The sequence below is a fragment of the Oryctolagus cuniculus genome, chromosome 7 (assembly GCF_051225735.1).
Source record: "Oryctolagus cuniculus isolate XC-2025 breed Fujian yellow rabbit chromosome 7, ASM5122573v1, whole genome shotgun sequence".
NCBI classification, from domain to species: Eukaryota; Metazoa; Chordata; class Mammalia; order Lagomorpha; family Leporidae; genus Oryctolagus; species Oryctolagus cuniculus.
Window position 1 is genome coordinate 82,692,467 of NC_142873.1, and position 72,089 is coordinate 82,764,555.

General features: G+C 42.1%; 1 protein-coding gene and 1 pseudogene across 2 annotated transcripts; one reads left to right on the forward strand and one right to left on the reverse strand.

Moving 5' to 3' along the window:
- Positions 1 to 24,187: 24,187 nt before the first annotated feature.
- On the forward strand, positions 24,188 to 58,375 carry GTF2B (general transcription factor IIB). 2 transcript variants are annotated; one of them, XM_002715876.6, is made up of 7 exons: positions 24,188 to 24,272; positions 28,684 to 28,790; positions 49,427 to 49,560; positions 52,745 to 52,891; positions 53,023 to 53,152; positions 54,536 to 54,817; positions 57,958 to 58,375. In XM_002715876.6, exons 1-7 carry the CDS (start codon positions 24,256 to 24,258, stop codon positions 58,089 to 58,091), a joined length of 951 nt encoding a protein of 316 aa, XP_002715922.1. In that variant the 5' UTR covers positions 24,188 to 24,255; the 3' UTR covers positions 58,092 to 58,375. The 2 variants fall into 2 exon arrangements, with proteins under 2 accessions (XP_002715922.1, XP_089193224.1); XM_089337098.1 differs by lacking the exon at positions 28,684 to 28,790.
- Positions 42,070 to 45,676, reverse strand: LOC138850307 (WW domain-binding protein 11 pseudogene; annotated as a pseudogene).
- Positions 58,376 to 72,089: the final 13,714 nt, after the last annotated feature.

Genomic DNA, 72,089 nt, shown 5'->3' on the forward strand with positions numbered 1-72,089 from the left:
TTCAGCCTAGCCCAGCCCTGGCCATTGTGTCCATCTGGGGAGTGAACCAGCAGATGGAAGACCTCTCTGTTCCTTTCTCTAGCTCTGACTTGCAAATCAATAAATAAATCTTTTTTAAAAATAATAAATATGAGTTGTATAGATAAATAGTGCAGTATTGGACCAAGGAAATTCTTGGAGTTTAGCATAACATTTCTGGGACTTTAGAAGCAAATGCCAGCTGGCGCCGCGGCTCACTAGGCTAATCCTCCACCTTGCAGCGCCGGCACACCAGGTTCTAGTCCCGGTCGGGGCGCCGGATTCTGTCCCAGTTGCCCCTCTTCCAGGCCAGCTCTCTGCTGTGACCAGGGAGTGTGGTGGAGGATGGCCCAAGTCCTTGGGCCCTGCACCCCATGGGAGACCAGGATAAGTACCTGGCTCCTGCCATCGGATCAGCGCGGTGCGCCGGCCATAGCTCGCCAGCCGCGGCGGCCATTAGAGGGTGAACCAACGGCAAAAGGAAGACCTTTTTCTGTCTCTCTCTCTCTCACTGTCCACTCTGCCTGTCAAAAAAAAAAAAAAAAAAAAAAAGCAAATGTCAGACCTGAGGCTTCCAGGTGCCTAGCTAAATAGACCTAACTCAATAGAGACAGTATAATTGCTCCAGTGGACAGCTAAAGGGGCTAGACAGAAGGGTCTGCAGGAACCTGAGACTCACAAAACACCAGGATCAACATAGGCTCTGGCTGATGTCTCTGACTCTTCTCGGCACATAGCCTGTTAGCAGTTCTCTTGATGATCGCTGTTATTGCCACTGCTGCTCAAAGCATTTGGTCCTGAATCTTCTAAACAAGACCTGAATTTGCACTCACTTGGGTTGAAGTTTCCAGCCTCTTCCTCCCTCATTGAACATGATGTTTCTGCTCTGTTTTCACTTTCCTGCTATTTTGAGTACATTCCTTGCACCTTACATCTTTCGTAAGAATCACTCTGGCTGCAATGTTGGGAATGGACTACAGGGGCACGAAAAGTGGAGGTGTGGAGATCTATGACAGTGATTTTGGCAGGAGAGCCCAGTGTGGCAGTACAAGGGTAAGAAATAGTCAGATACTGGGTAAATTTTGAAGACAGGACCAACAGGATTGCTAATAGTTTACAAGGGTCACAAAAGAAAGTGAAGAATCAAGAATGAATCCAGTGTTTGGCCTGTGCAAGAGGAAGTATTGGATGTCATCCCTGAGGGGGAGAAGGTTCTAGGAGGTACTGGCCTGGGGGAAGACCAAGAGCTCTTCATACATTAAACCTGACTGTCCTTTACAACTTCCAGATATGATGAGTAGGCAGCTGGGTAGTCAAGTACGGAATTTAGAGAAGAGGCCCCAGCTGGACATTTAACAGTTTGAGTCTCTGGCACATTGATATTTAAACACATGAGACTAGATCATCACCAAATACCTGGCCACAGATAGCAATAAGAAGAGAAGAGATACAGCCTTGGATTTCTTGAGAAATTTTACCAAATACCTCTTAACTCCATTGCTTCTGTTTATCCAAACTGTCACCACTCTGATGCAGGCCAGAATCATCTCCCACCTACAGTACTACTCAATTTCCTACCTATTCTCCCTGCCCTGCATCTTGCAATCCATTATTTGAGACAAAATGAGTTTTATAAGATCTAAATATAATTGTTTTATGTATATCAGTTAAAAATGCTTTGGGGCTGGCGCCATGGCTCACTTGGTTAATCCTCTGCCTGCAGCGCCAGCATCCCATATGGGCACCGGTTCTAGTCCCAGTTGCTCCTCTTCCAGTCCAGCTCTCTGCTGTGGCCCGGGAAGGCAGTGGAGGATGGCCCAGGCCCTTGGGCCCCTGCACCCGCATAGGAAACCAGGAAGAAGCACCTGGCTCCTGCCTTCGGATCAGCACAGCGCACCGGCCATAGTGGCCATTGGGGGAGGGTGAACCAATGGAAGGAAGACCTTTCTCTCTGTCTCTCTCTCTCTCACTGTCTAACTCTGTCAAATAAATTTTTAAAAAAATTCATGCTGTGAGTTACAGAAAGCCTAACTTGTGTGGGTTGAAATCAAATAAAATGAAATTTTCTATCTCAACTGGAATTTTAGAAGTAGTCTAGTTTCAGCTATAGCTTGATGTAGGACTCTGATTACACTCTGTCCCAAGCCTGTCAAAGAAGAAAACTAAAGTAGAATGACATTGATTCAGCGTGCTCAAAATGGAATCAGTGAGCTCTTGTTAAAACAGACCTCAGATGTATCTGCAACTGAACTCTTGAACTGAGTGATTTGTACATTCCCATCTGGATACCTACAGGCTTTGTGTACAGGGCTGAACTGTTCTTGGAAAAGAATTCACCAGCCTCTGGGACAGTTTGTGAAAATACCTTCTTGTTTTCCTGAGATGGTATCCAGTCCCCTTCTCACAAAACAGTTTAACCTTTGCTGCATCAATGATAATGCATGACAAACAGAAGTGTAATTAGCAAACTTTCTTGGAATGTAGGTTATAAAACCAGCCACCATTTGGTAAAACCATGGAACACATTGTCAAGGTTGCTTTGAGTCTCCTGGTTGCCATCTTAATAAGTCCCAAGTAAGCCTAATTCTCTTTGTTCTCAACTGGATTGATTTTTATCACGGTCTGTAAGTCCCATCTCACAGTTTTGTCTTCTCTGTGCATTCCTTCAGGTTGCCTCCTTCTGTGGTGGCACCATGGCTGCAGCAGTTCTAAGCACCATGTGATCACACCAGCAAATACCACAAAAGGGGACACTTTTTCAGGAGCTCCAGCAAATGCTGTATTTTGTGTTATTGGCCCATCCCAGAACTGTGGCAATCTGAAGTCAACTCCATGCAAAGGAGTTGTATGGTTGTATGGTTGAAAAGGGGACAGGATGAAGAGGGGAGGAAATGGAATGGCAAACATCTTGACCAATTTAAAACCTTTTCATTACTTCCCATTGCTCTCAACATATAGGCTACTTTCCTCATTGGGGCCTCCAGAGCTCTGCATGGTGTGGTCCCTGCTTAGCCCTCCAGGCCCAGCTTTCACTGTCATTCTTTCCTTGTTAAAGGCCTGGTCACAGGAATCATTTCAATTTCTCAAATGAGCCCATTTTCTCTCTACTTTCAGCATAAGCCATTTCCTGATGTTCAAGCATGTTTGATGTATGTGCTGTGATGAGTAATCATGTGGATCGACTTGGGTGGGCCATGGTGTCCAGAGAGTGATCAAACATCATTCTGGGTGTTTCTTTGGGAGTGTTCTTAGAGGAAACTAACCTTTAAATCAGTGGACTTTGGATAGAGCAGGTTGCCTTTCATAAAGTGAGTGAGCCTCATTCTGTGAGGCAAAGGCCTAAGATAGCCTGACCTTACCCAAGTAAGAGACAGTCTGCTCGCAGACAGCCATAGACTAAAACTGCAACATGAACCTCCTCCAGCGCTCCACCCTGACAGCCCACCCTGCACATTTGGACTTGCCAGCCTCCAAAATCACAGGAGCCAATTCCTTAAGCCTCTTTCTCTAAGTCTGCACATCCCATTGGTTCTGTTTCTCTAGAGAATGCTTATTAATGCACATGGATTTGCAAAAATGAAGATACATTGTCTATAAATTCCCAAAGTTAGGTGAGAAGTCATTGTGCAGCATCATACTACAAAATAGTAAGAGACAGGGACTTTGTACAGTAAGTCCTGATGAATTTTTGAAGGTCTTTATGAAAGAAAAGGAGTATGACAAAAACTGATTTGGATGTTCAAAACCCAATTCCATCCACCTTCTCCTTTGACTACTTCTACTGTTTAGGCTAAAAAGGCAAAATACCCAGGACCTCAGCCTCCTTTCCAACAAGTCAAAACTCCCTAACAAGGCTTTCCCTTTACAGAAAAAAATAAAAGACAAAGTTTTTTTGACATTCTCGTCCTCTTCACTCTGCCTTCCTCCTGCCTGAAATGTGGAAGTGAGGCTTGGCTTGGACGTGCAGCAGCCTTCTTGTATTCAACTGCTGGCACACACAAGGAGTCCTTGCACTTGGGGTGTCACCAGATAATCACCCCCAAGCAGGAGTTGCTCAGAGGAATGTTCTATTTACTTGCGACAAATAAATAATGTAATGGGAAGGCATCGTCCCCCAAAGAATATACCTCTCTGAGAAGCCATTTGCCAATGCTTTCATATTGAGGGTTAAGGAAGTGTCCAAGATGGAGCAAAAGAGGAGGGAGAAGGTCACTCATGCTCATACATGTAAGCTGCATGCATCATCATACATTGTGTGTTCAGGAAATATTGGGCCTTCTCTAGGCAGATAATTTAGTATTAGATGAGAAAAGTTCACTTACATTAGGAAGATCTGCCTCAAACTTGTTACTTGCAGCTTTAAATATTCCCTATTTGTGGTGGTCTGGCCCCCTCTAAGTGCTTATGTTGCAAGACTATCTCTTCTGGAACATTCTCTGAAAAACAAGTTCAAGAGAGTTCAGATTCTCTGCCATTGTTTCAATCCCACCCCTTCTTTCTGCCTAAATCCTACACTCTTGGTTACACAATCAGCATGAGGGCAAAGGCCAACATACTAAGGATAGTGAGCAAAACAGTAGAGGCGAACAAGATGCTCACCCCTAATGCCTTTGATGTACACTTTTATCAGGCCCCAGTCTCCCTTAGTTTTCAGCTCCTCTGTCTTCACTTTGATGATTACAGATCAACTCCTTCCTAAGGATTAACTCACTGAATTAAGGGAGTGGTACAGGAGTCAGGCCAGCCTTACAAAGATCCTAGGTCACAATATCCAGAATTTAATCACCATCTCTATAGCTAAAATCCTAATCCTAGATTTTGTAGTAATTTCAAGCCTTGACCAAACAAAGTAATAGCCAATCTTCTTGGTAGACCCTAAACAAAGTGGAGCACACTTTGCCATCACAGCCTCTTCAGACAAACACACCAGTGCTCCTATCACTATTTAATCCAAGGAAAGCCACAAATACTTTGGACCAGCCAGACATCCGCACATGAGTGAATCACACACTGCTCAACTCCCACTTTTATCTGTAAGACTCACTGCCCTTAATTCCTCTAGGAATTTGGGGATTGAGCAAAAGCTGCCCAATTCCTTGCTTTGTGTATTGCACAATAAATTCCTATTTTCCATCCATCATCACCCCAGGGTCAGTGATTGTTTCCCTGCATATTGGGCAAGCCAGCCCAGGAGTGTTTTCTTGGGGTTGGGGGAGATTCACAAAACTGGACCCTGGAAGCCATTTGTAGTCATTGTACCTGTCATTCATTAGGCTTCATCATACGTGAGACAAGTAAGCCCCTATTTGTCAAAGCCATTACTGTAGAGGTTTTCTATTATTTACAGGTAAACATATTTCCATTGAATATAGACTGCATTATATAAAGATCAAATCTCTCTTCTAGAAGAGAAATTGATCTGATGAAAAGGCCAGGAGGCAGAAAAAAGACTGATCAGAAGGCTTTAGAGAATCTCAGCAAAAAAGATGGTGAGACTGCAGACTTAGTGTAAGAGAAAGGCAAATTATCCCATTTTGGTCAAGTTTATTAATTTTTCCCATAATTCTTATGATGAAAACAATTATATCATCACATGAATACCAAATACCTTAAATTAAAAGTTATTCCCAGATAAAATACGAGTCTTTGCTCTCAGTTGGATAAACCCAAGGGTAAAACAAGGCAAAACAAAACCCTCAACCATGTTACTGAGACATGAGAATTTCATTTTATTGCTGCTCTGAGAATACATCTAATTACTCAATCATGCCAATTAAGTAGGAAGTTCACCTGCTAACAAACAGTTATCTTGGGACATATCAGAATAAATTTTAGAAATAACTGGATTTGCTAATCAATATTAACTTCCCCATATTATGCAGCTGCTATTTCCCTTTATATTTAGATACAGCATGTTTTTTCTTACAACATGTAAAGCCTTTTATTTGTGGCAAAAATCTCATGGTTAAGAAAATGAAATGACAACTTCATCCTTATGTCCTGAGAGTGGTCATCCTGTCTGAAGTGTTATTTTCAAAAACTAACTAATTATCTATGAAAAGTGCAAAATCCTGCTTTAATTGACATCTCAGAACTATGTCTTCTAGCCGTCATGATTCCATTTGCTGTATCAAATCCCAAGAGGAATTATTATAACACTACTTTTATAATTCTGGAAGCATTCTGCCATCAATACATGCATGAAAGAGTACAAAACTCATGAAAACTGCTTGGTTTTCTAAAATTCTTCTCTCCAGATCACCTGTCTCCAGGTAGCACACTCATGTCAATGTTCCACACTTGATCACTGCATGATCACTGTGATCAAAGTGATCGTGACACCACTGGGCTCAAAACCTTTCAGGACCTGTATCTCACTCTGAGTCAAAGCCCGGTTTTCACCATGACCGTGGAGTCCTTACATGATTCTCTAACCTCATCTCCTGCCGCTTTTCCCTTCCCTCGACAGCACCAGCCAGGCTGACCTTCTTGCTGAACCTTGAATAGTAGGAAACCTGGCACTTGCGGTTCCCTCCACCTGGAATGCTTTCCCCCAGTTCTTCTTCACTTGATAGCTCCAAATTGTTACTCATTCCTCCACAAGAACTTTTCTGACCTCTGATTTAAAGCTGTAAATCCTGGCTCTCATCTCCTCTTTTCTTGCCTTATTTTAGGCCTTAACACTCAGCACTCTAATGTACAACATGATTTTCTTATTAATTTATTGCCTATCCCTCCTCTTAATGTAAGTTCCAGGAGGACTGGGTTGTCCCCTGCTCTGTCCACTGCTGTATCCCCAGCAGAGGCTGGCAATACGGTGGGTACTCAGAAATGCTTCTTGGAATAGTGAATTTCTGCTGACATAATTTGGGCCTCACAACACCATCCTATTGTTGTTGTCTTGTTTTTAGCCTCAGCTCTCCCTCTGCCCTGTGGCTTTCATTATTAATGATTTCCTGATGTTCCAGTATGAATGAAGTGAAAATATTAATGATTCCTGAAGTGCTGGTGTTGTCAGCATGTGCCACAGTCACTTCAGCAGGCTGCTAAGGCTCTTTTGCTTAGGGTTTCAGCTAAGCAATAATGTGAGACTGACTCCTGGAAGCCCAGTCTCAGCATTCAAGATCCAAGACAACTAGATTCAATGGAGTGGTGGTCTACAAGGCATAGTTAAGCCACGCAGTACATGTTCACATATTCATACACACACATATTTACATGTGCACAGAAGCTTGGCATCTGCTATTACATGTATTTTTTAAAATATATTTAATCTAATTTTAACTTTTAATTTCAGATTAGTTTTAAGTTTATAAAACAAAAATTGTGAAGTAGTACAGAGTTCCCTTATATCCCACAGTCAACTTCTCCTATTACTAGCATCTTATATTAGTATATTTTTCACAATCAATATACCACACCCAGATTTTCCTGTTAACAACATCTCATGTTGGTATAATATATTTGGATGTTGATATATTTGTCACATTGGACACACCCAACTTCTATTTTTTATTCAATTTCCTTCTATCCCTCTCACCCCTCTCAGCCTCTAGTAACATTCTGTGTTCAGATTGAGTATTTTTTTTAAGATTAATTAATTTATTTGAAAGGCAGAGTTAGGAAAGATACACACACACACACACACATACAGAGAGAGAGAGAGAGACAGAGACAGAGACAGAGACAGAGAGATCTTCCATCAGCTGGTTCACTCCCCAAATGACCACAATGCCCAGAGCTGGGCTGTGCCAGGCCAAAGCCAGGAGCCCAGAGCTTCTTCCAGGTCACCCACATGGGTGCAGGGGCCCAAGCACTTGCACCATCTTCCATTTCTTTTCCAGGTGCATTTGGAGGTAAAGCAACTGGGTATTGAACCGGGGGTCCATATGGGAGGCTGGCACTGCAGACAGCAACAAAACCTGCTACACCACCGTGCTGGCCCCAGACTGAGCCTTTTCTTTTTTAAATTTTAGCTCCCACATATGAGGGAGAACATGCGATATTCGTCTTTCTGTGTCTGGCTTATTTTACTTAACAAGATGCCCTCTAGGTCCATCCATATTGCTGCAAGCGACAGGATTTCATTTTTTTGGCTGAATAATATTCCATTGTGTTATATTTACCACATTTCCTTTATCCATTCACCTGATGAGGGACACCTTGGTTGATTCCATGTCTTATCTATTGTGCACAGTGATGCCATAACATGGTGGAGCAGGTATCTCTCTGATACAATGATGTAATGCCTTTTGGATACATACTCGGTAATGAGATTGCTGGATCGTATGGAAGTTCTATATCTAGTTTTTAAAGAAATCTCCATACTGTTTGTAAAAAGGATTATTGTCTTCATTTAAAAGGCAGAGAGACAGAGAAAGCTCCCATATGCTGGTGCACTGCCCAAATGACTTCAATGGCCAGGGAGGAGCCAGGACAAAGTCAGGAGCTTAGAATTCAATCTGGGTCTTTCATGTGGATAACAAAGCCCCAAATACTTGAGCATCAGCTGCTGCTTCCCAGAGTGCACATTAGCAGGAAGCTGGAATCAGGCGCAGAGCCAGGACTTGAACCAAGCACTCTGAATATGGGATACAGGCATACCAAGCAGGGACTTAACCACTACACCAACCGCCACACCCACTCTGCTACTTTAAAAAGCAGGAATGTCCATCAGTATGAGGAAAGATAAATCAATAAAGGTTCATCTAGAATATGTCAGGCTAAGCAGAAATTTAAAAGGATGGAGAGGAATTTTCTGTACAACCAAGAAATTATCTCAAAGAAATACCAACAGGAAGAAAAACTCAGAAGGCAATACCATATGCAAATGAACCTAATTATGTATGAATAAACAGATAACACTGTACATTATATCTTGTATATATGATTTTAAAACAGTTTTTCATATATGAATCCACGGAAACAGGTCTAGAAGGTGGACTCTCACAACAGTGAGAAATTCTGGGGAAGGGAGTAGAATTGTGGTCAGTGTGACTGAAGGCATGGATGAGGAGGGAATTTTGCTCATCTATAGATTTTTTTTTTATAATTACCTAATTCAGCAAGTAATGATTAGAAGCCTACTATGTACCAGTCATTGCTCTAGGTGCTGAGAGTACAGACAAATCCCTTATTTTCCTGGGACTCACGTTCCAGCTGGGGACACCAGGCAGTAAACAAATAAGTTAAAGGTATAGTAGCTGCTGTGCACCAAGGAGAAAAATCAAATAGGAAAGGGTGTAGGAAATGAGAGGAAAGGCAGTCGAATTGTGCAAATTAGTTATTAGGTCCTTTAAAAGTGTTAATATAGTCTTGCTTGCGCTCAGAATTTTAAATAATTTAAATTTCCCCAAATAAATAATGTGCTTAAGAAGCTACAGCACTTCAAGATTGGCAGGCCCCAGTCTTGCTTATATAACTGCAGCATTGGGCCAGCACTGTGGCATAGTGATTAAGTCTCTGCCTGTGGTGCCAGCATTCCATGTAGGCACCAGTTCATGTCCTGGCTGCTCCTCTTCTGATCCATCTCTCTGCTAATGGCCTGGGAAGGCAATGGAAGATGGCCCAACTGCTTCAACCCCTGTATGCACATGGGAGACCTAGAAGAAGCTCCTGGCTTTGGATCAGCCGTGCTCTGGCCGTTGAGGCCATTTGGGGAGTGACCCAGCATTGGAAGACCTCTCTCTCTGTCTCTCCCTCTCTCTGTCTGTAACTCTGCCTCTCAAATAAATAAATAACTCTTTAAAAATAATAATAACTGCAGAATGGTGGTGTCACTTAGCTATAAACATTGCCACCTGATGGCCAAGGTGCTAAGATGGGAACAGTTGGGAAGTCAAAGGAACTGAAGCCAGAACTATTTGCTGGCACACACTTTTGTTTAGGAAATGGGATTAGCTGCTTACAGTGCCTGTTGAATTATCTTAAGTCACATAATCTTTCTTGTATCTTTATTTCATGATCAATTCAAAGTATACAGAGGTCTTCAAAAAGTACACAGAAAACTTGAATCATGACAAAACAATGCATGGATTTCATTTATTTTTGTATCCAAATATACTTACTTTTTAATTCCATTTTTCCATGAATGTTTTGAAGTATCCTTTTAAGGGTTGAGTATCCATTAACTGGAATGTTTGAGGCCCGAAGTGTTTTGGATCTCAGATGTTTTTGGATTTGGGAATATTTGCATACACATAATGAGATATCTTGGGGTATGAGACCCAAGTGTAGACATGAAATGCATTTATGTTGCCTGGAAGCAGGAGGATCTGAGAATGCTGGGTAGTGAAATAGCTGGAAGAGGGCGAGAAAGAGGTAGGAAGGAAATATGGCCTGAAGACCCTGCTTCCTGCTAGGAGAGCAAGTAGAAGAGATCATGTCTTTTGCAGGCAGAGGTCATGGAGGACTTCATGGAGGTGCTGGAGGTGGCAGTGTTAACCATGATGGCAGTAGCAAGAATCGCTTCCATGGTGGAAGACACAACAGAGGATTTGGACTAGTGTGGCTACCAAGGCTTTAATGGGGACTGCCCTAGGATGTCCAGAAGATGCAGTCTCATTAGAAGAGTTCCTGCACCGCTGTGAAGATGATATAATTTGTCAATGTCCACAGATGAAAATAAGGTGCTGTGGGGCCAGAGTTGTGGCGTAGTGGGTAAAGCCGCTGCCTGCAATACATCCATATGGGTGCCAGTTTGAGTCTCAGCTGCTCCACTTCTGATGCAGCTCCCTGCTAATGCTCCTGGGAAAGCAGCAGCAGATGACCCAAGTCCCTTAACCCCTGCACCCACATGGAAGACCTGGATGAATCTCCTTGCTCCTGGCTTTGGCCATTTGGAGAATGAACAAGTAGATAGAAGATTCTCTGTGTGTGTGTGTGTGTGTGTGTGTGTGTGTGTAACTCTGCCTTTTAAATAAAATAAATAACAAAGAAGAAATGGAGAAAATGGATGAAATATTTGGCCAACTTAGAGATTTCTGTTATTTTCTTTTTGTTGTTGTCAGAAAACATTAAAGCGTCTTCCTTTCAAAAGCAACAAAAGTTGCATGTAGACACATATAAGCCTCTGCCATTGCAGAAGTTTTACCTTGAGCTCCGGGGCTAGGAACGATCGTCAAGAAGCAGTGGCATGGGAGCTTGGGCGTGAAGAAGAAGAGAAGATGGCAAGGGTAGTGGTAGAGCCAGTGATTTTAGAGGTAGGAGGGAGAGTGGTTTCCAAAGGAGAAGACATTAGATATTACGGTTGACAGACTTTACCAATTGATTCTGCTTTAACCTGAATGTTACACTTCCATTAAAAGTGGGAAACTTGCTTCCTGAACAGCCTTAAAGATATGGTCATTTTATGACAGTGGAACTAATATGTAAAAATGAGAGCTATAGAACAGTCAATTCTGCTTTAAAAGCCCATAAACAAGTCTTTTAATGTTTCGTACAATGCCTACTGCTCTGTGCATGCTTAAAATTGGGCAGGAATTTTCATTTGAAACATACTTAAATTTCTAAAATAAAGTCTCTAATTCCTAAAAAAGAAAGAAATTTATTTATATTTCATGTATACCTTATACAAACAACGTGGAGATAATTTTACATAATATTTTTAATAATTTTGTGCTTGAAACAATGTTTCATGGGATGGAATTTTCTGCTTGCAGTGTCATGTTGGCATTCAAAAACTTTTGGATTTTGAAGCATTTCAAATTTCAGACTTTTGGACTAGGGATGCTCAATCTCTATTTCTCTATTTAAAAATCAAAGTATTTTTGAGTTCCAAATAACATACTCAAAGATGTGATTTATTATAGTGCAGCTTGGTCGTTTGAAAGCAAGCTGAACTAAAGCTTCACTGACTTGAGGTGTAGCTCACATCACATTATTCTGTAACAGTTTTATGAAATCTGGAGGGAATAAGTGTGTCTAGTTATCTTAGATGTAGAGATTTATGATTGTTTAATTTAGTTGAAAATTCTCCGAACTCTAATATAAAATGAAAGTATTGACCTTGGTTTTGTAGGAAATACTTGTTTTTTGTTTTTTGTTTTTTCAAATTAATCCTCGCAGTTTATTCCCCAATCAACCATGGCAAATGGATATCACCCACTTCATGGAATTTGGTAAACAAAAATATATACATGTGTCTATTGATACTTGTTTTGGATTTATTTTTGCTTCCTTTCATACAGGTGAAGCTACAAGACATGTTATTGCCTGTTGCTTACAAACTTTTGCTTCCCTAGGAACTCCAAAGCAGATTAAAACGGATAATAAACCTGCTTGTATTTCTGCCTCTTTTAAAAATTTTTGTGTAACTTTTTTCTAGCTCATGTTACTGACATTCCTTTTTTTTTTTTTTTTTGCTTTCAAACTTTTATTTAATGAATATAAATTTCCAAAGTACAGCTTATGGATTACAATGGCTTCCCCCCCATAACGTCCCTCCCACCCGCAACCCTCCCCTTTCCCACTCCCTCTCCCCTTCCATTCACATCAAGATTCATTTTCAATTCTCTTTATATACAGAAGATCAGTTTAGCATACATTAAGTAAAGATTTCAACAGTTTGCTCCCACACAGAAACATAAAGTGAAAAATACTGTTTGAGTGCTAGTTATAGCATTAAATCTCAATGTACAGCACACTAAGGACAAAGATCCTACATGAGGAGTAAGTGCACAGTGACTCCTGTTGTTGACTTAACAAATTGACACTCTTGTTTATGGCATCAGTAATCACCCTAGGCTCTTGTCATGAGCTGCCAAGGCTATGGAAGCCCCCTGAGTTCACTGACTCTGATCATATTTAGACAAGGCCATGGTCAAAGTGGAAGTTCTCTCCTCCCTTCAGAGAAAGGTACCTCCTTCCCAGGTACCCCACTCCTTGGAATTTACCCAAAGGAAATGAAATTGGCAAACAAACAAGCTGTCTGCACATTAATGTTTATTGCAGCTCAATTCACAATAGCTAAGACCTGGAACCAACCCAAATGCCCATCAACAGTAGACTGGATAAAGAAATTATGGGACATGTACTCTATAGAATACTATACAGCAGTCAAAAACAACGAAACCCAGTCATTTGCAACAAGATGGAGGAATTTGGAAAACATCATGCTGAGTGAATTGAGCCAGTCCCAAAGGGACAAATATCATATGTTCTCCCTGATCAGCGACTACTAACTGAGCACCAAGGGGGAAACTTGTTGAAATGAAATGGACACTATGAGAAACAGTGACTTGATCAGCTTTTGTCCTGACGGTTGATGTACAATGTAATACTTTATCCATTTTAGTATTTTTTTTTGTTCTAGTACCATTGGTTGAACTCTGTAATTAACACACAATTATTCTTAGGTGTTTAAATTTTAACTGAAAAGTGATCCCTGTTAGGAATTTGGAAAACATTATGCTGAGTGAAATAAGCCAATCCCAAAGGGACAAATACCACTTGTTCTCCTTGATAGGTGACAACTAACTGAGCACCAAAAAGGAAACCTGTTAAAGTGAAATGAACACTATGAGAAACGGTGACTTGATCAGCCCTCACCCTGACTGTTGATGAGCAACTTGATATGTTATCCCTCTTAGTATTTTTTTTGTTTGTTCTACTTAATACCTTTGGTTGAATACTGTAATCAATACAGAATTCTTCTCAAGTGCTGAAACTTAACTGAAAAGTGATCACTGTTAAATGTAAGAGTGGGAATAAGAGAGGGAAGAGATGTGCCATTCGGGACATGCTCAAGCTGACTTACCTCAAACGGTAGAGTTAGAAACATACCAGGGGATTCCAATTCAATCCCATCAAGGTGGCATGTACCAATGCCATCTCACTAGTCCCAGTGATCAATTTCTGTTCACAGTTGATCATAATGATAGGACTAAGAACCAAAGGGATCACATAAACAAAAATAGTGTCTGCAAATACTAGCTGATAGAATCAAAAAGGGAGAGAATGATCCAACATGGGAAGTGAGATACACAGCAGACCCATAGAATGGCAGATGTCCTAAACAGCACTCTGGCCTCAGAATCAGTCCTTAAGGCATGCGGATCCGGCTGAAAAGCCCATGAGACTATTTCAGGCATGGAAAGCCAAGACACTCTGGGGAAAAAAAAAAAAACCTAAATGAAAGATCTCTGCGAGTGAGATCCCAGTGGAAATAGTTGTTTTTAATCACTAAATTCTACATAACAGAAAACAAATATAACTGATCCCTCTTTTGCAAAAATAGACAGTAAGTGAAAGAGTACATTTGATAATCTATTGACATATTTAGAGTGGGCATTTGATGAAAATGCTATAAAATTAGTTTGCATGATCCAATAGGATATTAGAAAAATGAACACAAAAAATGGCATGGACTTTTATGTAGCATTCATATCACAGTTCTAAAAAAGATTGCAGTTACTTGAAAGAATAACAAAAACATAGTGAGGAGCAATAAGAGAGAGAAAGGGAGAGAGAGAATCTTTCATCTGCTGGTTCAGTCCCAAAAGGCCTGAAACATCCAAGGCTTATCAAGCCTAAATATGGGAATTCCATCCAGGTCTCTCTCCCATGTGGGTGGCAGGAACCAAAGCACCTGAGCCATCAGCTACTGCCTCCAAGGAGCATTGACAGGAAGGCTGGATTGAAGTGTGGCATAGCCAGGACTCAAGCCAGGCATTCTGATATGGGGTGCAGGTTTCCCAAGTGGTGGATTACCTCATTGTAATACCAGAAAGCCCAACCTATAGTACATCTCGATTCAAATGCCACAGAATAAGGTCATTAAAATCAGTGGAAACTGGCTAATCCATTGTGGGTTTTGTGGTTTTAATGGAAAAGTTACATTCAGGTTAACTTTGAGTTTGTTGTTGTTCTTTAGATTTATTTATTTACTTGAAAGGCAGAGTTACAGAGAGACAGAGAGACAGAGATCTTTTATTTGCTTGTTCACTCCCCAAATGGCCGCAACAGTGGAGGCTGGGCCAGGCCAAAGCCAGGAGCCAGGAGCTTCTTCTGAGTCTCCCACGTGGGTGTAGAGGACCAAGTCCTTGGGTCATCTTCCACTGCTTTCCTAGGCACATTAGCTGGGAGCCGGATCCAAAGTGGAGCAGCCAGGAATAGAACCAGTGCCCATATGTAGGTGGCGGCTTTACCTGCTATGCCACAGTGCTGGCTCTTGAGAGTTTCTTTAAACTTAAAAAAAAAAAAGTCTCCTGTGTAATTGCAGATGAATCAAAAATTTCTTCCATTAACTGTATTTGGAAGTTGCTTATTTCACTGTCATTTGAAGTACTCATCAAGACTCTTGGTTTAGTAGTGAGTACATGGTTAATGCAAAGATCATAATACTGATTTGGACACTTGTGATGTCTGAATATGAGACACTGCACAGATGACCCATTTAGACTAAGAATAATAAAAAACAGTGGATGGAAAATGCTGAACTTCAAAACATGGAACAGGATCCTTTCATCTTGTTAATATGCAAAAACCAAATCCTAAGCGAGTGAGGTCAGAAGATAGTGAAAATGAGCAGATGTAACAGAAAATTTAGTTGAAGGAAGGAAGTGATAAGAAGAAAAACATTTTTGTTTTTGTAGGCAAAGTTAGCTACAATGGAGACATCCTCTTGATAAAATATCACTAATTTACCTTACTTGCTTTGAAAAACAGTCCAAATGATACCTTGATACATTCTTTAATTCAGTTTAATTCAGTAGAATAAATCACCACAATATTTATTGGGTATCTCCTGTGTGCAAAGGAATTAGTTACAAAGATTGAAAAAAAATGAGGATGCTTCAGCACTTGGTGAACTCACAGTAATTTATTTTCAAGCATCTGGTATAAGAGAATCAGCTTTGTAAAGCATTGCTTAGAAAAGATACTCGGTATATGGATTGTTTTAATGTCTAAACTGCACTAAGACATAAGAGACTTGTGTATGCCATGTGCCCATTTTTCTCCTACTTTTAGCATTTATCTTACCTTCAGTTTTATATTGTAATAAATAATGTTGCAGTGGACATCTTCATGAGCATGACATCACATATTTTAGATTATTTCCTTACTCCAGTTCTCAGAAGTAGGATTACTGGCTCAAGAAGCTTTCGCAGCTAACTCATTTTTGGAGTCCTTCCAGATTGCTTTCTAAAAAAGCTGTATCAATTTATAATACCATGAGCAATGCATGACAGTGATGAGAGAAGCAGCTTAATATTCTCAACACATGGTCATACTTTAAAATTGAGCTTTAAGATTCAAATAATATAGGTTTATTTGAGAATAGGTACTCATTTTGCTAGGTCTGTACTATGTGATCTGCACGAAAGCAATAGAAATGTAATGGGAAATTTTGGCCTTTAAGGAAGTATCAGACAGCAGGGTCACATGATGGGAACATGTTCCCCCTTCTCCTTTTCCCCAGTTGCTCATCAGGGTGCTTGATTAACAGGACTCTAAAGGCAAAGTTTGTCTAGAAAAAAATATACATACTCGAAAGCATTTTTAGGAAATTATAGTCTCATCTATCATTTAATTTTCTCATTTTAAAAGGAGAAAAATATCATTTTTGTTAAAATATTAACTCAAGGCATATAATAAAATAACACTAAATAGTGCAACAAAACATTTGAAGTCACATACTTAATGCAAAATTATGTTTTTGGTTAAAACTAATTTAAAAAGCCACAAGCTGGAGCCGATGCTGTGGCAGAGGGGGTAAAGCTGCCACCTGCAGCGCTGGCATCCCATATGGACGAGGGTTCAAGACCCAGATGCTCCACTTCAGATCCAGCTCCCTGCTAATGTGCCTGGGAAGCAGCAAAAGATGGCCCAAGTGCTTGGGCCCCTGCACCTGCGTGGGAGACCTGGAAGAAACTCCTGGCTCCTGGCTTCCGACTCACCCACTTTTGGCTGTTGTGGCCATTTGGGAGTGAACCAGTGGGTTGAAGATCTCTTTGTATGTCTCTCTGTAACTTTACCTTTCAAACAAATAAATAAATCTTAAAAAAAAAAAAGTCTCAAGCTACTAATGTGAACCCTTTAGGGTTATTCTCTTTAGCTTTTATCAGAGTAATTTAAAAGTTTAAAATGAGCCGGTGCCATGGCTCAATAGGCTAATCCTCCACCTTGCGGCGCTGGCACCCCGGGTTCTAGTCCCGGTCGGGGTGCCGGATTCTTTCCCGGTTGCCCCTCTTCCAGGCCAGCTCTCTGCTGTGGCCAGGGAAGGCAGTGAAGGATGGCCCAAGTGCTTGGGCCCTGCACCCCATGGGAAATCAGGAGAAGCACCTGGCTCCTGCCTTCGGATCAGCGCGGTGTGCCGGCCGCAGCGCGCCAGCCGTAGCGGCCATTGGAGGGTGAACCAACAGCAAAAAGGAAGATCTTTCTCTCTGTCTCTCTCTCTCACTATCCACTCTGCCTGTCAAAAAAAGAAAAAAAAGTTTAAAATGAGCATTAATTAAAACATAAATTAATTTCTAGAAATCTTCCTTTCTGATTTTATAATGAGACAGCTGACAGTTAATATGTTTCTCTTTACCATTGTTAATATTTTAAGCCTATATGAAACCTCCCAGAGCTTGGAGAAGTTGCTGGCTTTTCCCAGTGAGAAGCTGGATTTATTCTCAAATGGAAGACATGCTGTACATAAATCAAAGTTTCAAATAAACCAATAAACAAACAAGTAGCACAGTTAAGTTCAGGATCATATGTGCAAGTACATTTAGCAATGGGATCTGAGCCAGGCACATTTCAGTTCAGGTAGCATATGATCTGAGAAACTCCAATGTCCTGCACAGACAACTGGCCAGAATATTTTAGATCACAGCTGCCCCATAACATCAAGCTCACATGCCTGCTGTGGGTACACTTCCTGTTCAGCACATTCCCTGATCTTAAAATCTGTAAATCTACATTTTTGTGTGTTGAATTGCATGCTGCATGGATTCCAGAGCCTATTTGCCAGGGTTCAAGTCCCAGCTTTGCCATTTACTAGCTGTGTGAGTGACATCAGCCTATTAAACATTCCATACTTCAAATGCATCTATGAGATGGAAGCAATAACAGTATCCAATTAGGGACCAGTGTTGTGGTACAGTGGGATTAAGCCACCACTTACTTGCAACACCAGTGACCCATTCCAGAATGCAGGTTTGAGTACTGGCTGCTCTGCTTCCTGTCCTGCTCCCTGCTAATGAGCCTGGAGGCAACAGAAGATGACCCAAGTCCTTGGGCCTCTGCCACCATGTAGGAGACTAGGATGGCATTCTTGGCTCCCAGCTTTGGTCTTGCCTAGACCTGGCTATTGCGACCATTTTGTGAGTGAAAGATGGAAAGAAATTCTCTCTCTCTCTCTCTCAGCTGTTGCTCTGTCTCTTGCTCTCTTTCTGTCACTCTGCCTTTCAAATTAATTAATTAATTCATCTTTTTTAAAAAGAAAACAAAACAGATATATTTAAAAAATTTAAAGACCTAATAATAATACTCAACTTATAGAGTTATTCAGAAGATTAAATGAGTACATATATGCAAAGCCTTAAAATAATACCTGGCACATAGTAAGAACTATATAAGGGATTGCTACTACTACTATTATCATTCTTATTAATTTTATTACTGTTTCTCTCTAAATTTAAATGAATTTATAGCTTTTATTAAGGAATCAGAAAGATAATGAACACTTCTACACATATAATCCATATTTCTCAGGTTATAGTAATTTGGGTGTAGGAATATAGTCTTGGAATAAAAGTTCCACAGTATACATACACAGAATAGAAATTTGAGAATTAGTCATTTTGGGGTTTGAATTCTACCTACAATACTAACTTACTGTGTGACTCTGAGAAATTGACCTAATCCACTCCTCTAAACCTTTAAGGAAAATCATACTTGTCTAAGACAACCAAGAAGCAGTAAGACAATGAACCTGACGTATCTGGCAGAGCACCTGATGTATAAGGACCTCAGACCTAACTCAAAGAACTCATCCAGTTATTGAATATCCTTAAAGGATCCTCTCTTCTCACTCCTGGGCTCCCTGCTACTAAGCTCCTGCCATAGATGGTCACAAGTGTGAGCAGTATATTTTCTTAAAGACTTAGTTATTAATGTTGCAAGAGTTATGAGGAGAGAGGGAAATACAGAGAGTGGGAGAGAGATCTTTCATATGCTGGCTCCTTTTCCAAATAGCCCTTAACAGCCAGAATCAGGCTGATGCCAGGAACCAGGAGCTTCATCTAGATCTCCACATGGATGGCAGGGACTCCAAGTACTTGAGCCATCATTTGCTGTTTCTCAGGTTCATTAACATGGATCTGGATTGGAAGCAGAATAGCCAGGACTCAGCGACATCCTGATGTGGGATGCAGATGTAGCAAGCAGTAGCTTAACCCATTGCACCCCAGTGCATTATTCTTAAAAATAGGAATGTGACTCTCCTAATTGCAACAATGAAACTCTGGAAACCTACAGTGCAACCCTACGTGAGAAATTTATGCTTCTTAGAACAAAAGAAATTAAAAAAAAAAGATGTATACATGCTAAAAAGATAATCCATCTTCCTGGATCTCCAGTTTGTATGATGCTCTACCAGTCCCTTTGCCTCTGTGCTCTACAGAGTAGGCATCCTCCTAATCCTGGGGAGGAACAAGTAGGAGAATGGGTGTTTCTGCATTGCAAGGGTGAAATGTGCCTTCCAGAGCTGCTTGCTGCTTCAACGTGTACACTGCCTCAGTTACTGCATGGCCTTACTCTTCTGTAAGAAGAGTGAGCCCACACAAGCAAGAAACAGGCTCAGGACAATGATCCCTGAAAATGCGGTGTAAGATATAATTGGTGATCCTGTCAGTATTAATTGCTACAGTAAAAAGTTTAGCAGTGAGTATTTGGCTTAGTGGCTAAGATGCCATTCAAGATGTCCTCATCCATATAAGAGGCCTGGGTCCGAGTCCCAGCTCCACTAACAATTCCAGCTTGTTGCTAATGCACCCTGGGAGCCAGAAAGTGATGACACAGTGGTTGGTTCTTTTCCACCCACATGGGAGACGAAGATTGACTTTGGCTTGGCCAGCTAGATGGAGATTCATTTGCTCTCTCGCTCTCTCACTCTCCCTTGCTCTCTCTCTCCACCTCTCCTTCACCCTCTCCCTGTCCTCTCTCTCTGTAACTCTGCACTTCAAATAAATAAATCTTTTTTTAAAAGTTAAAAGTCAATCTTTCTTTATTTATTTGAAAATCAGAATTGAAAGAGAAACAGAGAGAGGGAGAGAGATCTCTTCCACCCACTGGTTCACTCCCAAAATGGCTGCATTGACTGGGGTTGGGGCCAGGCCAAACCAAGGAGCTTCACCTGGGTCTCCCATGTGGGTGCAGGGGCCCAAGCACTTGGGCCATCTTCCCCTGCTTTCCCAGGCACATTAGCAGGAAACTGAATCAGAAATGGAACAATCGGGACTTGAACCATTGTCCATATGGGATGCCGGCACTGCAGGCAACTGTTTAATCAGTTATGCCACAATGCTGGCTCCCAAAGTCAATATATCTTTGAAACAAATGTGAAAAATCTTGATAATTGTTTAATTTGGATTATGTGCATTCTAGGAATTCATTATACTATTCTAATTTGAGGTTTTGAACACTTTCATAATGATAAAAAGTTTGAAATGTTTAAAAAAATCCTTCACATTTCTAGAAGTAATACATATGTTCCCATAGCAATGAGGCATAATATTCTTTAAAAAAAAAAAGAAAGAAAGAAAATAAAAGAGGGACCAGCACTTTGGTGTAGCAAGTAAAGCTGCCACCTGCAATGCCGGCATCCCATATGGGTGAAGGTTCGAGTCCCAGCTGCTCCACTTCCGATCCAGCTCTTTGCTATGTCCTGGGAAAAGCAGTGAAATACGGCCCGAGTGGGAGACCTGGAAGAAGCTCCTGGATCCTGGCTTCAGATTGGTGCAGCTCTGGCCATTGCAGCCAATTGGAGAGTGAACCAGTGGAATGGAAGACCTCTCTCTCTCTCTCTCTCTCTCTCTCCCCCTCTCCTCTTTGATAGAAAGATAGAGAGAGAGGTTTTCCGTCTGCTGGTTCACTCCCAAAATGACTGCAATGGCCAGGGCTGGGCAGATCAGGAACCAGGAGCTTCTTCTGGGTCTCCCACGTTGGTGCAGGGACCCAAGCACTTGGATCATCTTCTACTGCTTTCCCAGGCCATAGCAGAGAGCTGGATTGGAAGTGGAGCAGCCTGGACTTGATCTAGGGAGCTGGATTAGAAATGGAGCAGCTGGGACTCCAGTCTGTGCCCATATAAAATTCTGGTGCTGCAGGCAAATGCTTAACCTACTACGCCACAGCCTCAGCCCCAGGCATGTTCTATGCAGCACCTCCCATTTTCAAAGGATTCTAGTCAAATCCGATCATACATTTTCACCGTATCATCAGTTCTCAGAACAGTAAAATACATCTTATAACTTCCAAATATTTGTCAAAACTTGCTACTTTAGGAAGCTGCCATTTTCTCCAATATCACCATCCAAACACTTCGGTAGCAGACACTTCTATGTGAATATTGCCAAAAGTGGGACCATGAGATAAAGCCAAAGAACCTCCAAAACATTTTCACCTGAGTGAAAAAACCCAGACACAAAAGATGAACTGTCATATGATCCCATTTATATAAAAAGTCCAAAAAACGGCAGATCTCTAGAGACAGAAGGTGGATTAATGGCTCTTGTGGCTAGAAGAATTGCATTTATGGTACATGGGCATACTCAATCTTACTGGGAGAGCAGAATCATGCTAAAATTGGATTGTGTGGATGGTTGTACAACTGGGTAAAATTACTAAAAATCATTAAATCATAAACAGGTGAATTTATACATGTAATTATATTTCAATAAAGTGTTCTTGAAGATTTATTTTACTTGAAAGAGTGACAGGGAGAGAGGGAGAAACAGAGAGACAAAGAGATCTTCCATTTACTGTTTACTCTCCAAATGCCCACAATGCCTGGGACTGGGCCAGGCAGAAGGCAGAAACCAGGAGCTCCATCTGGTCTCCCATGTGAGTTTCAGGGGCCCAAGCCCTTGGACCATCTTCCACTACTTTCCATGGTGCATTCTCAGGGAGCTGGATCAGAAGCAGAGTAACTGGGACTCTAACCAGCACTCATGTGGAATGCTGGCATCACAGGCAGTGGCTCAACCTGCTACAGCACAACACCAGCCACAGTAAAGTTTTTTTAAAACAAGTAAATCTAGTTAAGTCACAAACTTTTCTTTACATATTAGGTATCCAAACATTTTTTCACTTTAGCACATTAAGTTGTGATTTCACAAAGCTGATACCAACTTTTCAAATAAGTTCTGAAGTTTAAAAATATGATAATTTAAATTAATAAATTATTTTGAATAATTAACATTCACTAATCATGTAACTTTACATTGATTATTAAAATAAAAATGGTGATACAAACTAAAAGTCTGGGTAAATGCTAGTCTAGGTCAGTGAGTCAGTCCTTGGTGATAAAATCTCGGTTTTGTGCAGTTGTATTTTAATCCCGGGATCACAAATAAAGGTAAAGGGGAATAACATTAATGAAATGCTTTATAAATGACTAATGCTATATTAACAAAAAGAAAAAGAGCAGCTTACATAGGCTGCCTGCTATTTTAGTAGGAATGAAACTTGTGGAAGGGTGTGATAGAGACACTGCAGGTGGGGAGCAGTGATGCAACCATTGCTCTGAAGCCCTCCTCTTGGGTTACCATTTCTCCAAGGGTTTGTTACTTCAGCAAATGTTACTGAATTTCTGCCTCCAGTCTACCAGGTGCCAGCTCCGTATTGGTAATCCTCGGGAATTGTTCCCTTGCCCTTTGCTCTTCTTCCCTCAAGCCAAGAAACTCTCATAGAGAAAACTCACTACTAAGTATCCCCTAGGCCTTTCCCTGATTGAAGTGGGAAGTCATTTTGAAACTTTCCCAAATATTAAGGGGGGGGGGGGGACACAAGCATACAAATTTTTAAATTCCAGAATGGAAGACAAAAAAAATGCTCCCCTATTCCCACCCATATTTCGGTTTCTAAATTCCTGCCTCTCACACTTACTCTTCCCAAGAGTAAGTTTTCCCAAGAAAATGGAGTTAAAAGATTTATTTTGTTGGAAAAAATTGAAATTCATGCATAGTTTTTTCATCATATGCATTTTCAAGAACTTTTAAAAATCCTTTGTATGCATGGATTTCAAAATTCTATAAATCCCATTATCCATGAACTTTTTTGAAATCCTCTTGTATCTTCCACATTAAAAAAAAAAAAAAGGTGTGGTCAGCGGAGTTTAAGGCCCATTTTCTCAAAACAAAGCAGTTACTATATCCTCATCCTCACAGAAACAAGGAATCACCCTTTCTCTTCCAACCCCTACATTGTCAAGGGTGGCTTGCTTTCAGCAAAGTGGTGGTGTTTTTGTTATTATTTGACCTTAATTTGGCTAATGAATACATCAAGGGACTTCTTGTGGCATCTAGGCGTTCTGCCAAGTTGTCTAAACTTAGCTATCAGCCAAATTTCCAAAGGCCATGAATAAAAGCCGTCAGGGCAGGGCCCATAGCTTCGTGCCTCCGGAGCACACAGTGCTGTCACATGGTTTTGTTTCATCTCCTGCCAATTCTGGAAGGGTATGCGAGGCAGATCCTAATACCCCCTGAGAAGACTCGGCGGCGTGGTGGCCGATGGCAGAGCCTGAATTGACATCCGCTTCGGATGACCTGAGTGAATCGCTCTCTTTATCCCAAATTCCTTAGTAATAGAGAACCACCCCTCGTGGCAAGTGAGAACCGCGTTTACACAGGGATAAATGACAGGGAAAAGGGAGGGAGAGAGGCTGGGGTCAGCCCTCAGGGATGTGGGCTTTGCCCCCTCCACGAAGCCAGCGTTTTCTTCGCGCTTTAACTCGGTCAAATTGAAAAGGAGCCCGTTTGCAGGGTTCCCTTGAGACCTTCCCCGGGTAATTTCACAGACTCACCGACCCACCTAGTAAACAACAGACGACATAAGAAAATGCAAAGCGTACGACACACAGGGACTCATTGTTCTTGGCCCTTCTCCCGACCCGTAGCCGCACCCTGTTACGACTGCGTGGCTGACTCGCCTATAAAAGCCCGTCTCGGGGCGTCTCGCCGCCACAGGCTCTTCCTGTTTCTGGCGTAGCAGTCGTCGCTCGGTGGTGGAACCGCAGCGGCCGTGAAGATGGCGTCCACAAGCCGGTTAGTAGGTCCCGCCGAGCGCGGCCAGCGAGCGCCGCGGATTCTGGGCGGCCGGCGGGGGCGGTCGCGTCTGACGAAGCGCCGGGAGGTATCGGGGAGCGGCGGCGGGGGCTGGCAGGCTGCCCCGGACAATGGCACTTCCATGCGGCAGGACTGTCAGGGCTGTCGCGGGGGTACCGAGCCGTCGACGTTACCGCCCGAGCGCCCTGGGTCATCTCTAACCCCAGATTCCATCCTGCGCGGGCCCCTGTATCCCCAGCCCCTTGTCCTCGCGTCTTGGGCGAAGATATCAGCCGTCTTTTTCCCTTGTTAATTTTTTCTACGCTTGTTTTTCCAATCCACGGCCCAACTGGCCTTAGAGTCCTCAGTCCCCCCCCCCCTTTTTTTTCTTTCAAAGAGCGGGAAACGTTTATCCTAGGCCCATATTGATCTGACAGCTAAAAAGTTGGAAACGTCAGCGCTGGTAAGCCGAAAGGAAACTGATTACCATCCCCGCGGCCCTCCCAGGGGAAGCCAGGAGAGGCTAGGGCTCATCCCAAGACTTGATTAGCCCCCTTGCTGAAGGATTGCGCTGCGAATGTTTTCGTCTGTATAATCCTGAAGAAAGTCTTGCCTGCAGAAAAAAAATTACCTAGATATACTGAGCTACTCTGTCATATATTTTGAAAACGTACTCATCTACAGGAAATGCATGCAGTGCCCTCCGAGGCAGCCTTTAATCATGTGACCTGAAAAACGCTTACAGACCCTAATTATGTCTCTCATTGCTGTTAGGGCAGATACTAGTGTTTTTGCGTGAGTGTAAACTGAGTCATGGCCATGTTGACTTTTTCAAGGTTAGTGAGAGAGTGTAGTCTAAGACTCCTGTTTCCTGTTATATCACATGATCGGCCTATAGTTAATGCACTGTATTAAACATAGCAGATTAAGTTCTAAGCTTCTAGAGGCAACTGTGGCGGTTTTCTGAACCCATTATCATGTGCGGGGTGGATGCATTTCATCAGGGAACGCCATTGATCATAAAGTAAGCTAGGAAGGTCCAGGATAGACTCACCGTATTCTGGTAATAACATCAACGAAAAATGGGGGGGAGCAGTTTTTGCTAATGTCTGGAAATAACTCTTACTGCCCGTGACACCCTTGTTTATTGACTATAGTTCTGTGATTGAATGCTCAATCATAGTGTCTGGGTGTGGTTCTGTCAGGTAAGGCTTCCTTACAGATAAATGGAAAACTTCAGCTTCGCTAAATGAGGCTTACGTTCTCTCGTGAGTTATTTGGGAGGTAGCTATATCTGTGCACAGCGTTTGCATATACTGGAACAGGAAATTTTATCCGTAAAAAGCTAATGGTACACATAAAATAAAGTCACTGAATAGATTGTTTACACAAAGAATACACCAAACTTGAAATACAGATTTTTTTTTTTCAGGCATATCCATCTCCTAAATTTACGTGTCATTGTGGTTCATCCATCTTTCAAGGTTTTCTACCTAGTGAAACAAAGTAAATGTTAGTGTTTCTACTTTTAGCCTCCCCCCCACACACACACAATGATTTACAGGCAGTAAAAATTGGTGTTCTCAACAGAGAAGAGCATGAATGTTCTGAGTTGAAAGTCTAAGCTCCACCACTTATCTTGTGACTTCAGGCAAGTCATAATCTTTAAAATGGTGATAATGCCTATTTTGTGGGATTGTAGAAAAGGTTGATGATATTCAGTGTATAGCACTAGGCAATTGATAGCCATAAAATGAGATTTGTGATTATATGGTGCCTTAGGTAGTCTAAACTGTTTTAACATCATTGGTGGTAGTTCTTTCCCTTGCTTCCGTATTTCTCTTTACTTCCTCCCCCACCACTGGGTTTTCCTCTTGTATGTTTTGTGTGATTACTGTAGTGTGATTTCATTTCACTTTAGCTGGGTGACACAGTACAAAAGCAAAATACCAGACTAGACAGTGAAAAGTAGTCTTGTTTTCTCCTAGCTCCCAGCATCTAATTCTCCCCAGAGCAACCATTGTTTTGTTTTGGTGTTTTCTTGGTGATTATGTTTTAACAAACATGCATGCAGTTTTGATCTCTTTTCACCCCAAAATGTAGCTGATGTAAACTGCTTTCACCTTACCTTTTGCCTGTTTTATGAACTTAGCATACAAAGTTCAAGTACACAACTCAGCTACAAAGTGAGGACATAGGCATAGCCACCACCCAGGTCAAGAAATCAAATAGTCCCAATGCACTAGCTAAGACAGTAACAAAGTCTCCTTTGTGTCCTTGGTCAGTGCCATGTCCCCAAGAAAGCCACATCCTGACTTCTACCTCCGTAGATTTGTTTCGCCCTTTTAAAGTTTATGAAAATGGCACAAGTATTCTGCTGTCTAGTTTCTTGGTCAGATTTTGAGATTCATCCATGTTATTGCATGTTAAGTAGCTCAGGCATTTTTAGTGTTGAATAGACTCTATCTTCACTTAACATGTCTTTGAGGTTCCATGTCATTTATACAATACTTTAAGGTTTTCTGTATAGTTTTTAATAGCACGGAAATCTTATGTCAATCCTTTAGATACTGTGTTCCATATGTCATCCTGTACTGCTGATTTGTACTTATTCTAGTGCTTCAACGTAGTTTTTTTTTTAAATAATTTATGCCAACTGCTTAATTTTGTCACATTTTATTGAAATGTTAAGGAATCTATTTAATAGGCTGAATTTAAGCTATATCTGGCCCCATTTTCCTAGTTAGAAAATACAATACCTGTTCTGGTTAATTTGACTATATAAATTTGGGAGATACGGATTTTTTTTTTTTTTTTTTTTTTTTTTAGTTTTCTAATAGATATCACCTTCCAAGTTGAGAGTGAACATCCTGAATTATATTTTAAGTACAAGAAGAATGTTTATCCATAGCCATAAATATCCTATTTATACACTATAAGAATATTGATTTTAGTCTTTTAGGTGTATTTTTGTGATAGCTATAACAAATATTTTCTGTATTACTTTTTTTAAATGTGTTCTTTTCAATAATAGAGAATCTGTGGTTGTGAGTTTGTACCACCTGAAATAATGATTAACTCTGTTAAAAATGGTTGTTGCTTTTAAATTTGATTCTATCAAGTGATTTCAGGTTAATATGTCTTCCCCAAACTGATGTATTGTTTTTTGTTTGTTTGTTTTAAGATTTTATTTATTTGAAAGGCAGAGTTAGAGATCTTCCACCCAATAGTTCAGTCCCCAGATACCTGCAACAGCCAGATCTGGGCCAGACCAAAGTGAGGAGCTTCATCCAAGTCTCCCATGTTAGTGTAGGGGCCCAAACACTTGGGTCATCTGCTGCTTTTCCCAGGCACATTGGCAGGGAACTGGATCGGAAGTGAAAACAGCCAGGACATGATCTGGCACCCATTTTGGATGCCAGTGTTGCAGGCAGCAGCTTAACCTGCTGTGCCACAACACCAGGCCCTGCTTTATTGTTTAAGGCAAGATAATTGAGCAAACTATTAATATGGAAAATTAATTAAAAATCAGCTTTTGAAACTGTTTCCTGAATGAGTGCTAAAAAATTCAGTTCTAAACTAAATGAAATCAGCAGGTGTTAAGTTCTGAAGAGCCATATCTACTCTCCACTTACATACTTGTTTCAATGTACTATTCTGAAACTAATAAAACTAACAAGTAGGAAAATACAGACTTGAAACTTACTCTCTGACCAAAGAAATAAATTAGAAAGGGTATAAATCAAATGGCTCCATTTAAGTGCCACAGGCTGTGATATTATCTAGTCATTACTTATCAAGATTTTTAAAAATCTTAGTAGCCTATATGTTAAGAGAGAAAAACACTTGTTATCTGTTTCAAGTTTTGAAAACCTTCCATATCTACAAACCAGTAACTGTTAAAAAAAATTCTAGTCAGGGCAGGCACTTAGCATAGTGGTTAAGATGCCTGTGACTCAGATCCATGTTGGAGCACCTAGGTTTAATACTTGGCCCTAGCTCCTGACTCCAGCTTGCTATTATTGCAGACTCTGAGAGGCAGCAATGATTACTCAGTTACTGAGTTCCTGCCACCCACATGGGAGAACTGAATTCAGTTCCTAGCTCCCAGCTTCAGCCTAGCCATTGTGGGCTTTTGGGGAGTGAACTAGCGATGGAAACTCTTTGTCCTTCTGCCTCTAAAGTAAATTTTTTTGAAAATACATTTTTAATGAATAAAAAATAGTAATGATTCCAATGAGTGTACTGTTAATTACTAGCTAGAATTTAAATTAACTGAGATGTTTACTTTGAAAAATTGGGTAAAATGTATTATAAATATACAATATTAGAAAAGTGTTCAAACCTCTCCTTTTATTTAGTATTTTGTTACATGTTTGGAAGATACAAATTATATATATTTTTTATTTAGTTTGGATGCTCTTCCAAGAGTCACTTGTCCAAACCATCCAGATGCAATTTTAGTGGAGGACTACAGAGCTGGTGATATGATCTGTCCTGAATGTGGCCTGGTTGTAGGTGAGTAGTTATTATGGTTTTAATGTAAATTGCTGTTTATGGTACTTTGCTGTTCTTTTTTTCCTCAACTGTTTTTCAGTGAAGAACTTTAGATTTTTCTCCACCTACAAGTAATTTCATATTGTAAAACAAACAAAAAATTAGGAAACAGAAATAAGAGTAAAATCATCTGGAGATACCAGGTTTTATTATATATCCAACGCATGCTTTATAATGGGAGCTGATCAAAAAGTAACAAAAGGCCCATAATAATTTCCTGAATCCTTAATTAAGTATTTGATAGGGGGTGTGGGGAGAAAGGGATGCCACTTACACAAATCAAATAATGAATACATAAAGTATGTTTTAATTCCATTTTCTGTGAACTTTTACAAAGTTTTTATTTATTTATGAAGTAGCAAAATGGAGCTTGCATCTGCTGACTTACTCCCCAGATGTCAGCAGTGGCTGGGGCTGGAGCTGGGAGCTCAGTCCAGGTTTCCAGTGTGGGTGGCAGGAACCTAACTGTTTGAGTCATCATCACCTGCTGCCTCCCAGGGCGCACACTTTCAGGAAGCTGGAATTGGGAGCAGAGCTGGGACAGGAATCCAGGCACTCCAGCATTGGATGTGGACATCCTAACCAGTATCTTCACTGCTAGGCTAAATGCTGGTCCTTCCATAGACTTTTTGAAGTACTCTCATATATCTGTCTTGAGTCTTGTGCAGGGCCCTCCTGTCAACAATTTGTTATAACTTTAAAATAAAATCATTTACTTAAGAATATCTGCTATAAAACTGTTGCTGTCCAAAAATAACACTTATTAAAATTTTACTTTTATTACTACTTCTCACTAATCTAGTATGCAGCAGAACTTTAAAAATAGGGTTTGTTCAGAAATTATTGTTACAGTGAAGTTCCAGCAGCACTTCAGAATGGGTGTGATACTTAGTAATTTGAATTTCTTAAGAATGGAAATGTTAATAGGATTGCAGGGAGTGTAGCAGAAACATTCTTATTGGTGTACTGTGAAATTGTTTTACTGAGAGGTTATTTGTCATATTCATTCCAGAGGACCACTTGCCTCAGAGCTACAGTGAAAGTTTTAAAACAGAGTTGCTAATAGGAATTGAGTTCCACTTGCCATTGTAATCTTCTCAATAAGCAATAATAATAGCTAGTACATTTACTGTATCTCTGTATACTAGTCATTATTCTAAGTGATCAGTATATTCACACAGTTTATCCTAACAATAAACCTGGGAGGTGAGTACTAACATAATCTTTACTTTAAAATGGAGAAACTGAGGCTTAGGTGGTCTGGTAGTCTGGCTGCATTATTTCATGGGAGCTGGATCGCTATCCTGCATTATCTTTCATAATAAAATGATTTCAGAGATAGATGTTTGGTGCAGCAGATAAGACACTGCCTGGGACTCTAGCCTCCCATTTTAGAGTGCCTGGGTTCAAGTCCCCACTTTCTCCCATTCAGGTTTCTGCTAATGTACACCGTGGGAGGATGCAGGTGATAGCTCAAGTACTTGGGTCTCCTACCACTCATGTTGAAAGTTCAAATGGAATTCCAGGCTCCTGATTTCGGCCTGGCCCAGCCCCACCTGTTGCAGGCTTTGTAGGAGAGAACCAACAAATAGAACAACTCTCTATGTCACTGTGCCTTTCAAATAAAATAAATATGGAAATAAAACCTTAAAAAATTATTTTCAGAGCAGCTGTTTGGCCTAGCCATTGAGATGTCTGCATCCAGTATTGGAGTGTGTGGATTCAAGTTCTTCCTTTGGCTGCTAACTCCAACAGATTCTAACAGGCAGCAGATGATGGCTTAAAGTCTTGAGTCCCTATGTGGGACTCTTAAGAGAACTGAATTTACCTTTGACCTGGCCCAGCCCTGGCTGTTGTGTGCATTTGTGAAGTGAACTGTGCGTAAGAAGCCCTATATCTCAATTTAAAAAAAAACTTTAAATAGATTTCAATCTAAAGTAGGCAAACTACTTATCCAATGCTTGTTTTCATATAGTCTGCGTGCTAAAAATTGCTTTTACATTTTTAAATGGTTGAAAAAAATTAAAAGAACAATACTTTGTGACACATAAAAGCAATATGAAATTCATATTGCAGTATCCATGAATAAAAATTTATTAGAACCCAGCCACACACACTTGTTTACATAATATTTTTGAGTGCTTTCACATTTGAACAGCAGTTTAGTAGTTGCAATAGAAACCAGATGTGGTGCTCTTATCACTTGATTTGGCTGCTCAGTGGGCTACAAAAAGTGAAATTGAATTCCAGTGCTTTTAAGGCATAGTGGAGTGTGAATTATTGTGGTACTGCATTAGATGAAATTTTTTGTTTATTATGCAGTGATACTGTAGCTGTGCTAAAAGGATAAAATAAACATAAGCATCACAATATTCTAACAAAGCAGCCATCAGAAAAACAGTGTAAGATAAAATATTTAATCATAGCAAAATTTCTTTGCAAAAATATAAGAATAGGGGCTGGCGTCGTGGTTCACTTGGTTAATTCTCTGCCTGCAGCGCCAGCATCCCTTATGGACACCGGTTCTAGTCCCGGTTGCTCCTCTTCCAGTCCAGCTCTCTGCTGTGGCACAGGAAGGCAGTGGAGGATGGCCCAAGTGCTTGGGCCCCTGTACCCGCGTGGGAGACCAGGAGGAAACACCTGGCTCCTGGCTTCAGATCGGTGTAGTTCTGGCCGTAGCTGCCACTTGAGGGGTGAACCAATGGAAGGAAGACCTTTCTCTCTCTCTCTCTCTCTTTCTCTCTCTCTAACTCTATTAAAAAAAAAAAAAAAGAATAAAAATGAGACTGCAATTGAAGTAAAAGTCTTTGAGTGGCTTACTTGTAGATCAAGCAAGGAAAGATATTTACCAATGATGAGTTGATTAATTTGTGTTTGATTGCAGCAGCTAAATAAATGTGTCCAGAGAAAATAAATTTGTTCAAAACTTTTAGCTTCTTTTCAAGTTATTTTGAGAGTTGAGAACATTGGTGGCAACATCAGTAGTCAATTAAAAATCAAGCCAGATTTAAATATTTTTTCTTGATACTTAATGACTAGACATGTTATTGATATTGCTCAGTTATTTGTTCAACAAGACAGTGCAGAGTTTGTAGTGACAGAATTAGCTTCAGTGAGTTTTCTGCATGTAACAACTGGCAGAAAATATTTCCAAAGGAGTTATGGAAATACTAATTGAGGACAGCAAGTGGAATCTGCTAAGATTTCTTATAACCAATGGTGGTAAAAAAATGTGTGTGCTGCAGAAGACCGACTTGACAAATTTACAAATATTGTGAGTATCTAAGATGTTTAAAGCCAGTTAGGGTTATTCATCATATTATTCCTTAGGAGGTACATTGTAGGAAAAATTTTAATCTCTTAGTTATTATTGAACCAGTAGTGTCAACAGTGAACTTCTTCACTCTTTGGGTTGGGTACTTAATCATCATCAGTTCTATGAATTAACTGTTAGAAATAGAAGCTAAGTATCCTGCCTTGTCCTGTCACGCAGTAATTTGCTGACTTAGCACTGGAAAAGTTTTATTGAGATTTCTTGAGCTTAGGGCCAAGGATGAAATCTCTCTAATCAGTAATGCCTTCATCTACTGCTATTGTATATTCAGTAGTTTTGGAAATTAGCTTTTGCTGCAGACTTGCTATTATTTCTTAATGAATTTAAATTAGAATTGCAAGGCAAAACAGCACTTTTATGCAAATCATATATTGCAGCAAAATCAGTTTGACAAAAGCTAACAATTTCAATCACAAGTAATGTCAAATTGCTTTTATGTGCTTAATACATATTCTTTTTTTTTTTTTTATTGGAAAGGCAGACAGAGTTTTAGAAACAGATTTTCCATCTGCTAGTTCTCTCCCCAAATCCACATAATAGCCAGGGCTGGGCTGGGCTGAAGCCAGAGCCAGAAACTCAGTCTAGGTCTCACCCATGGGTGGCAGAGACTCAAGTACTTGAGCTATCACCTGCTGCCTCTCAGGATGTGCATTACCAAGAAGCTGGAATAGGAAGCAGAGCTGGATCTCTAACCCAGGTACTCCTGTATGGGATGTCAGGATCCCAAGGTTAAGCCATCTTAATTCTGGACCCAATGCCTCCTTTTATATACTTCATGTAAGTGTATACTTGTATACTTCCATGCTGTCAGAAGTTAAACCAAAGGGGCTGGTGTTGTGTAGTGGTTAAAGCAGCCACCCACATTGCAAGCATCCCATATGGGCACCAGTCCAAGTCCTAGCTGCTCCACTTCCAATCCAGCCCTGCTAATTGCCTGGGAAAAGCAGCAGAAAATGGCCCAAGTGCCTGGACTCCTGCTATCCACATAGGAGGTCTGAAAGAAGCTCCTGGTCAGCCTGGCCCAGCTCTGACCATTGCAGCCATCTGGGGAGTGAAACAGTGGATGGAATATCTGTCTCACTCTGTTTGTAACTCTGGCTTTCAAATAAATAAGTAAACCTTAAACAAAAAATGTTGAAACGAGATTTTCATTACTATACAGCAGCTATTATTTGCCAAGATCAAACTTACAGTAATGTTTTTCAGGCTTGGATGCAAATGCAAAGAAAATTTTCAGATTTTAAAATCCATTTTACTATGCAATTAAGGAGCTTCTACCAACCTTCAGTTGAAAATTATTAATCTGCAGTATAACAACATGTTAAACAGCAAATATCAGGGGTAAACCTTTTAGCCTAGTGGTTTACATACCCACATCCCACACAGAGTACCTGGGGGCAATCTGGCTCCAGTTCTTTTGTTTTGTTTTTAGATTTATTTATTTATTTGAAAGGCAGAGTTAGAGAGAGAGAGAGAGAGAGATCTTCCATCCACAGATTCACTTCCAAAATGGCCACAACAGCCAGGATTGGGCCAGGCTGAAGCCAGGAGCCAGAAACTCTGTCCATGCCTCCCAACATGTGTGATGGGCTCAAGCACTTGCTTCCCTAGGCACATTAGCAGGAAGCTGGATCAGAAGTGGGGCATCAAGGGCTCAAACTGGCACTCATGTAGGATGCTGATGTTGCAAGAAATGGTTTAATTTGCCAAGCCACAGTGCCAGCCCTGGCTCCAACTTTCTGCTAATACAGATCCTGGGAGGCAGAGATGATGGCTCAAGTAATTGGGTTTCTGCTACCCATAAGGGAGACCCGAATTGAGTTCCAGCTCCAGGCTTCTGCCTAGATGCTGTGGACATTTGGGGAGAGAACCAATAGATAGGAGTTCTATTTGTCTTTATCTGCCTTTCAGATAAATAAATTTTTTCAAAGGTAAATATCAGGAGAAGAATGTAGTAAAATTATATTATACCTCCCAAACAATAAATATGCTCAATTAAGATCACGTGCTTAGGGATTAGTATCAGTATTTGGTAGTATTTAAAGACACATGAAAATGAAATATGTAAAATATTATAACATCATTGGCAGGTAAACATTAATTGATTTTGATGATAGGAAACAGCAACTTTGAATTCTAGTTAAGTGACTTGTTATCCCCAAAAAAGAATTCCTTTTCCCTCATTAGTATATGTACACTGTAGTAAATTATACGGTTGTCTTATTTGTAACTTTATCAATCAGTGGATTTATAGAAAGAGGACAGATTTCATGTATTTCATAGATAGTTCTAATTTGATAATCATGCTTCTCTCAATCCTCCCTCCTTCCTTTCTTGCAGAATGTCTGTGGCCATTTAGAAAGAAGTAGAGCAAAAAATACTCCATTATATTTTTAGCCCTTCATCAACCTTACTTCCACTTTAACCAACAAGACTGTTGGGTCAGATTTATCAGCTAAAGATGGATGTTGTTCATGATGTTTCTTGTGCTTAAACTCTCTAATTTTTACTCACATTGTTCTGCTGTGTCATACTAAAGGAAGTTCATTTTCTTTCACTTTTGCTCGATTAAACTTACCAGTCCTGAACATCAACATCAGGACCACTGTATTTTTCTCACCTAAAGTTATTAGGTTAAATTTAAAAGTCTAAACAATATTAAATAGAAATTCTTAAGACTTCTTTTCTATAATATATAGCAGTTTTTCTTTGTGCTGTTGTTTTCCTGACAAAATAGAACTAGTGCTTATTTAAAACCATAGAGTAAGGGTGAGCATTTTGGCATAGCACATTAAGCCACAACGTGGGATGCCAGCATCCATATAGGAGAGTAGGTTTGAATCCCAACTACTCCACTTCTAATCCAGCTTCCTGCCAATGTGATGGGAAAGCAGCTGATGATGACCCAAGTACTTAGGTCTCTGCCACCCATCCAGGACATCTGCATGGAGTTCCAGATTCCTGATTTCAGCCCAGCCTAGCTCTGGCTGTTGCAGCCATTTGGGGCATAAAGCAGCAGATGGAAGATCTCTCTCTATCTGTCTCTGTCTCTCCCTCTCTCTGTTACTCTGCCTTTCAAATAAATAAAACCTTACAAAAGCATATACAATAGACTTATTCATAACATTTATGATTAAACATATAATATAATATCCTGCAAGTGAAGAATCTGTCCCATGACCAAACAGTATTAATGAGAGAAGGATCTGGTCACAGAGTTCTGTTTTGTTGACAGTATCATCAAACAAATTGAGTCGAATATGGCTTAATTGAACATGACACTCCATGAGTCTAATGTATGTAGATATATGTATATGTGTGTATATATACTTATATACATGTTACCGTATGTCCATAATAAATTTAGATTGTACTAAATATGTCCTTGAATTTGTATCATCTCACTGGTTTAAAAGCATATGCTCTTTGTTGCCAGCTTAATTCAGCCTTTACCCCTTATACTAGAGAAAAAGGGAGGAAATCAGGTTGGACTGATATTCTGCCACTCATATACTATTTTTGGCTTTTTTTATATTGAAGATTGATTCTCATAGAACTTTGAATCCAGACAACATTATGTGTTTCCTAATTCATGATCTTAGTATACGTGGTTTGATTATGTTTACCATAAAATTTTATATTTTGTGAAACTTTTTAGATTATACCCTATTTATTTAAAAAAAGCATTTTTGAAAAGCCTTCATTTTAATTAACAGACAACTTTAGAAACAAAAACTCTTGAATTTGGTTTTGGACAACCATGTATGTAATGTTTAACTTTTGGTTGAAAATTGCATCAGCTTATTCACTAGTTCCCTTTAACATGAAATGCAAGACTAGATGGTCCCCAACTTTCATTTTTAGAGTCATATGTTACCCCCTCAGCTAGATCAGCAGCTAGGCAGACCCAGTGCTGTCACCTTTTTAGTGAAGTAATTCACAGTATGGATTTTATTTTATTTATTTGAGAGGTAGAGTTACAGACAGAGGGAGAGACAGAGAGAAATGTCTTCCGTCCATTGGTTCACTCCCCAAATGGCCGCAATGGACGGAGCTGCGCCGATCCAAAGCCAGGAGCCAGGAGCTTCTTCCTGATCTTCCACGCAGGTCCAGGGGCCCAAGTACTTGGGCCATCTTCCACTGCTTTCCCAAACCACAGAAGAGAGCTGGATTGGAAGAGGAGCAGCCAGGACTAGAGCCAGTGCCCATATGGGATGCCGGTGCCGCAGGCAGAGGATTAACCTACTACGCCACAGTGCCGGCCCCGTAATTCACAGTATGAAAACATATTTATACATTGTTGTCTACCTTTTCTCCAGCTTCACTAACACTTATCATTGTCCCTCAGATCCTCACTTAGTCTTCTTGAGGCCTCCACCCAGTCGCAAAACCATGTGATTTTTACTTTTTAAAAACTATTATTTATTTATTTATTTGAAAAGGAGAGAAAGAGAACTCTTGTATCTGCTGGTTCCCTCCCCAAATGGCTGCTGTAGCCAGATCTGGGCCTGGCTGAAGCCAGGAGCCATGAATTCCACCTGGTTTCTGACCTGTGACATGGGCCCTAGTACTCTGCCTTCTCAGGCACTTCACAGGAATTTGATTTGGAAGTGGAGGAGCTGGGACTTGAATTGGCACTCTTGATGTGGCATGCCAGCATCACAAATAGCAGCTTAATCTGATGTACTACAACACTGAGACCATTTTTTTTTTTTTTAAGATTACTTATTTGCAAAAGTTACACAGAGAGAGAAGGAGAGACAGAGACAGAGAGAGAAGTCTTCCATCCACTGGTTCACTCCCAATTGGCTGCAGTGGCTGGAGCTGTGCGAATCTGAAGCCAGGAACTTCCTCTGGGTCTTTCCCATGTGGGTGCAGGGGCCCAAGGACTTGGTCCATCTTCTGCTGCTTTCCCAGGCAATAGCAGAGAGTTGGATCAGAAGTGGAGCAACTGGGACTTGAACTGGCACCCATATGGGATGCCGGCACTGCAGGCAGTGGCTTTACCTGCTACGCCACAGCACCAGCCCCAACACTGTTTTTTAAAAGGTTTATTTATTTATTATTTCTTTGAAAGGCAGAGCATGGCAGGCAGGGAGAAAGAAAGATTGACTTAAGCAACCACCTACTTCATTATTTCACTTAAATGCAAAAACAACCCCAAAATTTATTAACCTATAACAACCATATTGCTCATGATTTTATGGCCCAATAGTTTGGGAAGGACTCATCTGGGGAGTTGGCATGGATTAGACCTCTTTGGAGGATCTACTTGTATGACAATTGTTTCACTTGGATTTCTGGTGCCTCTGAGTTCCTTGGCCTACCTGCATGGGCCTGTCTTCCTAAGGGCTTCTTCATAGTTGTTCCAGAGTCATTAGATGTGGTAGTTGGTTTCTGTGAGACATATCTCAAGACCAAGTGTTATGAGAAAGAAAGTGGAAGCTAAACTAGAGTATTAAGATGCCCAGAACTGGCACTGGATCATTTCTGTATTCTGTTAATTAGTGTGGTCATAGGAGCCACTTAGATTGGAGAGCATGGATAATGGGCTGAACCTCAAAGTGAGAGTGACAGGGTCATATTACAGAACAGCCTGTAGATAGTAGATATTGCTGCCATCTTGGAAAACAAATTTGCCACATATTACTGTTTTTTAATATTTTTCCCTTAACACTTAAATAGTTAGGTAATATTTAGTCTCTGCTATAACATGTGTTTTTGTGGCTTTTAAAAATTTATTTATTTGGGAGCAGAGAAAGCAATCTTCTATCCTCTGGTTCACTCTCCAAATGCCTGTAGGGGCCCAGAATTCCCAAGAGCTGGAAATTAAATCTAGGTCGTCCAGGTTGGTGGCAGGAACCCAATTACTTGCGCTATCACTGCTGCCTCCCAGGTTCATATTAGCAGGAAGCTGGAGCTGGGAATTGAACCCAGATACTGCAATGTGGGATGTGGGCCTCTTAACAAATAAGCAAATGCCAACCCTTTGTGGCTATTTTAATGCTATTCAACATGTAGTAGTTGTCCAATTGACTTTACTGAATTACAAATTTTTTAAACGTAAAGTATTAATTGTCTCATTTTGTCAGTGATCCTTAAATATTGTTAACATTCTAAATTGGACCAATTTGTAGAGCAGTTTTTCCCTTTTTTTTCTTTTTTTAAATATTTATTTATTTATTTATTTGAAAGGCAGATAGAGAAGCAGAGGCAGAGAGAGAGAAAGAGAGGTCTTCCATCCACTGGTCACTCCCCAAATGACCGCGATGACTGGGGATGGGCTGATCCAAAGCTAGAAGCCAGGAGCTTCTTCCAGGTCTCCCACATGGGTGCAGGAGTCCAATGGCTTGGGCCATCTTCTACTGCTTTCCCAGTCCATAGCAGAGAGCTGGATTGGAAGTAGAGCAGCCAGGACTTAAACCGGCACCCATAGGGATGCTGGCACTGCAGGTGACAGCTTTATCCGCTACGTCACAGTGCCGGCGCTGAGCAATTTTTTCTAAATACTTATTTATTTGAAAGAGTTAGAGAGGGTGAGACAGAGAAAGATAGAGGTGTTTCATCTACTGTTTCATTCCCTAGATGGCTGCAGTAGCCAGGGCTGGGCCAGGCTGAAGCCAGGAGCTTTTCTCTGGGTTTCCCATGTAGGTAGCAGGAGCCCAAACACTTGGGCCACCCTCTACTGCTTTCCCCAGATCACTGTCAGGTAGTTAAATCAGAAGTGGAACAGCCAGGACCTGTATCAGTACCTGTATCAGATGCTGGTGTCAAAGGTGGCAGCTCTACCTGTGTTGTGCCACGTTTTTTCACTCCCAAACCTTAATAGTGATATTGTGTCACTTTAAAAGTTGGGCACTAGGTGGCAGTATAATCATGTTTAGATCATCATTGATTTATAATCAGCAAAGTATTAGGTTAGTAAACGGTTAGTAGCTATTACAACATGAAATTGGTATGCCCTGACTTTTATAAATTAGGATTTCATAATGAAGAGTTGCTTTAATCTAGTAGTACCATTTCTAGTGAAAACAAATTTTTGTGTTCCATTTAAGTTTTACATTGTTCTTTTTTAAAAATTATTTAAAAATTTGTTAAGTAATACTTGTGAATGTCTCTAGGGTATAGTGCAGTGTTTCAGCAGAGCAGACTGTAGCACTGGTCACATTAGGCACCTTAACATTTTTATTCATCTTCTCTTTGTGTTTGGAATCTGCCAGCTCTTTTCCAGTTATTTATACAGTGTACAAGGAATTATTGTGAGCCATACTCACCCTGCTGTGCTGTGGAGCACTGGAACTTGCTACTTCTCTGATTGTTATTTTGGTACCATTATCCAGCCTCCCTCTATAGCCCTCCCCCAACCTTTCCCCACCTCTAGTAATCACTATTCTAAGTTCAGATTGACTGCGTATGTATGTCTGAATTTAACATTCATGTATGAGAAAGACCACGTATTTTTATGTGTATGTGTATATGTTGCTTCATAGTTTTTAGCTAATATGCATAATGCAGCTGCAAACATCCTCAAGTAAGACTCTTTCAGGTATGTACTTAAGAGTGGCATTGCCAGGGGCTGGTGTGTAGTGTAATGGGTAAAGGCACCTCCTGCAGTGCCAGCATCCCATTTGGACACTGGTGTGAATAGCAGCTGCTCTGCTTTCGATCTAACTCTTGGCTAATGTGCCTGGGAAAGCTGTAAGATGGCCCAAGTACTTGGGCCCCTGCACCCATATGGGAGACCTGGAGGAAGCTCCTGGCTTCAGCTTGGCCCAGCCCTAGCTGTTGATGCCATTTGGGAAGTGAACCACTGGATGGAAGATTCCTCTCTCTGTCTCTCTGCCTCTCTCTCTCTCTCTCTCTCTCTCTGCTTCTCTGTAATTCTGCCTTTCAAATAAATAAGTAAATCTTTTTTTTTTAAATGGCATTGCTAAATCATGATAGCAATGATTGAACCACTTTAATTGATGAGGATGATTTTAACACTTTGACTCAATTTCCTCTTGAAAAATAAGAAGAGGGGCCAGTGTTGTGGCATAGTAGGTAATGTGATGCCAGCATCCCATATGGACGCCAATTCAAGTCCTGGCTGCTCCACTTCCGATGCAGCTCACTGCTAGCATACCTGAGAAAGCAGTTGAGGATGGCCCAATTATTTGGGCTCCTGCACCCATGTGGGTGACCTGGAAGAAGCTCCTGGCTCAGACAGGCCCAGCTCCACCCATTGTATGTAGCCTTTGGGGAGTGAACCAGTGGATGGAAGATCTCTCTCTCCCTGTCTCTATTCCTCCATCTCTCTCATTCTGCTTTTGAAATAAATAAATAAACTTAAAAAAAATGAGATGAAGCTCATTTACCTGTAGTAAAATGGTAATACTGTACTTTTTGGTGCTGAGTATTTTTTCCCATGAAACACTCAAAGTTTAGGTCAGTGGAAAATAATTCTAATCAATTGTATGTTTCTTCCTAGATATCCTGCTATTTATTAGGATGACATTGTGATACATTTGGTACAAGTAAAATATTGCAAAATATTTGTAGGAAAATATTTTAAATAACTCAAATGCAAAAGGCAATATGAAATAAACTGGTTTTTCAGGAATCTGTACTTCAGTGCCCACAGCACACCAACAAGATGGTCGAAACAAGTCACTGCTATTCTCCTGATGACAAATTTACAAAGAGCTGGGAAAGGGGAAGAATTAGGGTGAAATGGTGGTGAAAACAGGCTGGATGATAGCAGCACTGCTTCAATAGCCAGTCTGATCCGAATGAAATGCCCTGTCTTATGTGCAGTAAATTCTGAACAAGGCTAAAATTTAGCATATTCCTTGAAAAATTAAAAAATAGCCTGACAGTTGAAGTAGCTCTTTTCTCGTAGTTTGGTAAGAACCTCTTTCTCCATGAACCACTGTTGTGAACATAAGCCTGTTCTGGCATCAAAAGCTGTCCCAGGAGTTGTCATATCTCTAATGGAAGCTTCATTGACATCATCGTTAAGTTTGTACTGACCCAGGAATAGCAGTAGGAGGCTTGCAGGCTGCTTTGGCAAGAGGTATGCAGAATCATCCTCTGACTTTCTTTGGAAAGTAGCAGTAGCCCCTTTACTCTCCCACTGTATCCTCAGCGCAGTAGGCACAGCTCCAGTAATTCCTGTCTTGGAGTAAGTGAGTGGCCTTGTGCACTGATGGTTGTTGTGGCTTTCTTCTCAATGTTAGCTGTACTTTGTATCATCCTGTGTGGGTCGCTGACTCAAATTGGGCCAGGGCACTTAAAACTGGGTTCAGCAAGGAAGCTGGTGGGAAAAGCCCAGCTGGGGACGGGTCCAAGTGAAGGAACTAGAGGTGGGTGTGTCATGCCAAGATGAATTAAAGGGATACCTGGAAGTGATGGGGAAATTGCCTTGGCCACGTTCCCTGAGCAAGAGGGCCAGGTGGAAGACCTGGGTGGACCTCGTGGTGGCACTGGAAGTAAAAGTCAAGGTGAAACCTCTCAAGAGTCCTGGCATTCTGGGCACTCTGAGGAACAGAGAATTCCCTCAAGGTGCACCAGAATGCTGTAAGGTAGCACAGGTGGTAGTCCAAGAGCAGGGGCCCTGGCGAGGGAGGTGCTTGTTTCTAAGAGGGGAACAGATTGCTTAGGCTGCTGCTGTGAAGTAGTGGGTATGCCATCAGAATGGGGATCCTCTTGATGTTTTTGTGATTTGCTTTTCTGCTACAGAATCATCTTTAGCATTATACTTTGAAATTTGTTCTACTTCCTGTCCCCCCTCAGGGTCTTACTGACCTGCCATTTGAAACATCTTTGCTTACAGAGGATTCATGTTCTTTTTCTTCCTTGGTTTTCCAGGCATATTAATAAATTGCTTTCTGCATTTTTGGCTCTCTTGTTATTACAGTACGCAGATTAGTCCCCTTCACCTTCTCCATCTGATCTGGTCCACAGGATAGCCATCATCTTCACTTGCGCTGGCAGCATCATCATCGTGACCCTATCAATCAAGTTCAGAACTATATGACATGTCTTCATCTCATGTGCAAGGGGGAAGCCCACTTCACAGCCATCCATCTGCAGTACTCGAGGAGGTGGTGGACCAGGGGAGAGGGCAGGAGGTTTTCTATCCAGGGGGCAAGTGTAGAACACCTTGTCCAAGAAGAGGAAGTATAGAAACTAGCCAAGTTGGAGGTCCATACGTTGTTTTCTTAAGGATGGAGGGTGGCAGGGTACTAGGAAGTGCAATGTCCTGGAACAAGATGTTGGAAGGAGTATGTGGCATAGCTGGCAAAGGAATACCTGCCCTCCACTTCCATGTGTTCAGCAGTCTTAGCAGCATCAAATTCTGGCTAAGTTGAGCACTCATCTGTTCATATTCTACTTCTAGCTTTCTCAGTGCTTTGTAATATATGTGGATCCTCTTTTTCTTAAAATCATAGAATATGGTCAGAGGTCTCATGTAGTTTTTTCACTTGTTTTTCAGGATTGTCTCATTTAACTGCTAAATTGTGTTAAACTCCATTTCATCCAATTTCTCCACAACCCAGATATTTGTTTAGGATCATTCAGCCTTACATCTGCACCTTGTGCCATCATGCATTCTTTTTCATACTTTCTGTCTTCCATGTGTCTTTTGGTTTGATCTGTGGGGTTCATCAGTTTTCCAGTCTTGGTGGATAATGTAGTTCTCCATCCTGTGTTACAGTTTATATGGTTTTCTTGTTCTTTTAAAAGAAGGGAGGGAAGCAGGGCTGGAAAGGAAAGCAGAGAAAGGAAGGAGAGGGAATGGGAAGGAGGAGAAGGAAGGCAGGGAAGGATAAGCAGACACTTACACTGGGCTCCCAGGACTGAGAACAGTGGGCAGGTGACAGTTCCCCTCGCCTCTAACAGGGGCCTTCACTAATACCTCTGGGTCAAACACCTGTCCCCCACCATCTTGAAACCTGGTAATATTCTTTAGACACCACTCTAATATATAAATTGAGTAAATATTCATGTGTGTAATATACATGCACAAATTTATAAATATACATGTAGGGCATGTTTAATTTTTTAGATGGGACATTTGATTAAAAGTGTTAACTGTAATAATAGTATTATTATTTTGGCCGTTAAAATTTTTCATATATGGGGGCCAGCACTGTGGTATTGCAGGTTAAGCCTCTGCCTGCAGTGGTGGCATTCCACATGGGTGCCAATTATAGTCCCAGCTGCTGTACTTCCGATCCAGCTCCCTGCTAGGGTGCCTAGGAAAGCAGCGGAGGTTGATGGCTCAAGTGCTTGAGTCCCTGAACCACATGGGAGGCACAGAGAAGTTCCTGGTTCCTGGCTTCAGCCTGGCCCAGCCCCCATCATTGTGGCCATTTGAGGAGTAAACCAGCAGATAGGAGGGTTCTCTCTCCTTCCTCTGTAACTCTGCCTTTCAAATAAATAAATAAATCTTTAAAAAATTTTTCATATATAGAGATTATCTGGCATTAATTATACAAAAATCTACAGTTTGGACAGGAACTGGTAAAAATTGGCATGTTTCTCTGTTTCTTGAAAGGTTAAAAGCTCTATAAGGTTTTGTGTTTGTATGCTTGCTAATTGACAAACTTCTTCCTCATCAAAGGTTCATTATACCCAGACATTCTGGCTACTTTGCAACATATGTCTTGATAAGCTTCTGTATTACAGTTTTATTCCAGTGCAATTTTTAAAATGCTACTTCATTTAAATTTTCTTCAAATGAAAATCCTTTACATGTTCTGATATTTTTCGGAATGCTCTTGTTTTTTTTCTTGTTATTCATGCACTTAATCTTCTGGGCTAGTTGTTTTGTGGTATGCTGAGTTATTTTGGAAAAATTATTATAAATACTGTTTTGAGCAGTTAAAAAGAGGGAATGAATGGTTCTTAGTGTAGACTACAGATTCTTGAATGAGTCATTTAGATCCATTCCCACATGTATGGGGAAATTACAACACTATTCAGTGCTGGATTTTCTATTTAGACTATTACTCGGCCATCTTTTTTTTTTCCCCCCATATCCATATTGGCTGTTTTAAAAGTGCTACAAAGCAAGCAGTAAAAGCAACTTGTGGTAAGGTACTTTGGGACCAAAAGGAAAATGATGTAAAATGAAGCATCTTGGCTAACTAATGCTTTATCTTAAAATTTCTGGAGGCCAGCACCGTGACTCACTTGGCTAATCCTCTGCCTTCGGCGCCGACACCCTGGGTTCTAGTCCCAGTTGCTCCTCTTCCAGTCCAGCTCTCTGCTGTGGCCCGGGAGGGCAGTGGAGGATGTCCCAAGTGCTTGGGTCCCTGCACCCATATGGGAGACCGGGAGGAAGCACCCAGCTCCTGGCTTCGGATCTTTGCAGCACCGGCCATAGCGGCCATTAGGGGAGTAAACCAATGGAAGGAAGACCTTTCTCTCTGTCTCTCTCTCTCTGTCTGTCTCTCTCACTGTCTTAACTCTGCCTGGCAAAAAAATAAAATAATAAAATTTCTGGAGAGACTTAAAAGTTACTAGCAGACCTACCTCCTTTCAATTCATACTGTTCTCTTAATATATTCACTTGTGTTAATTAAGAATACTACAAGTCAGGGTAGGTGTTTGGCCTAGTGGTTAAGATGCCCTCATCTACCTGGGTCGAAGTCTAACTCTGGTTCCTGACTCCACCTGTGCTGCTAACGCAGACCCAGGGTAGCAGTAGTGATAACTCAACTAATGGGGTTCTTTCCACTCAAACGGGAGACTTGAATTAAGTTCTCAGCTTCAACACTGGCCATTATAGGTATTTGGGAAGTTAATCAGCTGATGTGAGCTTGCTCTGTCTTTCACTTTTTGTATCCATCTGTCTTGCCTTTCAAATGAATTTTTTTAAAAATTACATGTTGAGAGGCCAGCATTGTGGCATAGGGTGTTAGGCAGCTGCCTACAATGCCAGCATCCCCTATGAGCACTACCAGGAGTTTCGGATGCTGATGTCTGATCCAGCTGCCTGCTGATGTTCCTAGCAACCCAGCAAAAAGTGGCCCAAAGCCCAAATGCATGGGCCTCTGCCACCCATGTGGGATACCTGGATAGAGTTCCAGGCTCCTTGATTTGGCTTGGCCCAGCCCAGCCATTGCAGCCTTTTAGGAGGTGAACCGTTGGATGGAAGATCCCTCTGTCTCTGGCTATCCCTCCCTCTCTTTCTGACACTCTTTCAAATAAATAAATCTTTTTAAAATAAATTGTAAGTTGTGATGACATTCAATTTTATTGAAAGTGACTTTTAAGAGACTTTGAGAGGCAGAGAGACAGACAGAGAGCTGGTTCACTACCAAAACGTGCACTGTGGCCAGGGCTTGGCATGCTGAAGCTGGGAGCCAGGAATTCAATCCAGGTCCTCAATTCAGGTCTTCCACGTAGATGGCAGGAACCCAGATACTTGAGCGTTACCTACTGCCTCCTGGGATGTGAAGCAGAGCTGAGACTAAAGCTCAAGTACTCCAGTATGAGATGTGGGTGTCTTACCTGGCATCATGTCTTAGGATGGCAGGGACCCAGGTACCTGAGCCATCACCTCCTGCCACCCAGGATACGCATTGACAGGCAGCCAGAATCTGGAGCAGCAGAGCTAGAATTGAAACCCCTGACACACACCTCTGATTTTTTTTTCATAAACTTGTAAATGAGGACTCCATATCTGGAGGCCATAGTATTTTGTTTTGTGCATCTTTATTTTTATTTTATTAACTAAAAAAAATCACTTTTTTTCCCCATGAAAACAGATACAGATGTATGTGAACACTGGGATCATTTTAATTGCAGGGTGCTTATAAAAGGACTAAATTTTGTCTTAATTTGTTATTGTGTTTATGATTTAAATATAGTAAAAGGAGCTTATGAAAAATTAGTTTCTTTAGTGTGATCTCTGAGACATGGGTTTGCTGATTCGTGGACATTACAGTAAGACTTAAATGAACAATGACTCACTTTATGATACTGTTAGGTAAGTGTAAAGTGTAACATATAATTAGAGTTGTTTCCCCAAGGTAGTGATTTTTTTATTATGTCAAGGAAGCAGAGAAACTCTTGACATTGCCACCATTTTAACTTCTTCCTCCTTGGGCCACCAGTTGTTCTGATATGCTGAAACTGCCTTAGAGTTGAAATCTCTCCTGCTTTTCCTGGCTGTTCTTACTGCATACTGCAATGGCAGATGGATACCCTGCCTCTAATCTCAGTTCCATTGTGATGTGGACATAATACCCCAGGTCGTGCTCTGATTTTTTCTAGATAATTAATTCAGCAATTCAAAGAGAAAGTAATTGTACAACATCTTTCAGAATGAATCATTCTGTTGGGCATTTACCTGTTTTCTTAAACATACCACTAGGATTAGATTATGAACATTAACTCTGTTTACGAGCATTTTGTTTAACATGCTATAAGAGTTAGCATGGTCAGGGCCAGCATTGTGGTGTGGCAGGTAAAGCTGCCACTTGCAGCACTGGCATCCTGTGTGGTCACTGGTTTTAGTCCCAACTGCTCCCCTTTCCACCCAGCTCCCTGCTGGTGGCCTGGGAAAAGCAGCAGAACATGGCCCAACTGTTTGGACCCCTGCACCCCTGTGGGAGACCCAGAAGAAGCTTCTGGCTTTGATCCAGCCTGGCCATCAGGGGAGTGAACCAGTGGATGGAAGGTTCATTCATTCATTCATTCATTTCTCTCTCTCTCTGTCTCTGTCTCCCTCCCTCCCTTCCTCCCTCCCTCCCACTCTGCTTGTATTTCTGACATTGAAGTAAAATAAATGGGTCTTTGAGAAAAAAAAAAAGTTGCAATGCTCTTTTCTGTTCCTTCCCTCCTTTGCTGTCCTGCTGAACCAGTACTTACAGGTGGAGATTAATGTTTTAAAACTTTATCAGGGCTGACGCTGTGACGTAGCAGATAAAGCTGCTGCCTGCAGTGCTGGCCTCCCATATGAGTGCCAGTTCGAGTCCCGGCTGCTCCACTTCCGAATTAGCTCTCTGGTAGAAGGTGGCCCAAATCCTTGGGCCCCTGTACCCATGTGGGAGACCCAGAAGAAGCTCCCAGCTCCTGGCTTCAGATTGACCAAGCTCTGAATGTTGTGGCCATTTGGGGAGTGAACCAGTGGATGGAAGACCTTTCTCTGCTTCTGCCTCTCTGTAACTATGCCTTTCAAATAAACCAATAAATCTTAAAAAAAGAAAAAAGCTTTATCACCCACAGAGGGAGAGAGTTTCAGAATGTACTATCTTCTTTTAATTTTCTTAGCTGTTAATAACTAGTATTGAACATTTAGAACTAATTTTTAGGTGCTTTTTACATAAACTGTATATGTGTTTTAGCTTATTTAATCTTTACAGTCTTTAAAGTATGAAGTTATGGCAGAGTCCACGCTCTTGAGATCTTGTTTGGAGATCTAGCAGGGGAGTGCAGATCCTCTAGCAAGGAAGGTCATCCCCTTCAACTGGGTGTGCAGCTTCGTGGAGTGGTAAGGGACAAAGGAGGCACCGTTTTGGCCAGCCAGATCATTCAGATCAACCCTGATGATCCATGGGATGACAGATGTCGCAGCCAGATTGCCCTTACATCGGTGAACCCACACTCTTGACCAGGGTTTTAGACTTTTGGTACAGAAGTTCTTTCTAGCTTTCCTTTCTCCTTTGTGCTTGTTGTGTATACACGTGAAGATAAAAATGGCCTGGCTCCTGCTTTCAACCTTGACCACACTTTATTCAAAAAACTCATGTTTTACAAAGCAGTAGCACTGACTCTGGTTTTGTATCTTAAGCCACTTAATCTTACTTGTAAAGTGATAATAAAAGTTGGCACCTGCTTTTATAAGGCCATGAGGATTAAGTGAGAACATTTCTAAGGGCCCAATGGCTGGTGTATGTGTGTTCAGTGTTAATTCTTATCTACTCTGAAAGAAAATATTGGCAAATACTGAACATTACCATAAACTAGTAACCAATCAGATTTGCTTATGTCTCTCTCTTTCTCTCTTCCTCTCTCTCGCTCTTGCTTTAATTTTTATATGAAAGGCTTGAGTGGCAGAGAGAGAATCTCTATCTGCTGGTCTACCCCCAAGATGGGCACAACAGCCAAGAATAGGCCAGGCCTAAGTTAGGAGCCAGGAACTTATCCAGGTCTTCTACCTGGGTGGCAGAGGCTCAGGTACTCAGGCCATCACCTGTGTCTTCCTGGGTACATTAGCAGAGAGCTGAATCAGACATGGAGCAGCCAGGACTTGGAACTGTTACTTCAGTATGGGATGTGGGCATCATAAGTAGTGGCTTTACCTGCTACACATCCTTGTCCCATATTATCTGACTTTTTTTTTTTTTGAGATTTTTGTTTATTTATTTGAGAGGTGGAGTTAAAGACAGTGAAAAGGAAAGAAAGAGAGAATGGTCTTCCTTCCGTTGGTTTACTCCCCAAATGGCCTCAACGGCTGGAGCTGCGCCGATCCCAAGACAGGAGCCAGGTGCTTCTTCCTGATCTCCCATGTGGGTGCAGGGGCCCAAGCACTTGAGCCATCTTCTGCTGCTTTCCCAGGCCATAGCAGAGAGCTAGATTGGAGGAGGGGCAGCCGAGACTAGAACTGGCGCCCATATGGGATGCAAGTGGAGAATTAACCTACTGTGCCACGGCACAGGCCCCTGTCTGACTTTTTTGACATGGCATATTTAGCTGTTGCTGCTTTGCTTAAAAAGAAAAGTTTGCCTACCTGTGTTTCTTCTTACTAATTCTAGGTTTAAAATTTATTATATATGCATATATATAATTAGTACAAAAATATTTTTTGTCAAATGGTGACTTTGAAACTTAAGTTCAGGCTTATTTTCTACAAAGCACTTCCCATAAAAAACTCAGAAGTTCTTTATATTAAGTTGTGCATTAAAACCATTCTGAACAGTTGTCTGGTTTTGTCCCATGGCTGTGGCAAATTTTATGCAAAATTTTTGTTCTGAATCATTATATATTGTTTTATCTTTGTATCATATACAGATAGAATTATTTTGCTGTTTTTGACCGATTGTTTCTTCCAAGAGTTGGAGTATAGAGAAATGTTTAAAAAGGGTTATTCATGAACTGGCACAACAGTTAAAAGGATACCTCAGGACTGTTGTTTGAGATGCCATATTTAAGGGGAGGCCTATATGTCCTTTTTTAGATTTCTTGGGAATAAATGGGCTGACGTGGGCTTGGCACTGTTGTTAAATCATGTCATCTTTACCAAACAGATGTGTGCTTATATTCTTAGGTGACCGGGTTATTGATGTGGGATCTGAATGGAGAACTTTCAGCAATGACAAAGCAACAAAAGATCCATCTCGAGTTGGAGATTCTCAGAATCCTCTTCTGAGTGATGGAGATTTGTCTACCATGATTGGCAAGGTAATAAGTCTTTCAGTAGGAAATACCAGGTGTAGGGTGACTAAAGACTTAGGAGTTTGAAATCTTTGCAAAATTATCTGTGACTACCCCAGTGGGAAATCCTGACCTGTGAATAACATTTGTCAGTAATATTGTTGTGAATGAGGGCTGATTTGTGTGGATTTTCTTCTGTCTTGAGGAGAGTAGACCAGCAGATCTAAATGCAGTCTTTATATCTTAGCCCCCTTTTAGTTTTTTTTTTTTTTACATCAGGCACATGTTTAACAAAAATGTGGTCTTTATGAGTTATACTGATATGTCTTGAGTATCGAAATGCCCTCTGTTTCCCATCCCCACCACCTAAGATAAATGGGAGCTCAGTAGAGCTTCTGATGGTGAACTTGCCTTGCCTAAGCTTCACAGTGCTCATCTGTAAAGTGAGAATAGCAGAACTTTATAGAGATGTTGAGGGGCCTTGGGAGCGTATCACAGCATTTTATGTGTAATATGTGCACAGTAAATGGGAGCTGGTATTCTTACGTAAGGCACCATCATTGTTTTCCTGGCAGCTTGGCTCTTTTCTTGCTGTGTTACCTGAATCAGAAGTCACTGTGGCAATATTCCAAAGCACTAATCAAGGAAGTGTGTATTTTAGGACTTACTCCATTCTACTACATAGTCTATGTTTAAGGAGGTATCATGGGAGGGGCCGGCACCGTGGCTCACTTGGTTAATCCTCCACCTGGGTGCCGGCATTCCATATGGGTGCCAGGTTCTAGTCCTGGTTGCTCCTCTTCCAGTCCAGCTCTCTGCTGTGGCCCGGGAGGGCAGTGGAGGATGGCACAAGTGCTTGGGCCCTGCACCCGCATGGGAGACCAGGAGGAAGCACCTGGCTCCTGGCTTCAGATTGGCGCAGTGCCAGCCATAGCGGCCATTTGAGGAGTGAACCAACGGAGGGAAGACCTTTCTTTCTGTCTCTCCCTCACGGTCTATAACTCTACCTGTCAAGTAAAACAAAATAAGAAAGAAGGTATCATGGGGAAAAGCAGATTTGTTTATGCTCTGATGAATTGTGTATCAAATTTTAAGAAACATGGTATGAATTGATATAAATGTTTACAGTATTATATTCAGAAATAACTTGGCTATATAAGTTGGCTATATCTTCATTTGCTTTAGTCTTATAGCCTGGAGAAGAAATATACTACTACGGATATTTTATTTTTTAAAAGATTTTTATTTATTTATTTGAAAGAGTTACAGAGAGAAGGAGAGGGAGAGAAAGAGGTCTTCCATCCACTGATTCACTCCCCAGTTGGCCACAAAGGCCGGAGCTGTGCCTATCCAAAGCCTCCTCTGGGTCTCCCACGCCAGGTACAGGAGCCCAAGGACTTGGGCCATGTTCCACTGCTTTCCTAGGTCATAGCAGAGAGCTAGATGGGAAGTGGAGCAGCCGAGACTCAAACCAGTGCCCATATGGGATGCTGGCACTGCAGGCGGCAGCCTTACCTGCTACGCCACAGCGTCAGCCCCAGATGTAAAATTCCAACTAATTAACACTGTGACTTCTTTAATGCTCAGTTTTTCCATAGGAAATACATGACACAAAAACAGAAGTTTAAAAAGAATACAGTTAATTTTCCTCACTTTTGACCCCCAAACTCTCAGTTCCCACTACAATCCTCTTTCTCTGTCAAAAACAGATAATCACTATTTATACTTCTCTGGCAAAAAGAAATAAAAACTTATAAAAGACTACACATATTTTATACTGTTACTGTACCTTTGAGAATACTGATGGACTTTCTTTTCCATCCTTGTCCAGTTAGTAAAATGTCATTTCTCCACGGTGTTTCACCAGTAACATCAACCTTCCCTCCTTGACAAAATCTTTTCAGCATTTTCTTCACTAGACTTTTTTGTTTACAGGTTAGGCTAACTTTGTCCCATTTTTAAAAAGAAAGCCATTTTGTTGTTAAATAGGTTTACTGGGATTTTGCTTAGATTTATTTGCAAGTTGACATAGGGAAAATTTACTTCTTATTGATGTCCTCTTCTCCAGAAACATGGTGTGGCTTTCCATTTCCTTAGGTCTTTTATCCGTCCATCAAGTATGTTTCAAAGTTTTCTTCACAAACTCTTAAGTTTATTCCTGTATGTTTTTGTTGTTGCTGTTGCTTTTATAATTGGAATATTTTCATTCATTGTCTTCTAACTAATTGACTGTATATGCAAGGGCTGTTAATTTCTGTTTATTGATCTTAACCATGTCACCTAGGTGAATTCTCTAATAGCAAAAGCTGTTTTTTAGTTATTTTTTTTTTAGTACTGTAGGATTGCAAAGATACCATCTGTAAGTAGCTTTTCACCTTTTTTCCCATTTTGTACGTCTGATTTTTCTCTTGAAAATATTAGTTTTCTTATAGTATAATCAAATGGCAGTTATAGTGGTTACCTTTGTCTTTTTCTGATTTTTTTTCCATTAATCATATGGCTGCTTTGAGCCTAGGGGAGTGATTTTCAAATATGAGCAAGTACCCATCTATAGTATTGTATACATTTTTATCAAAAATGAATTTTGAGCTTTGTTCACATACATTTTCAGCACTTTTGGAGATGATTGTATGATTTTTTTTCTCTTTAGACCTATTAATTAATAAGATTTATATTTAGATTTCTTTATATTTGTGGAACAGTCTCTCTATAGTCATGGTAGACTATCTCTTAATATGCAGTTCAATTGTATTTTTTAATACATAAATTTTTTCTAAGGGAAAGAGTGTATTGGGGGAAACCCGACAGACTGGAGGGAGGGGGCGAAAAAGGAAAAAGAGAGAGAAGGAGAGTATAAGAGAGAGATACAGAGAGAAATCAAGAGATAGAGAAATCAGGAGACAGAGAGAAAGAGAGCCTAATATATAATATTTTGTATCATTTTTGAGTAAAACTGGACTTTAATTTTCCATTTCCTATGCTCTTGAATAGTTGTTTAGAATCAGATATTCCTTAAATATTTGTCAGAAAACCTTTTTAAAACTTCATAACCTGCTTCTTTAAAGCTTCATAACCTGGTACTTTTTCTATTTAAGGGATAGACAAGCTGAACAGTACAGATTTCTTGGGCATATGAAGTCAGATTATATATTTTCATAGGAATTGTCCATTCATTTAAGTTTTGGCAAGATTGTAAAACCTTATTTTATAGGGCACAGGAGCTGCAAGTTTTGATGAGTTTGGCAATTCTAAGTACCAAAATCGGAGAGCGATGAGTAGTTCTGATCGGGCAATGATGAATGCATTCAAGGAAATCACTACCATGGCAGACAGAATCAACCTCCCTCGAAATATAGTTGTAAGTTCTTGCCTATGTCCTTTAGCCATTCTGGCACTGACTTAGCATAATTTAATGAACACGTGAAATTTTGATATTACAACTAATTAAGTAACCTAGAGTTAATTAAACTTAGTTTCTCTCCTTTCAAGGATCGAACAAATAATTTATTCAAGCAAGTGTATGAACAGAAGAGCCTGAAGGGAAGAGCTAATGATGCCATAGCTTCTGCTTGCCTCTACATTGCCTGTAGACAAGAAGGGGTTCCTAGGACATTTAAAGGTAGGTTTTTAGTTGCATAAAGTTAACATACCACAGTGTCCAGCAACTTTGTCTTAGAAGCCAAGTTGTGTTTTCATTGTTAATAAACAGTAATCCACTGAGAGTCATTTATCTGCTTACTTTGTTCATTCACACATTCATATAGTGATCTTATTGACTATGTTCTCTTCTAGCTGTTTCTTCATGTACTCACAGAGTTGATTTAATCCATGTTTTAGTCCACTGCTTTCTTTCTCATAAGATCTTTTAAAAAAAAAAAGATTTTTTTTATCTGCTGCCGCCCAGGCGTATTAGTAGCAAGCTGTATCGGAAGTAGAATGGGGACTCAATCCCAGGCACTCGGATAGGGGTGTCTGTCGGTGTCTCGAGTGGCTGATTACAAGCCGTGCCACACGGTCACCTCTAGGAGATGTTTCGATGTGGGCTTTCAGGCAAAGTAGGCCTTTCGTAGTAATTCTGTACACCAGATATATGAAAACAGCTTCTGTTCCTAGCGCAGGTCTTTATAAATGAGAGAGATAAACCCTAGAAAGTGTCAGTGAAGTGTGTGTGTGTTTGAGGTATTTAGAATGTTTGCATTTTCACCCTTCAGTTGGGAGCTTTGAGAGAGCTGGTGCTTTCCATTCTTCTTGCATGAATTACACATGAATACACGGCGGCCTGTTCATTATTAGCAGGGTACTTACGCTGACTTTCACTGCCAAAGTCCAGCTTAGCTGACTGCCATACTTACCCTTCATTCATCCAGTGAACATTTAGTATTTTACATGTTTTCTTGGGCCAGAGTGAAGAGGTGATGGCCTTTATCATCATCTTTTTTGTTATCAATAAAACGGGCATTTGCTAGATTGATTCTGAAAGCGTTTGGTGATTGAATGTTTAGACTAGTAGGGCTTGCTTCTCGGCTTTTGCTAAAATCAAGTGTGTGTACACTAATAAGAGTAAGCATTTTATCATTTAACTCTGGCCTGTGAGAACCAGGATCACATGTCCACGTGACATTGTGCAGCTTAAGAAGCAGTCTTCAGCTGGGTATTTTCTTTGATCTCCTTGATGTACTCCTTCTAGCAGATTGATATACAAATACATATAGCAGGTTGGTATTGTCAAAAAACAAAGCAGGCTTTTGATAAGTTGAAACTGCAGAGAAATTAACGTTTGGAAAGATTTAAGATCTGAATTTATCTTTAAAGTATAATGATCATTTAAGTTAATGCAACAATTTTAAATTAGCTCTATGGAATTATTAAATAGGGATTAGGGTTTGATCTTTAAGGCATGATGGAATTTTTGCAACTAGAATATATTTTCATAATTAGAAATAATTGTTAAATGAACAACATGACTACCTTGGTTTACTTACTTAATTTTTTTTTCTTTTAGAAATATGTGCCGTATCACGAATTTCTAAGAAAGAAATTGGTCGATGTTTTAAGCTCATTTTGAAAGCTTTAGAAACCAGTGTGGATTTGATTACAACTGGGGACTTCATGTCCAGATTCTGTTCGAACCTTTGTCTTCCTAAACAAGTGCAGATGGCAGCTACACATATAGCTCGTAAAGCTGTGGAATTGGACTTGGTTCCAGGGAGGAGCCCTATTTCTGTGGCGGCGGCAGCTATATACATGGCCTCACAGGCATCAGCTGAGAAGAGGACCCAAAAAGGTAGGATTCTTGATCAGGAAGAGTGGTTTTGAAGTTGTGAACACTTCGTGTGGGATTGTTTTATCATTTTAAGTGTGAAGCAAGTAAATGTCCAGAACATTTTTTTAAAATATATTTGAGAGACAGAGACAGACATAGATAGATCATCTATCCACCGGTTCACTCCTCAGATGCCCATAGCTGATGGATTGGGCCTGGCTGCTGCCGGAAGCTTGAAATTCCATCTGGGTCTATCTGCGGATGGCAGGGATCAAGTACTTGAGCCATCACCTGCTACCTCCCAGGGTGTCTTTAACAGCAGGTTGGAATCGGAGCAGAGCTGAAGTCTAATCCAGGTGCTGCAGTATGGGATGTGGGTGTCCCAAGAAGCCGGGTGCCCACCTGTAGAACTCACATTTAATATTTAATACAAGATGTGGTTCTTCAACATCAAAACTTAAAAACATTTTGTTTTTAAGGGGCTCATAAACAAAGATGTTTAGAAGTATAACCCTGTTTATAAATTTGCTTTTATTATTTGAATTTTCATTTATAAATCTTGCTTTTAATTTTTTCCTCTAAGTATTCCTGATCATTTTGAATCTTTCCCCTAAGCTTAACTTTTTAAATCTTGATGATCACAGAGGCATGCTTTATTGCTCACTACTTGGCTTAGTACCGTACAGATTGATACACTACATAACTACCTGTTGACTATCAACACTTAACATCCCATGAAGGCTTCTCTTTTTCTCTTTTTGTATAGTTCACAGTTTCTTAATGAAAATTCTAAAGTAAGTAGGTAGAAGTGGTTCAACTTTCTGGACCACTTTTAAATTTAATAGTGTAAGGATTTCAGAGTGGACAGTGAGAGAGAGAGAGACAGAGAGCAAGGTCTTTCTTTGCCGTTGGTTCACCCTCCAATGGCCGCCGCGGCCGGCGTGCTGTAGCCAGCACACCGCGCCTGTCCGAAGGCAGGAGCCAGGTGCTTATCCTGGTCTCCCATGGGGTGCAGGGCCCAAGCACCTGGGCCATCCTCCACTGCACTCCCGGGCCACAGCAGAGCTGGCCTGGCAGAGGGGTAACCGGGACAGAATCCGGCGCCCCGACTGGGACTAGAACCCGTGTGCCGGCGCCGCTAGGCGGAGGATTAGCCTACTGAGCCGCGGTGCCGGCCGGGAATCTTTCAAACAGAGGTATTAAGTGAATTTATTTATAGACATTATTCATGAATTAGTCCTCTGATCCTCCAGAAGATTTATGAAGAAAAGGAGCAGTCAATTTTAGATTATTGGCTTCAATAACTTCAGAATACCGTTCCACCTAACTTATGCTGTATATTGAGAAAAATAATAAATGACACAAGAGTGTGATTAGAGAGAGTAACCTCCTCAGTTATTGAAGGCACTACTACCTATTCATTTGATATCCATTCGTATTTTTATAATGACATTTTGAGCCTTTTATTAAAATTGAGAAGTTGGATCTTGGCAGATTGTTCTTTTTTTATTTTAAGATTTATTTATTTGAGAGGCAGAGTTAGAGGGAGTGACAGAGAAGTCTTTCATCCACTGGTTTACTCCCCAATGGCCAAAATGGCTGGAGCTGGGCCGATCCAAAGCCAGGAGCCAGGAGCTTCTTCTGGGTCTCCCACGTGGGTGCAGGGGTCCAAGGACTTGGGCCATCTTCCACTGCCTTCCCAAGCTATTAGCAGAGAGCTGAATTAGGAAAGGGGTAGCCGGCATCACAGACGGAGGCTTAACCTACTACGGCACAGTGCCAGCCCCCAACTTCTACTTTGATATGACTTTAAAAGGTAAAAAATAGTCTATGGCCATAAAAGGTAAAAAAAAAAAAAATGATTTTTTTTTTTAGGATAAAAGTGAATCGATTCCTAGGGATTCTACAATAGACTAGAAATATGTGAGCTCAATACCAGTATATGCTTGTATATGTTTGTAATAGTGAAAAACATCTATATATGTTTTAATGTGTGTTCGATCTGTGATGTATTAGGCAAGGAAAAAGGGGTATAGAGCAATATTTATATTGTTCCATTTCATTTCTAAGAAAAATCTCTTAACATAAAAGTTAGCTAGGGAAGAGGTTGCCAGGGGAGCTTTCAGACAGAAAATTTCAAGTGAATTTCTTCCTGAAAATGTATTCACAGATTACTTCAGCAACCCTCAGAAAGATTTTTTTTTTTTTTTTGGACAGGCAGAGTGGACAGTGAGAGAGAGAGACAGAGAGAAAGGTCTTCCTTTGCCGTTGGTTCACCCTCCAATGGCCACTGCGGCCAGCGTGCCGCGGCCGGCGCACCGCGCTGATCCAATGGCAGGAGCCAGGTGCTTCTCCTGGTCTCCCATGGGGTGCAGGGCCCAAGGACTTGGGCCATCCTCCACTGCACTCCCTGGCCACAGCAGAGAGCTGGCCTGGAAGAGGGGCAACCGGGACAGAATCGGGCACCCCGACTGGGACTAGAACCCGGTGTGCCGGCGTCGCAAGGCGGAGGATTAGCTTAGTGAGCCGCGGCGCAGGCCAGAAAGATTTATAAAGAAAAAGAGCAGTCAGTTCTAAATACATTGCCCAGTATAATAATTAGCACTCAGTGCTCTGCTCATGTAAAACTGGTGGCAACGCTTTAAGAGGCAAATGCACTGCTGCCCATTGCTGCTGCTGTCACTTTAGCCCCTGCTTTCTCTTTGATTATATATTTTCAGTATCAGTTTGGTTTTTTGTGTGTGTGGTTTTGTTTTGTTTTTGGTTTGGTTTGGTTTGGTTTGGTTTGGTTTGTTTGACAGGCAGAGTGGACAGTGAGAGAGAGAGAGACAGAGAGAAAGGTCTTCCTTTGCTGTTGGTTCACCCTCCAATGGCCGCCGCGGCCGGCGCACCGCGCTGATCCGATGGCAGGAGCCAGGTACTTCTCCTGGTCTCTCATGGGGTGCAGGGCCCAAGGACTTGGGCCATCCTCCACTGCACTCCCGGGCCACAGCAGAGAGCTGGCCTGGAAGAGGGGCAACCGGGTTCTAGTCCCGGTTGGGGTGCCGGATTCTGTCCCAGTTTTTTTTAACAATCAGTATTTTGGGTTTTGTTTTTCACTTTGGTAGAAGAAAGGAGATAGGATAGAAGATATGCTTAATAATTTGATTTTTGTCTTTCAGAGATTGGAGATATCGCTGGTGTTGCTGATGTTACAATCAGGCAGTCCTACAGATTAATCTATCCTCGAGCCCCAGATTTGTTTCCTACAGACTTCAAATTCGACACCCCAGTGGACAAACTACCACAGCTATAAGTTGAGGCTGCTAATGTCAAACTCTTACATAAACAGAACTTTACCTATTGTACATTGCCCATACAAAAGGGCTGGGCTGAGCCTTTAAGGAGGAAAAAGGACGTGGTACGCATTCCAAGGCTAAATATTATTGCTTGGCATTCTGTATGTATATACTAGTGAAACATATTTAATGATTTAAATTTCTTATTGAATTTGCTTTCTTTTGTAGCAATCTAGGAAACTGTATTTTGGAAGATATTTGAAATTATGTAATTCTGGAATAAAACATTTTTCAAAACTAAGGTTTTTGTTATTGTTATTTGTAATGTGGAATATATCATAAATAGTTGGAACTGATAAGGCTGATGAGGTTCCTGTTTTCTATTATTTTTCTTTTAGATATTTAGTGTTTTTTTATTTTAATAAAGTGATGAAAGTAGCAAAACCTTTTGAGAACCAGTGTTAACGTCCACACATATCTGGTTGGCAGTGAGAGGATTTGTGTATTGTGAGATTTATTAAAAAGCAAGAAGTGATGAGCCGGCTGGACCTGGAAAGGCACTAGCTTAAAGGATACTCATATGTCTAAGTGTGTGTTTTTCTCAGTGAGTTTACCGAGCAGAGACTGATGTTGGTAATAAGTAACGGAGCGCAGCAGCAGGTTTTAGTTTGGGGATGTTAACGCTGATTTATAGAATTCTGCTGTATTCCTAGCTATATTTACTGGAATACTCAGAGGTCAGAGAGATCCAAAGCGGAGATTAGTGGGCCCTGGAGTGTCCAGAAACGTGAACATGCACCATTATGTAATTGTTGGGTATTTTACTGGTAGTTTCTGAGGAACATCAGTTGAGGGTCTCTTGACCATCAGATTATTTGAAAACCAACAGAATTTTACTATTTACCCTGTAGGTGGTTTGTACAAAGGACTTGAATCCATGTTGGACATCCCCAGTGTCAACTGCACTGCCCTAAAAACATAACCATGTTGCCATGGTTTTTAGAATCCGTACAGAGGTAGAGGTGCTGGTTGTGGGCAGGGTCAGACTGTGGTCTGTAGAAAGACATTCCCCTTTCCAGGATCCAACTTTCACTGTCATTTCACTGACTGTGAAAGGGGGGTAGAGATGGTACCCTGAAGACAAATGATATTTCTCCCTTTAACAAAATGTAGAATGCTGTGAATGGCATTGTGGCATAGTGGGTTAAACTGCTACCTGTGATGCTGGCATCCCATATGGTTGCTGGTTCAAGTCCCAGCTGCTCCACTTTTGATCCAGCTCCCTGCTAATGTGCCTGGGAAAGCAGTTGAGAATCTATATGGAGTCCCAGGCTCCTGGCTTTGGCCTGGCCCAGCCTGGCCCTTGCAGCCACCTGGGGAGTGAACCAGCAGATGGGAGATCTCTGTTTTTCCCTTTCCATAACTGTCTTCAAATGAAACCCAGTACTCAGGCTGGTGCTGTGGCGTAGTGGGTAAAGTCGCCACCTGCAGTGCCAGCATACCAGATGGGCGCTGGTTCAAGACCCGGTTGCTCCACTTCTGATCCAGCTCTCTGCTATGGCCTGAGAAAACAGTAGAAGATGGCCCAAGTCCTTGGGCCCCTGTGGGAGACCCAGAAGAAGCTCCTGGCTCCTGGTTTCAAATCAGCTCAGCTCTGGCTGTTGTGGCCATCTGGGGAGTGAATGAGTGGATGGAAAACCTCCTTCTCTCTCTCTGCCTCTGCCTCTCTCTAACTCTGCTTTTCAAATAAATAAATAAATCTTAAAAAAGGAAAAAGAAAAAAGCATACCTAGTACTGCTCAAAGCTGAGAACACTAGAGAAGTCAGTGTGGTACTGTAATCCAAATACGGTATTGCAAGTTTAGTGATGAGATTCACAGTTGGCATGCCTCTGTCTCCCTACTGGACACCAGCTTTGTTCTCCATCAGCTCACACCCCCACATCCCATATATGGACCAAGAGCAGCAGAAGTGCCCCCCTAGTGTTCCTTAGGCTCCAGCCACCAAAACCTATTCAATGAAGAGGAAGCTAAAGCTACAACTGGGACTTAGAAACAGTTATTTTTTATTTTTATTTTTTTGACAGGCAGAGTGGACAGTGAGAGAGAGAGACAGAGAGAAAGGTCTTCCTTTTTGCCGTTGGTTCACCTTCCAATGGCCGCCACGGCCGGCGCGCTGCAGCCGGCGCACCATGCTGATCTGATGGCAGGAGCCAGGTACTTATCCTGGTCTCCCATGGGGTGCAGGGCCCAAGCACTTGGGCCATCCTCCACTGCCTTCCTGGGCCACAGCAGAGAGCTGGCCTGGAAGAGGGGCAACCGGGAAAGAATCCGGCGCCCCGACCGGGACTAGAACCCCGTGTGCCAGCGCCACAAGGCGGAGGATTAGCCTAGTGAGCCACGGCGCCGGCCATAGAAACAGTTATTTTTATAACTAGTAAGGGTCAGCATGTATACAGTACAGAAAATGTTGAAAATACACAATGAAACACCTGTAGAAATAACCATTACTTTTTTTTTTCAACTGTTTGCATTTCAAGAATGTAGTTGATTCAGGTGTAGTAATATGACTTGTTTATAGTCTTCATTTTCTCAGTTAAATGTATTTATGAGGTAACCAGAAAAATGCAGATAAACAAAAAATCTAGTCCTTGCCACTCATATATCAACATCTTGGTCTTTTGTTTGTTTTCTATGAATTTATAAAGGTTGGATCAGGAGAATGGTTTTAATAATCTGGGGGCAGAGGGAGTGTTTGCGTTCTTTTGAGAACAGAGTTTATATCCTTACAAATATTTCTTGAAACTAAAGGAATTAAGATGCAAGTTTTTCTAAGTTCTCAAAAACAACCCATTTGATTAAATCAGTTTAATATTAAAGAATAAGGAAATAATACTAATTACTAAATAAGGAAAAAATGTTCAAAGGGTAAGTAGTGGCAGAGTGATAGTTTTTTCTTCCTACTCCTGTCCTCATAGTCTGGGGCTTTTCAAAGGGGCATTTTTGGTTGGAATTGGATGTGTCATTCATGACGCTTTGTGGAGTCAATCTACCTACTGGAACATTCTCACTTAGAGAAGCACATTTCCCCAAGCATCCCATGTTTGGGGCTCAGTCCCCTTAAACAGTCACTACCTGAATAGGACCTATGCCATGCTTGCTCTCTTCTTCCAGCTTGTATCTTTGACTGTAAAGAGTTTTCTGGTTGGATGACTTTCTACTAAAATCTACTCAAGATGTGCCATGTTCATTCTCAACTGTTTAATCCTAATATCTAATATTCAGAAATTCAAAATATGGCCAGGCCTTAATATCAAGTGAAAGGAGTCTAGCATGATACATTCTAAAGAAATGATTGAACATGATTTGTACTTAGTGCTGAGATGTGAAAAATCCTGTGTGGGGCCAGCGCTGTGGAGTAGCAGGTAAAGCCACCACCTGCAGTCCCAGCATCCCATATGGGTGCTGATTCTAGTCCCAGCTGCTCCACTTCCAATCCAGCTCTCTGCTACGGCCTGGGATAGCAGTGGAAGATGGCCCAAGTCCTTGGACCACTGCACCCACATGGATGGAAGACCCAGAAGAAGCTCCTGGTTTCAGATTGGTGCAGCTCCAGCCATTATGGCCAGCTATGGAGTGAACCAGCAGATGGAAAACCTTTCTCTCTGCCTCTGCCTCTGCAATTCTGCCTTTCAAAAAAATAAATCAGTCTTAACAAACAAACAAACAAACAAAAAAAACCTATACCTAGGTGGGCACCCACTTCACTGAGAGATGACCACAGAACTTGAAGCCAGCTTCTGTTTGCCTACATTTTAGGAAGTTAGGGGAGCTTAGCAAGACAATGCCTGTCAAAATGAACTGGATGGTTCTTGACATGCTCAGTATTTTTTTGTTTAATTTTACCTGCTTCAGAGAGATCTTTCATCTGTTGGTTCATTCCCCAACTGCCTGTAACAGCCAGGTCTGAGCCAGGCCAAAGCCGTGATCCCAGGACTCGGTTCACGTCTCCTTCATGGGTGGTAGAAACCTGAGCTGCTGCTGCTTCCCAGGACACATCCGAACAGCCACTCAAATAGTGTTTTGAACGGTGGACAGTTTCATTAATACAGCCCTTTCCTTCGAGGTATTTAGAACAGAAGCTCACTGGAAGCCACTTTCATTCACCATCTCCGCTACTACTTTTTTGAATTCAAGGATTCAAAGGTTTCTCGGAATCTAGTGCTCTGGTACAGTCTCCCCATTTTGAACATCAAAGAAGCCCAGAGAAACAAGACGAACTGCCCAATTCACTTAGCAGCGAAGACAAAGGTCTCCTTTTAAAAAGCATACTTATTTTCATTTTACTTGAAAGGCAGAATTGTCATTCACTAGTTCACTTCCCAACGCCCACAATTGTCAGGGCTGGGCAAGGCTGAAGCCATGAGCTGGAAACTCCATTTGGTTCTCCCATGTGGGTGGCAGGAACCCAAGTACTTTGAGGAGCTGGGTTTTGATCAGGCACTCTGATAATGCGGTGTGGGTGACTCAAGTGAAAACTAATTGCTATGCCTAACACCTACCCCAAGACTAGGGCCTTTGGATCGCTCTATCCAGTGCTCTTTCCACTAAACCGTCTTTGAATCTCATTTTCCAGAATGGACTTTAGTTGTAGCCTTCAAGTGGAATTCTATTCAATTATGAAAGAGAAGACTTAAATGCAAAACTTGAGTCTGGCTTCTTCAGGAAAATTTTTGGGAGTAAACCTTAAAATTATTTTTAAATCAGTTCAGGTGACAAGGAGTTAATAGCTAGAGATTATTCTTTAGTTCTTCCCCCAAACTAAATGCTTCTAAACTAGATGCCTCTTGATAGTAAGCCTTTGTGTTCAAAACAGCGAATGTACTTTACCCATGGCTGTCTTTGGTTCCCGAGCTAATTTTGTATCACAGGTGCAAGATTTATTTTAATTATCAAGATGAACAACTAAGGAGGTCAGCCTATTACCCATCTGGTCCTAATCCAGCCAAGAGGCCTCTGCGCCCCATGCCAATATTTCCAATTGTCAGCGGCTCTGACTTTTCCTGCTGCTGGAGTTTTAATCTCATCTGCCAATTGTGGAGCTCCTGAAAGATTCCCTGAGCCCCTGCCCACTCCGCATACTCCCCCTCCCAGACACTTACACGCTCCATCAGGGTCTCAGGATCGTGGAGTGCAAGGCGTCGCGGCAGGAGCACCACGTGGCTGGTCTCCGGGCCATGGAGATCCCAGAAACTTCCATTCATAACCCACACGGGGGGGATTTTAACAGCCATTTCAGGAGGCTCAGGGCTGCACTTGAAGGACAAGGAGGGAAAGGGCACCTCTGAGAAGAAAGGAACTTTTCTTCCCGCCAGTCACAACACTTAGGGCACCATGTGTATGCGCCTGCTTCCCACTTGCCAAGCAGCTCTCCAGCGGACACCAGCTTGCTGTGCGGTGATGCAGCTGGATTCTGCTACTATCTCCCTGGAGCGAGCACCTGCATCAGAGATGGACAGGGGAGTTGCACAGCCTGTCCCTGCTTCAGATGCCAACTGCAAGTAGTAAGTTGTCACCTATACCTTGGACTATAAACTGGGGCTCCCAGTACACCATCTGTGGGTTCTGTTATCAGCTACAGCAACTCACAGAACTCAGGGAAACACATTTACTGGTGTGTTACACAACGTTGGAAAGGATAAACGGCCAGATGAAGGGGTGCATGGCGTGTGGGAAGGGGCGCTGAGTTCCATGTCTTCTCTGTATGCGGCACCCTCAGGAACCTCTGCGTCCTAACTCTGTCTATGGGGCTTTATGAAGACTTCACTAGTAGGCATGATTGGTGGCAGCACTGGCACTCGTAGCTACCGTCATCACCCCGCCCTTCGATGGAGTACGTGTGCGTAGGAGGTGAACAACTGAGCACTCCAAAGTCCTGATCATGTAGTTGGTTCTCCAGAAACCCAGCCCTGATCCGAGGCTATCCAGGATCAGGCCAAGAATCACTCGTTAAACACAAGATGCTCCTGCTGCCCAGGAAATCACACCGGTCTTAGGAGCTCTGTTTCAGAAGAAGAAAAAAATCCCTGGGTTTGGTAAAAGTCTGCCTTGGATGTCTCAAATAGTAATCTGAAATACAGATGACTTCTTTAAGTTCTTTTATTTAAAAATATCCCTTTGGGGCTGGTGCTGTGGCATAGTGGGTGGGGCCGCCGCCTGGAATGCCGGCATCCCATATTGGCGCCGGTTTGAGTCCTGGCTGCTCCATTTCTGATGCAGCTCTCTGCTATGGCCTGGGAAAGCAGTGGAAGATGGCCCAAGTGCTTGGACCCTTGCACCCACGTGGGGAACCTAGAAGAAGCTCCTGGCTCCTGGCTTCGGATCGGCGTGTCTCCGGCCATTGCGGCCAGCTGGGGAGTGAACCAGTGGATGGAGGATTTTTTTTTAAGATTTATTATTTTTTATTTATTTGAAAGAGTTAGAGAGGTAGAGACAGAGAGAGAGGCAGTCATCTGGGGGAGTGAACCAGTGGATGGAGGATTTTTTTTTAAATATTTATTATATTTGAAAGAGTTAGGCAGAGACAGAGAGATAAGTCTTCCATCCACTGGTTCACTCCCCAGATGGTCACAACGGCCGGAGCTGTGCTGATCCGAAGCCAGGAGCCAGGAGCTTCTTCCTGGTCTCCCACGCAGGTACAGGGGCCCAAGGACTTGGGCCATCTTCTACTGCTTTCCCAGGCCACAGCAAAGAGCTGGATTGGAAGAGGAGCAGCCGGGACTAGAACTGGCACCCATATGGGATGGCGGCACTTCAGGCCAGGGTGTTAACCCGCTGCACCACAGCGCCGGCCCCTGGAGGGCCTTTCTCTCCCTCTCTGCTTCTCCTTCTCTCTGTGTGTAGCTCTGATTTTCAAATAAATAAATAAATATTTTAAAAAAAGATTTATTTAAAAAAATATCCCTTTGGCTTGCAACTGAAGAGATAGAATTCTGGAAAGAAAAAAAAAAACAAATGCTGGGGCAGGGGGAAGAGGCGTAAGTAATGAAGGGAACTGCTAGTGTGGCTTACAGACTGTAAATCAACCTGCAGGACACACCGGAATTCTTAATGCGGGTAAATGTAAGCACTGCGAACACGCTGCAGACAACATTGTAACGCCACAGAGAATGAGTGCCATCTCAAGGGATGGCTGGGTTTGAAGGTGGACGGGGAACAGGCGTGTTGGAGGCAAATGTGCGTAATCACTGCACTGAACTAGCAATACGCCTTAGAAAAGTCTAATCTTGTTTGTAAGATGAAGGAGCTGAACTAGGTAACAGCTGTTGATACTACCCATAGCCAAGGGGGTGTCAGAGCCTGTGCAGTCTACTCTGAGCTCCTGCTACAGTGCCTTCCTGAACGGCAGAGGCTGGAAAGCAAAAGCGGCCAGACTCCTCTGGCCATTAAGATGCAGCGCTGTGACGCTTGAAGTCAAAGGGGGGCTCCTGGCTTCAGCTGCGGTGGGATATGTTGCGTATACATTGAGCTGGGGCAGGCTTGGATTCTCCAGGCGTCTGCCAGGCTGTGGCCTGAGCACCATCTCCTTAGCTTGGTCCTGCACTGGCGCTTTGGGGGTCAGTCCCAGAACCCCAGTCTGGTGTCTGTTCCTTCAGTCCTCCCTTTGGTTCACTTAATCCTCAGACCTAAACCCTTTCTAGAGGGAATTCTGTCTTTGGAGGAGTCAGGAGATAAAGCAGGTCATGCGTGTGCCTCAGATGGAACTTCCAGAGAGGTCCATCGAGTAGGAAACATCATTATTGCCATTTTATAGATGAAAAAATTGAGGCACAGAGAGTATCCTGCCCGGGACCCACAGGTTGCTGTAGGCACTCAGTCCAGTTCCCAGTCAGATGCTTCCAGCGAGTACTTTCAGATCTGAAGTTCTCAAGTTTCCCAGGCACTAAATTCGAATTGAGTGATGATGTAAAATTATGGATCGATGCCTGCAGGAAACTTGACATTCTAGCAATCCCAGGATCAAGTTATCTCAGCCATGGGACAGCTTCAACTCCATCGATGTTGACAAAACCAGTGGGCCCAGGCTGCTGGTCTTGGACCATGAACCTTCCTTCTCAGAGGCTCTATGTGGCAGTGAGGTCCAGCTCAAACTACAAGTTTAGACTTTGCACGCTGCTCTGGGTTGCTCTAAGATTGATAAAGGTGTTACCAACATTGTGCCTGGAGGAGTGGACAAATGGGTTTCTGTGGTAACTGTGGGAAATGGTTTGGAAAAAAAAAATGGTACTTCCCCATGAAGAGTCAAGGTTTTATCATTAAGCTCTTGGTACCATGTGTACATGAGTGAACAGAGAGGATGGATGTGGATCCTGTTTGCTTTTTCTAGAAGGGAAAGATAAGAAAGGGGGCTCCAGGGGGTGCACAGCCTGGAAGTTTATCCCCACTTTCAGTTTGCCTCTGTTCCCTTATTTTCAAACTAAGTATTTGTTGAGCAAGCAAACGCTCCATCTTTGTGTGTTTCACAAGAGGTTGGGTAGCTCTTGTGGAATCCTTTATCCTCACCCATTCACTCACTCACCAAGTGCAGTGAGATGCATAGCACGGTTCTTGCTGTCTCCCACAGGTTTGTGTTTGAGTCCTGGCTCTCCCACAAAGTTGGCTTCACACAAGTCACCTAACCCTCTGAGTCTCAGGCTTCTACTTGTGAAATAGGAATAGTCACGCCGGTGCTGCGGCTCACTTGGCTAATCCTCTGCCTGCGGCGCCGGCATCCCAGGTTCTAGTCCCGGTCGAGGCGCTGGATTCTGTCCCAGTTGCCCCTCTTCCAGGCCAGCTCTCTGCTTTGGCCCGGGAGTGCAGTGGAGGATGGCCCAAGTGCTTGGGCCCTGCACCCCATGAGAGACCAGAAGCACCTGGCTCCTGGCTTTGGATCAACGCGGTGTGCCGGCCGAAGCGCACCAGCTGCAGCAGCCATTGGGGGGTGAACCAACGGAAAAGGAAGACCTTTCTCTCTGTCTCTCTCTCTCACTGTCCACTCTGCCTGTCCAAAAAAAAAAGGGGGGGGGATAGTTACAGTACTTTAAAAAGCAGCTATTAAACACACAACACCTTCCTCTATCCTGAACATTTACTATATATACATACAGACAGACATATACATTACTATATATACATACATACAGACATATACATTACTGTATATATGTTTACAAGTGCTGTGCACTTGGCATCTAAGATGAGTAGAACACAGTGTAGAATGGAGACTTTAAACAAGGAAGTCCAATAAAGAATGAAGTCTGGGGTATCAACGAGGATTTGATTAATTCTGTGTTTGGGAGAACTGTCGGAAATGAAGCAGGTTTTCTTCGAGCTGGATCTGGAAAGATGACTAGCTGCTCAGGCCACTGGGCTTAGTCCCTGGTACCGTCTCCAGGAAGAGGGGACCATAAGCACCAGGAACGGAGCCGGGAGGCCCCAGGCTGCCTGGATCCTGTAGCTGCAGCGTGGCGGCCCTCTGCGTCAGCTGCTTCCCACGCCCCTGCACACACTGGCCAATCTCACCCACATTCCAAACTCCCTAGTCCTTGGGATTCCCTTGCCAAACTTCCTGAAAGATTCCCACTGCAGAGCATCCTGGGTCAGTGTCACCCTTCAGCACAGAAGTGGAATGGTTCTCATCACGGCCTCAATGGCATCTGTGTTGCTAAACCAGGGAAACACCTCACTCCTCACCTTAACCAATCTGTGACAATTGACATTGTTGTCCATTTTGTTTCTTGGAGTACTCTTTCCGCAAGGGAGGAAGGAGCCTGGTGCGTTCACAGCTTAGACGGGAGGTTATTTTGGCAGGAGGGTAGTGAGAGGCCCGGATTTGAATGGGATGAGATTGAGAGGTAGGGTGGGTCGTACATTAATGCCTCATGAGCCAGGGTAAAGGGTGAGACGTTACAGTGAGACAGGTGAGACATCCAGGGCGGGGCTGCCTGTTTAAAAGCTTGCTCGAGCTGCTGTGTAGTGCATGGGGAGAAAATTGAAAGCTGGGAGAGCTGTGGTGTGCTAGTGTTACTAAGAAGGCTTGGGCGGGCGTGGGTGTCTGCCACAGCAGTTACGATGCCACTTGGGATGGTCTCCTCCCATATCACAGCGCCTGGGTTCCCGTCCTGCCTCTGCTTCCAACTTCAGCTAAGTGCTACCATGTGCCCTGGGAGGCTGCACGTAAGGGCTCAGGAACCTGGGTCTCTGTCACCCACATGGGAGATCAGATTGAGTTTCAGGCTCCTGGCTTTGGCTTGGCCCAGCCCTGGCTGTTGCAGGCATTTGAAGAGTGAACCAGCAGAAGGAGATGTCTGTCTGTCTGTCTGTCTGTCTCTCTCTCTCTCTCTCTCTGTGTGTGTGTGTGTGTGTGTGTATCTCCCTCTCCTCTCCTCTCCCCTCCTCTCCCCTCCCCTCCTTTCCTCTCCCCTCCTCTCCCCTCCCCTCCACTCCCCTCCCCTCCCCTCCCCTCCCCTCCCCTCCTCTCCTCTCCTCTCCTCTCCTCTCCCCTCCCCTCCCCTCCCCTCTCCTCTCCTCTCCTCTCTCCTCTCCTCTCTCCTCTCTCCTCTTCTCTCCTCCCTCCTCTCTCTTCTCCTCTCCTCTCTCCTCTCTCCTCTTTCCTCTTTCTCCTCTGTTTCTCTTGCAAATAAAAAACACATTTTCTTTTTTAAAGACATCTAGGTTAAAGATGGCAACATGTTGAGAATGAGAATGGGGGAAGGTGGGAAGAAGAAGTTAACACTCTGCCATGACCAAATTAGATCTGATCCGTTTATAGGTCATCCATGCAAACCCATGGAAAGATCACACAGGCACTTAGAAATAGGTGCTACATTTCCTGGAAAAGTTGAGACTGGAAATAAAGAGCTAGTAACATGTGAATGGTTTTGTGAATCTGGAGATCAGAGAAAAGTGGATTGACAAGAAAGGAAATGGGGATTAGAATCAAGGCCTGCAGAACACCAGCATTTAGAAACCAGCAGAAGGAGCTGGCGCTATGGCACAGTGGGCAGCATCCCGTATCAGAGTGCCAGGTCAAGTCCAGGCTGCTCTGCTTCCAATCCAGCTCCCTGCTAATGAGCCTGGGAAAGCAGCAGAAGGTGGCCCAAGTGCTTGGGCCCCTGCACCCACATGGGAGACCTGGAAGAAGCTCCTGGCTCCTGGCGTTGGCCTGGCCCAGCCCTGGCCTTTGCCCTCATTTGGGGGGTGAACTAAGTAGATGGAAGATCTCCGCCCCCACCACCACTTGCCCTCTCTTTGTCAGTCTGCCTGTCAAACAAATAAAATGCATCTTTAAAAAAGAAAAAAAGGAAGAAGAAGGAAATGAGCAGCAGGCCAGAGCTTGTGTCAGAGAACACAGAGAGATCACCAGCACCTGCGCTCCCTTCCTTGATAGTCCTGGACACACATATACACATCAGATAAAGACTACCCAGGTCATCGCTGCAGCTAACTTCCGGTCAACGGGGTGAGCAGGCAAGGGGTGTAAGACAAACGACAACTGTGCTGCTCCCTCGCCCCCTTTCTACTGCCTGGAATGAGAAGGTGCTATGAGCCATCTTGGAATACGCAGTCCAGCGCCCTCTAGACACAGCCCAGCAATAAGCTCAGAGGTGTCTGAGTCCCTGGATAACCTTCGGGTAGGAGCAGCCACATTAATCGCTCTGTTATTTAACCTATTACTCCAGTAGGTCTCAGCTACACACAGCAGAATCTACATTCTGACTTAGTGTCCACTCATTCTATAGAAGGCCAAAGATACCTGAACCTACACAGCAGACTTGGAATCTCGGGCAACTTTGTCATAGGTCAATGTCCATAGCACCAGACAGCTTTGTTTTCTACCCATCTTATTAGACTATGACAAACAACTCAAAGGAGTAGTGAGGCAGGAGACTCACTGTGAACAGGAACAGCTGCTATGAAGGAGGCATGGGGTGGGGGTCCTAGAAATCGGACTGCAGTTTATTTACACCTTATCCAAGAGTGCTGGCTTTACGAGTCTAGGATGATGGCCGAGACATAAAGCCTCACACACCTCTCTCACAACGCTTAGCTTACTGAACGTGTCTGGAAGTCTACTCTGGTTTACAAGCTGTTGATAGAGAAAAAAATTACTGAGATAAATTTTTTTTCAGCTAATTACAGACTAAAAAGTAAGGGTAGTAGTGACTGCTTCCACATTGTTCTCTCGTTAATAATTACATCTTAACTATTTCCTGCATCTTTCACAGATTGCACTAAGCAGATAAGGTAATGAGGAATTTTCATGTCATTTGCATGTTTTTAGTTTTGGTGAGGATGCATTTTTCATGTTGCATTAGATCTGTATTTCAGAAGAAATATACCTATAATACAAGTGGTTCAAATATAAAAGTATAAAATGTGGGGACCGGCATTGTTGCGTAGCAGGTAAAGCCACTGCCTGTGACCCTGTAATCCCATATGGGCACCAGTTCAAGACCCAGCTGCTCCACTTCTGATCCAGCTCCCTACTAATGGTCCTGACAAAAGCAGTGGAAGATGGCCCAAGTCCTTGGGCCCCTGCACCCACATGGGAGAGAGACCCTGAAGAAGCTCCTGGCTTCAGCTTGGCTCAGCCCTGGCTATTGCGGCCATCTGGAGAATGAACCAGTGGATGGAAGACCTCTCTGTCTCTCCTTCTCTCTCTATAACTCTGACTTCAAATAAATAAATGTATGTTTCTTAAAAAATCTGAACTGTAAAAGCAGGGGAGGCAAATGCTACAATTTAGCATAATTCTCTAAACATCAAAAGTAGTAAATGGGATTCCATTGGGAATCCAAAATGTGAATCTAAAAGCTAGTAAATACATGAATGTGACAATTTCGCATAAACTGCTAAAAAGAGCACTTAGTAACTATGACAACAACCACCTGAAGCTTGCACTCTGCAGGGCCACTGATCCGCCCAATGCCCACACACCTGGGCACCAGGACGTCGTTTCCCGCTTGTGACAACAGCGCTACCTACAAGCTGATTGTGAAGAGCAAGGAAGTGCCAGAGTGGCGTTTAGCAGTCAAGGCAGTGGAAGGAAGGCTGTTAAGCTTTCATATAGTTTTCAAAGAATGTGTGGTAATCTCTCTGGTAAACTATAGGAGCTCTTCTCTAAAAAATAAAAATAGTACCTTCTGGTATAAAATTGGATCACCAAATGAGGTCCCAGAACATGAGGATTTTTGGTGGCAGGAGAGACATGCCAATATGAAATGAGGATACATCGAACAAGAATCTGACCGCTCTCCATTTAAGTTGGAGGCTTACTTTCTAGCTCGGTCAGAAGGTTCTAGAATCCATGATTTCACAACAACTCCTGATTTTAATTTCTAAATATCCCTCTCCACTAAGAAAGAATACAAAATGGCTAATTCATGGTTTGCAGGGAACAGTGTCAAGGGAGCTTGGAAGATTTTGTAGTGTAAGAAAGGAAAGAAGTACTCAAAGGCCAATAGGGTCAAATCTGGGGACAATCTCAGCATCCAAGAGGACACTATTAATAAGAGTGGATTATCACAGAATCGGTTAAAAAATCCATGCATCGCAGTGACACTTAAAGGAAAAAAAGCAAAGATTTTAAAACTGAGGGAGAGGGGGAAAGGGAAAGCTTTAAAAAGAAAAAAAATGAAAGAAAGGCCATTAGTTAACACAGGAGTACTAGAGTGAGAAAATTATTTTGTAACTCCTGATATAATCATTGTAATGATTCAACTGATGTAATTCAGTTGAAGATAATCAATTGAGGGAAAATAAAATCATTGTGAAGAAGGCTGTCGGCAACAGAATATTTGCATGACCTCAACATTCATTTCACAGATTACTCATTAGTTAGGGAAAATACATCTTGACAAAGAGCAGTCTAGCGCTCACCACCTTAACCTTGTGTCTGAACTTAGACCAATGCTAGTGGAATAATTTGAAATGATCTATCTCTTAATGTGATACAGTGAAAATTATGCAAAACCA

Coding starts and splice junctions, on each gene's coding strand:
- GTF2B (XM_002715876.6), top strand. Junction 49,561..52,744: donor TGTCTACCATGATTGGCAAG/GTAATAAGTCTT, acceptor CTTATTTTATAG/GGCACAGGAGCTGCAAGTTT. Junction 54,818..57,957: donor TGAGAAGAGGACCCAAAAAG/GTAGGATTCTTG, acceptor TTTGTCTTTCAG/AGATTGGAGATATCGCTGGT.